The 62,170-nt window shown below is 41.1% G+C and overlaps 6 protein-coding genes across 9 annotated transcripts; 2 read left to right on the top strand and 4 right to left on the bottom strand.

Moving 5' to 3' along the window:
• Positions 1 to 2,770: 2,770 nt before the first annotated feature.
• Positions 2,771 to 7,282, bottom strand: jpt2 (Jupiter microtubule associated homolog 2). The gene is made up of 5 exons (XM_084926334.1): positions 7,103 to 7,282; positions 6,213 to 6,364; positions 5,640 to 5,791; positions 4,774 to 4,810; positions 2,771 to 4,184 (listed from the first exon to the last, which is right to left on the bottom strand). The coding sequence occupies exons 1-5, from the start codon at positions 7,156 to 7,158 to the stop codon at positions 3,922 to 3,924; spliced, it is 660 nt and encodes a 219-aa protein (XP_084782460.1). The 5' UTR covers positions 7,159 to 7,282; the 3' UTR covers positions 2,771 to 3,921.
• A 791-nt stretch (positions 7,283 to 8,073) lies between these two features.
• cramp1 (cramped chromatin regulator 1) lies at positions 8,074 to 23,567 on the top strand. 2 transcript variants are annotated; one of them, XM_084926330.1, is made up of 20 exons: positions 8,074 to 8,195; positions 9,975 to 10,351; positions 12,129 to 12,331; positions 12,418 to 12,571; positions 13,071 to 13,154; positions 13,350 to 13,398; positions 13,632 to 13,717; positions 14,138 to 14,261; positions 15,143 to 15,224; positions 15,403 to 16,344; positions 16,634 to 16,805; positions 16,981 to 17,153; positions 17,266 to 17,340; positions 17,444 to 17,525; positions 17,701 to 17,811; positions 18,587 to 18,744; positions 19,454 to 19,640; positions 19,908 to 20,075; positions 20,315 to 20,460; positions 21,360 to 23,567. In XM_084926330.1, exons 2-20 carry the CDS (start codon positions 9,976 to 9,978, stop codon positions 21,471 to 21,473), a joined length of 3,486 nt encoding a protein of 1,161 aa, XP_084782456.1. In that variant the 5' UTR covers positions 8,074 to 8,195; position 9,975; the 3' UTR covers positions 21,474 to 23,567. The 2 variants fall into 2 exon arrangements, with proteins under 2 accessions (XP_084782456.1, XP_084782455.1); XM_084926329.1 differs by lacking the exon at positions 8,074 to 8,195 and adding an exon at positions 9,336 to 9,591.
• A 285-nt stretch (positions 23,568 to 23,852) lies between these two features.
• On the bottom strand, positions 23,853 to 28,998 carry dhrs7b (dehydrogenase/reductase (SDR family) member 7B). Its single transcript, XM_084926331.1, has 7 exons — positions 28,272 to 28,998; positions 27,605 to 27,779; positions 26,151 to 26,269; positions 25,814 to 26,024; positions 25,547 to 25,639; positions 25,298 to 25,450; positions 23,853 to 24,879 (listed from the first exon to the last, which is right to left on the bottom strand). Exons 2-7 carry the CDS (start codon positions 27,756 to 27,758, stop codon positions 24,674 to 24,676), a joined length of 936 nt encoding a protein of 311 aa, XP_084782457.1. The 5' UTR covers positions 27,759 to 27,779; positions 28,272 to 28,998; the 3' UTR covers positions 23,853 to 24,673.
• Positions 28,999 to 33,810: 4,812 nt separating this feature from the next.
• Positions 33,811 to 37,422, bottom strand: tmem11 (transmembrane protein 11). 2 transcript variants are annotated; one of them, XM_084926332.1, is made up of 2 exons: positions 37,334 to 37,422; positions 33,811 to 34,872 (listed from the first exon to the last, which is right to left on the bottom strand). In XM_084926332.1, exon 2 carries the CDS (start codon positions 34,863 to 34,865, stop codon positions 34,356 to 34,358), a length of 510 nt encoding a protein of 169 aa, XP_084782458.1. In that variant the 5' UTR covers positions 34,866 to 34,872; positions 37,334 to 37,422; the 3' UTR covers positions 33,811 to 34,355. The 2 variants fall into 2 exon arrangements, with proteins under 2 accessions (XP_084782458.1, XP_084782459.1); XM_084926333.1 differs by lacking the exon at positions 37,334 to 37,422 and adding an exon at positions 36,856 to 36,917.
• Positions 37,423 to 38,497: 1,075 nt separating this feature from the next.
• Positions 38,498 to 42,198, bottom strand: natd1 (protein NATD1). The gene is made up of 3 exons (XM_084926328.1): positions 41,904 to 42,198; positions 40,794 to 40,912; positions 38,498 to 40,179 (listed from the first exon to the last, which is right to left on the bottom strand). The coding sequence occupies exons 1-3, from the start codon at positions 42,001 to 42,003 to the stop codon at positions 40,063 to 40,065; spliced, it is 336 nt and encodes a 111-aa protein (XP_084782454.1). The 5' UTR covers positions 42,004 to 42,198; the 3' UTR covers positions 38,498 to 40,062.
• A 3,535-nt stretch (positions 42,199 to 45,733) lies between these two features.
• LOC146388813 (uncharacterized) lies at positions 45,734 to 59,450 on the top strand. 2 transcript variants are annotated; one of them, XM_084926327.1, is made up of 17 exons: positions 45,734 to 45,816; positions 46,318 to 46,378; positions 47,911 to 48,247; positions 48,449 to 48,551; positions 48,683 to 48,818; positions 49,680 to 49,789; positions 49,946 to 50,199; positions 50,359 to 50,588; positions 50,815 to 50,925; positions 52,239 to 55,160; positions 55,934 to 56,081; positions 56,302 to 56,407; positions 56,908 to 57,064; positions 57,327 to 57,413; positions 57,670 to 57,811; positions 57,984 to 58,066; positions 59,023 to 59,450. In XM_084926327.1, the coding sequence occupies exons 1-17, from the start codon at positions 45,797 to 45,799 to the stop codon at positions 59,077 to 59,079; spliced, it is 5,064 nt and encodes a 1,687-aa protein (XP_084782453.1). In that variant the 5' UTR covers positions 45,734 to 45,796; the 3' UTR covers positions 59,080 to 59,450. The 2 variants fall into 2 exon arrangements, with proteins under 2 accessions (XP_084782453.1, XP_084782451.1); XM_084926325.1 differs by having other exon boundaries at positions 49,946 to 50,205; positions 50,386 to 50,588.
• Positions 59,451 to 62,170: the final 2,720 nt, after the last annotated feature.

Below are 62,170 nucleotides of genomic sequence, written 5' to 3'. Positions count from 1 at the left end.
TGGATGTCAAACATGTAGCCTACTAGTGCACTGCTTTAACCTACACCAAACACTTTTAAAATCCTCGGTTTAAAGTTAGAATGTCAAGCGACCCCCCAACTGTGTTCTTTCCGGGTTTTCCATGATGGCTGGAAAGCTATGCTAATGTAAATGTTTATGTAGCTTCACTGATTCACCTGCAGATACAGAATGGTCACATGTCCGTCTTTACATTACAGGTGATCACGCGCGGTGAGTTTCAGCCAGCAAAGAGTCCATTAAATTTTTGTTGATAATTTAATTGAATCTTGTTTTTTATTAATTGTTGTGTGATGATCTGAGGCTGTATTTACTCATTTTAAAACCAGATCACTGATACTAACTCCTGAGCTGACTGTACGTTATCATGCGCCATAAATAAGGGTCATCTTTAGATTTAAAACAATCAACAAGAAGCTTCCACTGAATGCTACTTTCCTCTGTGTGACACTGAAATCATTAACACATACTAAATAAAAGAAAAGTGAAAGTTACTCCCTCAAATTGGACCCTCCATACCCTGTAGGAAACTCACTTCCTTGGAATAACATTTAAACGGGGAAAGAGTTGAGAGCAAATGTCCTTCTCTTGAACCTTCTTTCAGTCAGACAAGTGTTGCTTGGGCTTTTGTTTGCACAGGAGAGAATTAACAATGGAGGTAAAAACGAGCTAACGAAGCACAAAAACTGCAGAAAGTGCGTATGGCTCCTGTGTCAAGTGAATCCAAACTACCTCTGTGTTTGAACAAATCCAGTTACACAGCTCAAGAAAATATAAAGTTACTGTAATGGAAGAAAAAGGCAGTAATTAATTTACAATATGTGTATCAGTAGCACTAAAAAGCTATTATATCAAAATGCAAAGGGAAAAACAGTCTAATGAGCTGTATGGTGAGCTAAAACTGAAGCAATGAATGAAGCCTATCATTAGGAATACTGACTTTGTTTGTTTGCTTTTTACAGCTTCGGTTCTTTTTTCACTCAGTAGGTGGCAGCAAACTACAAACAATGGTTGCATTTTACACTCATCCGTTTTTATTAGAGGCAGAACCCAGAAGCACATCCAGGTTTAGGTCTACTGCTTGGTGCTACACGAAGGCTCAACAGACCAAAACTTACATACATTTGGATAAATCCAAGTAAGAAGACACCATGTCAGTGAACATCCATAACCAGACATGGATTAGCCTACACCTAAACCTACTGATATGTTCACTGACTTTTTCTCTTAGTCTGGAAATTGACTTAATCAACCCATTACTCATCATGACCCTCACTAATATCCACTTAATAAGTTAAAAGTGATGTGCAAAACCCATCAGCCAAAGTAGTATAAATATTTTAACTTTTAGCAAACCCAGCAGGTTATTTAAGTGATTTCACATCATATTTTCAAACAGCTTGTCCATTTTTCATATATCCCACATAAGGGAAGAGCAGTCATGGAGTTGTTGCTCCTCATGATTTTTAACTAGTCAAGCTATTTAATATTTTTGTCCAGGCAGTCACTCAGAACCCATTTTTGTCATGTTTGAGTCACTTATAGCCACGACCTTCAGCTCGGGAGGACGCTAACAAGTCGAATGACCTGATAGATGTTTGCTGAACATGGTGGTTAACATCAGCACCTACATTAAAACCAACACAAAGACCCTGTTTTGTGTGGGCTGCTCCATACCATGAAGGAAGACCTCTGAGCATCTCAGTTTTTATACATCTTAACACATTCTCAATCATCCAGGTAAGTAAATCTCCAAAAGTTGATTCTGTTCATCTGGACGTAGCGTTTTCAGTGGGAGAAACTTTTCGTCACTTATACAAGTGACTGCTTCGGTCTCAGCTGACTGCAGCTTTCCCCAGTCTTATACAGTACATTTGCAAAATGACTGAAACCAGCTCACTGAAGGAACAATGGGCTGGGAGGTCAGTTCCTTAATCTTAATTATGCAAATTCTCATGACCACTGATCAAAGGCCATGAGTACCATTCACAGAGAGTTGGGGAATGGCTGCAATCACAGTTTTGTAAGATGGCGAAAGATGTACCCTTAGGCCCCCTCCTCGATTCAGAGATGATCTTTCCTTTTTCACGTAAATGACCTCCTTGACTCCGCTTAAACCAGCGTTCCTCCCTATCCAGGATGTGTACATCCTCATCATTGAAACAGTGTCCACTGCCCTGTAGGTGTAAATAGACTGCAGAGTCCTGGCCTGATGAGGTAACTCTTCTATTTATAAGATTGAGGAAACCTGCAGTCAGCTGAGACTGAAGAAGTCACTTGTATGAGTGACGAAACGTTTCTCCCACTGAAAACGATACGTCCAGATGAACAGAATCAACTTTTGGACAGTTTTTATACACAAAACACACACACACACACAAGCAAACAGTGTTTTATGTGCTGTCATCTGTACCGTTGCTTCAAATAGAAATAGAAATTCTATACAGATTCTGTGGCTGCGAAGCAAAAATAAACTCCCTCCAGGCAGAAGTGGCCATTTTTGTATGTGGGGAGAAAAAAAGCGGCTTCCAGAGAGTGCTGCCCGAGGACAAATTCAGACAAAAGCACCACTGTCAGTGACTCAAAATGGGACAGACAACACTGGATTGTATGTCAGATTTACACAAATCCTCATAAGCATCAACGTGAGAGACGAATTCCAGTTTAACAAAATGTACATGTTTAAATTAATCACCCCTGAGTGTTTCTCAGTTTTTAGTAGATGATGAATGCAGACACAGTAAACAAACTCTTACTGCAAAACAACCATTTTATTGCAATACACAGGATTTCTTTCTTCTGCTGCGCTCGCTGCCTACCAGGCACATCGACACGGAGGAGACAGGCTGGCACCAGAACACCACAGGTCTGCCCCGAGATGAGTGTGAAAATGTGATTATCATCGAGCCCACCTGGACTTCAGGTAGGCCGCACGCTTGTCCAGAGTTCACTTTGTCTTCAAGCCGTTTTAATTTAAAACATAAACTGAGGCCTACCCCAAGCTAAAAGAAGGCAGATTATGTTCTCAGATAAAGCAAGCAATGAGGTCGAAGCAGAGAAAGTACCTGCACAATACATTCACATAAATCAAAATGGAATTTCTTTGAGGACACAGAAACATCTGGGGAGTAAACAGCTGTTTCAATTCCTAATCACAGATTGTGCTCTCTGTTGTACACGTTTTTAGTAAGGCATAATTAACAAAAAGGCTAGAGAGATGAAAGGATGCCAAGCTTATATCAGGCCTCAGTCACATGGATTGTTTCTTAAATTCTGAAATTAAGTGGTCATCCAATAAAGATCTGGCACTTCATAAATTAAACTGATGAGAAGCTGTGTTCACCTCAGAAGCTCCCAAAAAAATTGGGCAAATGTCTGCTGTGAAGTTTTTAGCCAAACCAAATTGCAGGTCAGTTTTAAATCTGAAAATTGTGCAAGTATGCCAAACTCTAAACCGTTCTTGAGATGCAGAAATGTTTTCACACACACAAAAATTAGATGATTGTGCCTCCAGACAAATTACACTTACAAATGCTTGTAACACAAACGATGAAAACAGTAACTGCAAAGTTGAAACCGAACTGTGTTACAGTTAAAGTGATAAGGTGACAGCTATCCATTCAGCTGACTCATTGGTGATTGTAATGATTGCAGGTTTCATTATAGAAGAATATCAAGGAGAAGACAGATGGCAGGAAGTCAGAAACGAGGGATGAAAGTGCAAGATGTTGAGGACAACTTATGAGCCCAGGCGTCAGGTGTCAACAACAACAAATGGGCTGCATTTAGGTGTACAGATCACATGACCATCAAAAGAGCAGTGTAGGAATGAGAGAAGATTAACAGGGGAGCACACAAAGAGGTTTATGGACACAAATTGGGAGAGGTGGCACGCTCAGTTGATCAGTAGAACACCACACTAGATTTTCCTCCAGGAGGGTTGAGGACCCTGTTGTGGGAGCGAGGCTTGGGTCCCAGGTGAGGCTCGTGGTTCTTCAGCGAAGTGTCATCAGGAAATGAGGAAGGTGTGGGTTCAGGCTCCGAGGGTGCAGAGACTGCAGCGGCAATGGCAGCGGGTGGCTCTTCCTTGGCTGGTGCATCGACTGGGGGTGCCGTTTCTTCTTTCGCCTCAGGCTGGCCGGCTTTGGCTTCAGGAGCTTGAGGAACTAAAACAAACACGCTGACATGTGATATCAAATTGGACACAGCCACCGTGACCCGACCCCCTGGTTTTTGCACTGTGTGTTGTGTGTAGTGTGATGGACACCACCATGTTGATTTTTTGGATCCAGAAGTGATGATCATTAGAGTACCAAATTATAATCTAAAGCCAGAAAGCCTGAGTTCATGTAAGACACCACAAGCCCTGCCGTTTTCAAGTCCAGTTCACTAACTAACAGAGGAGGGTGAAATCACATATTTGTTACATTTGAGATCTAAGTGAAACTAATAAGCGTTTAAAAAAAAAAAAAAAAAAAAAAAAGAATTGCAGAGATGGAGGATAGTTTATTGAGACTATCACATATTTTTATTGTTTGCATGAAGCTATATGCAGTTAAGCAGTGGAAATGCACAGATGAGAACATAAATAGACTCAATTTATTTTTCTCTCTCATTAACTGAAGTTTAGGGTGTAAAACTTAGAAAACAGTACAATATGATAAAATCTGATCTGTCTGAACAGCAAGGCTTAGCAGAGGTAGTTTAATAGTATATGAAAAGAAATTATACACAAAGAACATGTACAGTACTCACCTGGTGATTCAGGTTCAGGTCCCACACTTAGGTTGTCCTGTATTAAAAAAAAAACAAAACAAAACAGTAAAGATAAGGAAGAAAGAAAAAAACCCCACAGGTGTTCTTGTTTCACTGCACACAGTTAAAATTGAAATTAATAATGTTAATGAAGGTAAATCCTCTCAGTCTGCCAAAAAAAAAAAGAGGAAGAAAAGAAATCAACACAAAGACGGTGACGTGCAAGCACAAACTCATTTCTTTTTAATGTCAGCTTGTCCTTTAAAACCTCTCTAGATGGTGTGTTTATTGAAATGACAGATGAGTAAATGGGCATAAAAATGCATATCAAATGGACATGAGAACAGGACAAGAAAGTGCAATTATTATACATGACTGTGTACATTTCTTTAGTTTTAAAGGTCATAATGGTTATGTTTGCCACATTTTTTTTTCCTTTTGCAAATAATCTGAATGACCCTCAGTACCTACAACTCAAAGGTTACCAATATCAGGACCTTTGTTGAGTCATTAAACAATGTGCTAAAGCTAGAGGTGGCTTCAGGCTTTCGTGCTGACTTAAACACACCTTTGCCGATTAGTAATCACAGACATCTACAATAACAGGCTGACATCAGCCAGGTTTGCAGTCACTATCTATGCAAATTAGAGATCATCTCTGAGGTTACCATACCACCGGTCTCACTGGAGGCACAGACAGGTAGGTGTTAGGGTGGGGCTCAGTTAGTGTGTGTTTATTAGAGATTATTATTGAAGTGCTGCCTGTCGCAAACCTATGTATTCCTCACTAAAGAGACTTTTTTTTTTTTTGCACAGGCTTGGAATAAAAATGTTCTGCAACTCATAAAATACAAGTCAAAAAGTACCTTTGGCTTATTTGGGTGGCTTCGGCTTGGACTTTGGGCAGGTCCCGTGCCTGCAGGTCCAAATATGTTGCTGGTTGGTCCACCTGGTGGCATGGGTCTCTGTGGTTGAGCAGCAGGCTCAGATTCACCAAATATTCCACTACTCTTTCCACCTATAAAAGATTAACCAACAAACCATATAGTGACACGATCTTCTAAAATAATTCAGCAATGGTAAAAAAATAAAATGTAATCTCTGTGTCCATTTCATAAAGAGTCACTCTTCTGTGCCAGATGTAGAACATACCCAGTTTAGTTTTACGTACTGTGTGCACTTGCTAAATGGCAAGAATGTTCTGACCATTTCAGAGAAAAATATTTATGACCATCAGGGCAGGCAATCAAGTACCCTGAACTGTAAATAAACCCAGCTATACCAGAGTAATATGAGCAGGTGTATTATGTGCAGGCACAGAGAACAGCCAACATGTTTACAGTGGAAATATAACATTGTAGTAATAGTTTTCACACTCTGAACATGGATTTGCAGAGACAGAAAAGCCAAAGCATCAGCCACCAGCAGGTTAATCTCACCTGGAGGATTGGAGCGTTTCGGTGCACTCTGGGCTTCCTCTGGTGGAGCAAAAACTTTGGAGGCCATCTTATTGGGTCTTTTTGATGCTGCAGAGTCCTCTTCATAGCCACCAAACAGATTGCTGGAGCCACCTCCAGGAGGCTGCAACACCCTACAGATTAACATACAAGTTAAATCTTTAAATAAACAGAATGCGGATTCACGTTTACCGTCTACTGTTACTGTCATGTCTTACATTCAAAGACTTGTAGGAAACGTTAAGTAACCGGGCTATAAATATGTTAGCTGGGCCAACTGAGCTAAATAACAGGTTACTTGATTATAGACCCGGGAATGGCGCCATATACGCATGGAAACCATTGTCTGCTATAGATTATATCAGACAGACGCTTTACTTTCTTTCGTTATTGGAAGTTTGATCATTCTACTTAGGGGAGCTGATCCGGAAACTGGTGCTTTCGAGATTTAAAAAAAAAAAAAAAAAAAGAGCACCCGAACCTCTTGCTTTAAGGAAAGTGTGACCATAACGCCTCTGTTGGCGGATACAAAGAAGAGCCTTCCGAGGAGCATTTCACACTTCCGCAGGCGCAGTAGACAACGCCTGAATGGCTAGCTCGAAAGCTATCATGACTAACAAGTTTGCTAACTCAAACCGCTGCAGCTCCACTTAAGCGTCCACCCAGACATTTAAGCTTTCTGGGAGCACTGCGTGTTCGAGATATGCTTAAAGAAATTAGTGGAAGAAAAAAAAACCCTACGAAGTTCTGACAGGCAACGTTATACTAAATTCTGGGCTGCTAACTGTCCGAGCTCCTGGCTGCAGTCGGAATAAAACGTTACTGGCGGCTCTTATTCGCACATAACCAAGCCGCGCAGCTGTTGTCTTTACCTTGAACTCGGTTTCGAACCACTATCCAACCCTTGAAACATGTTAGTCGAAGTCATGGTGGCTCTGTTTTGACCCTTCAAGTTTCCGAAGACAACTTCTTCGTCAGTTTGCCAACTGGACGACGAGCGAGTTCCCCCTCTGCCTGCGCGTGCCCGGCTCAACTCCGTAGTGAAGAATTTCGAGCCCACCCAACTATGACACAGAGGAATATAACTGGTCCTCTGCCAAGCTGAGGTGCGCTCGTTTCACTGCACCCAGACTCCCATTACAAGTGAAAGACTTTGGAGAAGCAACTGTGCATTGTTCCCGGAACAGCACTGAGGCTATAGTTTTCTTATTTAAATATGATTTACACAGCTGTTTAATTATGGCAATAGGTTATACACATCTTCTACAAAAGCAGGAAAGTTTCGCCTTGTGAGTCTCAAAAACGCTTTAAACAGTAGTAGACAAGGACTAATTTCCACATGTGCGCTTGTTTTATTCTTAAACAGATAAGTCTGAGATGATGATATCAACTCAAAACGTAGTGCTCAACACAGTTAATGTTTTGTTTCAGTTCTTCTTAGACATGTGGGGTTTTTTATACTCCAATACAAAATTCAAGCGCATCCTCTGAGTTCCGCCTACTGAATTGTTCGTCAAAATGTCAATCATTTTTTGGGCGGAACTTGTCTTACAGGACCAGAAATGTTAATTGCTGTGATAAACTATTGTTAAAACAAACAAAAAAAAAATTTAATAGCTAAACAAAAAGGTTAGATTATATATCACCCAGAGTCGCTTAAAATGTTTAGTGTACTAGTCGGTAAACTTGGCGAGGCGTGACAGGAAGAGAATGACAATTGGTCTTTCGTTGTTAACTCTTCCACTAACAGTTGGCGGAGGTTTCTGTCAATCAAACTTTAACCGCCGACCTCGTGTTTTTTTAGCCAATCACAGTCTTTGTTTTTGTATAGTAATGGGCGTGTCTGCGCGCGCTGACAACGGAGCAGCTGGAGCTGTCATCGGTAGCAAGCTGGAGGTCTACAGTCAGCTAGCAATGCTAAACTGTGTCTCGTTTGGGAATACTACCAGCAATCTTCTGCTTTAGGTAAGCTCAGTAATATTTACCAATTCAACAACCTGTTTTGGACTCTGTACAAAATAGCCGTTATGCTAGGAGCAGTTTTATAACGTAAAATCTTGTTTGGCTTGTTATACTGTTAATGTTAGCTAGCCAACAACAGCAGCCATGCTGGACATAGTAGCGGGCTATCCACGGAAGAAATATTTGACTACATTTAATATATTTTGCTACATCTACTTACTGCTTGTAAACACCTCAAATTATTACACCACCGCACTTCCAAATACACGTGAAGCTTCCGATATAATATTATACTCGTGATGAGACTATTACAGCTGCTAAGTAGTTTTTAATGTAACACTGCTTTGGGACGCGAGTAATGTCATTTAGTGAAGTAAAAAGAGAACCGCGGTGTTTTAGTGTAAGTGTGTTCGAGTCAACTCAGATTGCACTGAAAGAATATGATAAAACAGAATAAGTGACAGCTATAGCTGTCCATCACTTGAAGTTTAAAGATCTTATTAAGCTCAATTGAAACATTAAATAGCTGAAGCAATTATCTAAGGCTTTCATAAATTATTAATTCGTCTCAATTTGTGCCAGAATTGCCTGATAATCAGCTGTATGCTGACACGAACTGAGAGATTTAAATGCTGTGTGGCAAAAGAAGACATTCGTGATGTTTCCCCATACTAAAGCTGCCCAGGTCTGATTTTTTTTGTCGTCCTTAAGCACTGGACACCCCCTCTCCTGATTATTCAGCAAGCATAAAATTAAGTTGTGGAAAAACAGTAGAGCACATAGGATAAGAAACTCTGCAGTGTTTACACATTTTAACACAAGTGCAGCACCCCTTCTACTCCTCCAGCTCCTTCTACTCAACGTGTACTTAAAGCCACGTCCTGATTTTCCTCATGTGCCATCGTCGTGTGTATTTATGAGGGGCTGTAGTATTGCTGGCAATTAATAACATTACCATGGCAAAGGTTTGAGCATAAAATGATTTCTTTTGCAGGCACAATTTCTGCTTATGATGACGTAGTGTGAAGCGAAGTCCACTCACAGCTTAATAAAACTATCCCTGCTTATATCAATTCAAATGAGCTCAACCGACACGGGCTTTTTGTAAATTATTATCCATCAAAATGCAGTTAAATATCTCGTATTTGCGGCTGGTTTTGTGTCATTTATGTCTCGTTGCATGGAAAGCATTGAGTAATGTTGTTGCTGATAGAAGAGACAGTTGAACTGCGCAGAGAGTTCAGCTCAGTCGAATCAGGAGCAAGGAGAGGGCATAAAAGCGGAGCGATCGCTCTCGGCTTTATTATGCTCAATTTGACCACTAATTGCCAGTCTAACCGCTCGGACCCATGGTGAAGAGAAAGAAGACATCGTCTACTACAGAGGAGCACCAAAATGGGTAAAATTAGGTTTGAAATAAACACTTTATTTAGAGGTCGAAGGCACCGAGGGGGTTTTCGTTGTCGTTTCTGCAGGGCGCTAAACTGAAAAGCGGTCGCTTTTGAATTCAGTTTAAATTAAATCGTTATTATTGGCCATTAGAGCGGAAAGCTACTCGGAAAAGCATCGCTGCCAGTCTTCTAACTGCTTCAGTTGTTAAATCTAATTTATCTCAAGGCATGAAATGCATATATTTGGTGTTGTTTTGACGGGACTGAAGAGGGGATTTGAAACAAACAGCGGCGGCCATGTTGAGAGACAGTGAACGTCGTCTTTAGAAGTTAATTTTACACATCGCTTTGCTCCTAATGTGACAAATTGTGTGTAATTGTGTTGTGGCAGCATGACACCGGGCTCCAGGGAGGGGATCGGTGTCGATGGGAGGAGGAATCCGTCCAGAAAGCCCGACGGTTGCGACGAAGAGGAGAACGGAGAGCAGGCGAGCGAGGAGCGCAGTACAAAGGGAGAGGACGGAGTGGAAATTCTTAATCCATCAACCACGGGTCTCAGCTCCGGTTCAGCCCCGGTCCTTCCTGCTTCTGCTCCGAACCGAACCGGACCAGGCTCGACCCAGCTTCCCCAGACATCAGCTGAGCCCGGCCCTCCGGGCCCCGACCAGCATCATTTTCTCCGATCAAGCGTTCGACCTCCGAGCAAACGGATACGGAAGGATTCAATCGGCTCCTCCATCAATGGACATGGCGGGGCAAAATCGAAAGGTAAGTGAGTGACCAGCTCGGGAAAGAGTGTGTACAGGTGGGATCAGGAGAGATTGGGGGGCTGCGCTGTCAGTTTTAGTTTTCTCTGTCGGTGCTTGCAGTGTGCTTGTCTGTGATGCCGTTGTGTTGCCGTGTATCCCCTGTGGGCCACTTGCTGGGTTGTACTCTGGGTACATTTTTTGGCTGCTCCAGCCCATGTTGCAACACCATCCTGTACACCACTTATGCGGGAAAAAAAGAAGCAAAAAACAGGAGAGGCCAGAAGTTAGATTTTAATTAAGATGTCACTTGATTGTTTTTGCAGTTTCTTGGAAACTGGCAGCAATAACAATAAAGGCATGGTGTTGTTATCAGCAGGAGGAATAAATCACAGGCTTAAAACGGACCTGATATCAGGACAGGAAAGGGACATTACTGAACAGGGTTGCTTACAGTTCTTTTGTCTTTTTTCTTATTTTCTTTTGGGACTATATAGGAAATTGGACCAGAATGGTGTTGCAGTTTTCAGCCAATCATTTCATTGACCCACAGATTTAGCCTAGGCTACCTTTGTTTTTTTTATCCCCCCCTTTTACAACAAATACCAGTAAAGCAGAGGTTGTAATTTATTTGCCATTATTCAGTTTTGGTTTTGCAAATAATCTGAATGAGCCTCTGTAGTAATTCAGAGGGTGACCGATATCAGGAACTTTCTAAACAATGAATCAAAGCTAGAGATGACTTAAGGCTTTCAGGATGACTTTTAAACACAATGAAGGATTCCCTTGTAGGCTACCAATCACTAATAGTATTTGCTAAGTGTGAACTGGTTGGTGTCATTTTATCTATGCAGACAAGGCATTACCTCCTGGGTTTCCACACTACCTGTCCCTCTGGAGGCACAGACAGCTTTGGGGTGGGGCTGAGACTTAGTAAGGTGGTGGTGGTTTTTGAGTTTGTTAATGAGGCTATGCCACCCAGAAATCTGTGTGTTCCTCATTGAAAAGTGGAATTTATTTGGAAAAATATTTCAGTACATTATACATCTGTGATTTTAATTTGTATATTTTTCCTTTTAAAATTGCTTTGTCCACAAAACAACAGCCATTGATCAGATCAGAAACAATATTATTTACTTGTGTATCCTTTGACAGGTGTGACTGGTGGATTTTTGTTGTTTGAAACAGAAAAGCTCTGATTGTCTCAGAAACTATATTTAGATTGAGCACAAACATTTGACCGTCTGACCAAGAAAGCCTCACTTATTTTTATGTGATGCTATATCGGTGCACTTCTATTTTGAAGGCGACACATCTAGGTTATTGTCTGTGAGCCAGTCACATGCTTGTGTTTGTAAATTAACACCCATTTGGGCTAAAAAATATATATATATAATAAAAAAAATAAAGAAAAAAAGTGCTTAATGTAGCACAGTACTGCAACAGCAACTCTCTGGGTGCGCCTGCTAATGTCTCCTGGCGTTGTGTGCAGTGCTGGGCCAGAAAACTTGGCCAGTGGAGCCCACCATGAGTTGGTTTTGGAACTGTGTAATGTAGACCTGACCATAGGGACTGATTGCTTTTCCTGTCTCCTTGCCAGAGCTTAACCACAGAGAGGGAAGCTCTGCAGGTTCTGTGCGCTGTAATGGCAGTGGGTGGCTTTGTGTGCATGTATTTTAACATCTCGCAAATCACACACCTCAGATCAACCTTTTTTCGTTATGACATACAAAACAGCCAGGGTGGTGAGCTGATATTTAAGTTGTGCCTTTCCTCTGAATGTTTCTGTGTTAAAACAGGGGCAGAGAATGGCTCCTCTTCCCAGGGTGTGGTGGGACAGACCGGGCCTGTGGTCAGCTCCACGGGGGGAGTATCCAAGACCTCCAAGGGCCAAGGGTCTACAGAGAAGGAAGAACAAGCTGGTAACCAGAAAAGAGCCCGTCGGCAGTGGGAATCCTGGAGCGCCGAGGATAAAAACAGCTTTTTTGAGGGTCTTTATGAGGTAAACAACCTTTTACTAAGTTAAAAGTTTACTATGTGTAGATCTTTTGACGTTGTAGATTCACGACTGCCCTCCTTTGTTCCCAGCACGGGAAGGATTTTGAGGCCATCCAGAACAACATTGCAATGAAGTACAAGAAGAGAGGCAAGCCAGCAAATATGGTGAAGAACAAGGAACAGGTCCGCCACTTTTACTACCGAACTTGGCACAAGATCTCCAAACACATCGACTTCGCTAACGGTGAGTTGCTTTTTTTTTTTTCTCTTTTTTTGTTAAACACAGAAAACATGTGGAACACGTGGGGTGAATAAATTAATTCACCTTGGAATTTTTGATCCCCAAATATGAAGTTTGTACACTGTAATGACTTTATCGAATGACACCTCATAAAAATGTGTACAATTCATACAACAAGGTGATCTCTTAGGCTGATCTTAATTGGTTTATTTTAGGTTTGTGTTTAGTTGTTTCAGTTATGCTACTTACTGCAGACATTGTGAATGAGAAGTAAAGAAGAGATGCTGTTAAACAGCCACATATATTATTATTTTTTCCTACAACAGAACTCACACTGACATTTTTGTTTTTTAGCAAGCAAAACATATGTTAAAGAAGCTCACCAGATAAGCTGGAGCTCTTTTCCCCTACAAAAAGCACCCAGTGTTACTCTCATGTTATCTTTATGTAGCACGCACAGGCCTCCACCAGTGTTGTGACTTGTGCTTCCTTTCCTTCTCAGTGTACTCCAGGGTGTTAAAGAAATCTTCTCAAGAACTGTACGGCCTCATCTGCTACGCCGAGCTTCGCAAAAAAGTTGGAGGATGTAAGTGAGGGCTGTGAAAGCGCTTGGATGCAATGTAGACTGTGTGTGTTTTGCTGTTTGTTCTGCTGGTTGTGGACACAGGGGATGTGATTAAACTCCAGATGATCCCTGTGGCTCGGGGCAGTTGCCCCTGAGGAGCATGTCTTAACTTAACTTAACTTAACTTAACTTAATCTTGTGTTTTGTCTTTGACAGTGATGGATGATAAGAATGTGGCAAAGCTGAACGAACTCATCCAGCAAGGGTAAGTCTGTGGCAGAAGCTTTAGCTAGTGGGTTTACATGCACGCATCTGGGATTGTGATACGTTAAACTGATGCACTAGATCACATTTGGAAAGATACAGATTAGCACTTTGCTAGTATGAAAAACAAATCTGAGGGCTGAGTTGACAGTATGTAGTCAGATGCTTTCTCTGTGGCACGGCAAGGTTTAGAGCTTACAACATATATGAATAAAGATTCTTCTGTTCCACCAGGGCCACCACTGTGCGCTCTAAGGGGAGGAACCTGCGGATCAAAGCTCCAATGTGCAGAGCGTTGAAGAAACTTTGTGATCCAGATGGTGAGTATGAGCCTGCAGAAACCCAGCACACGTGTTACAGAACAAGCACTGAAAACCTGGGGGGTTCACGGGGGCGGGGCTTTTACAAAAACCATGGCATCAAGTGGGCTGGTGGTGTTTCCATGGTAACTTTGGGTGCAAAGTGAGGAGGATGAAGGAGATGACTGTTCTGACCAGCTGTCATCAACCCCTCTGCTCAATAACACCCACTCATCACACTTACTGAAAATATTTGCTTTAATCAAGGGTAGAAAAAGACTGTCTCTTGTCATTGTTGTATGTAAATCTGTGAATGGATGCCACTGAGATTGATGACTGCCTTTCATTTTGTCGTGGTTAATTAAGTGAGAGAGCATAGTTGAGTTTACAGGTTTTGGGCTTTTCATATAGTGGCTGAATCTGTAATTTTGTGTCCTGCAGGAGTGAGTGATGAAGAGGACCAGAAGCCGGTGCGTCTGCCCTTGAAGGTGGCAGTGGAGCTCCAGCCACGCAGTAACCACTCCTGGGCCCGAGTTCAGAGTCTTGCCCACAACCCTCGCCTCAGGTCTGACATGGATAAGAACCACAATATATTTTCAAAAGCATAACATCCAAGAGTCAGAGAGATGTCATACCTTCATTATTTAATTCATTTTCTATTATTATTTTATTTATTTATTTTATTAGTTCAAGCCATGGCGATGCAACAAAGCCTGAGCTAATATAAGAACCTCTTCTTGGCTTCAGACTGCTTATTTCAGTTTGATGGTTTGCATGTTTTCCACCGTTTTCTGGGTCAGCTCTTGAGAAATGAAAGTGATGAAATGTCTGGGTTTTTTTTTTTTTTTTTTTTTTTTTTTTTTTTTTTGTGCAAATTAAATATGTGTGTATATTTTTTAAGTTAACTCGTGAAATTTGAAAAGTGTAAACACCCTCAGACATGATGCTGTTCAAAGTTTAAACTCTATTTCTTTCATTTTTAATTTTTGTTCTCAGTTCAGTTTTCAGTTAGTGTTCAGACTGGGTTTGCTTCTTTTGAGGTTCACAGTTTCGTTTTTACTGGTTTCAGTGTTAGGGTTTTTTACTTTTAATTATTATGATAATAAGGGGTTATTTATCATGGGTAGGTTGAAGAAGGGTAAAGACTTTGTGAAAATGGCTGAATTACAGCAATGTCAGTATGCATTTGTTTGCAAACGTGACAAAACAAATATAGTAAACCTATACATTAATGAAAATTTCTGTTTTATTTTAGTTATTTTTGGAGCACGTAGTTGGCGTTTTGATTTTTCCCACACAGGATTATTTCGGTTTTAGAAAACTCTATTAAATTTGATCCACAGTAGTCTAAGTGTAAAATGTAGAAGTAGTTTAGGTCAGACGTATTAGACCTGGTAGTGTTGTATTTTGCAAAGTTGACATCAAATGTTTTTTCTGTTTTCTCAGGATGGTGGTGGAGCTCCACAGGAAAGTCTCCAGCCTCATAGAGTATCTGAAACAGAAGTGGGCTTATCATGACCAGCGGATTGTATCCTTTTTTAAATAAAAAAAAAAAAACATTACAGTGCAATATGTATGCAAAACTCTTCAGAGTGTTTTTCATTCCTAGTGTACATATTAGAAATGTACTGCTCTAACATGCTGCTTTCTGGGACATATACCAACTTGTGTCGAATATAAACTGGTCCTTAACTTTGAAAACTCAGCTTAAGAGTCTCATGGAGAGAGAGGCTCTAGAAGGCAACCAGACCAGCACAGCCTCTCCCAGCATAACTCAGAAGGAAGAACTTTTTCTTTTTCCAGCTGAGAGCTGCACATTGACTACACTGCCTGGGGTGGCACGTGTGGTTCACTCCAAAGCCTCCTGCACTGTCCATTGGATCGAGAGTGGCAAGAGCCGGCCTAATGCCAAGGAGTTGCCAGCTGCCCAGATCCTGGGCATCCATGCAGCTCCACAACCTCGAACTGGCAGCAAATCTGGGCGGGGAAGCGCTGCTGTTGCTGGTGCTTCACTGACTATAATGGGTGATGCTCGTCGAACTGAAACCCCCAACCCTGATCCATCAGCAGACAGTTCTGCAAAGGTAGAGGAGAAGAGACTTCAGTCCCCTTGTGTCCCAGTTTCCTCTCAGCAGACTGTCAGAGAAGAGGGAGATGGGATGGGATCTTCTGATCCAGGAAAGGCCTGCACTGGCGTTGAGGTCAGTGGTGGTTTAGCCATGACCAGAAGCACGGATAGGTCATGTAGTGGTGCCGATGGCTCCGCTGAGCAGTACAAAGAGGAGCAGAGCACCAGCGCGTCTTCCTCGGAGGCCAACCAGCCTCCTTCAGTCAAACCTCCAGTGACTGGCTCAGACGAAGCCGTGTCGCAAGCTTCCCCACCAGCGACCAAAGAACGGGTCGTTGAGCAAATCAGAGAGGAAGGCTGGAGCGCCCGTGACGCAGAGAACGTCACCCTGGCCGAGCTGTACCTGATGTTTGGGAAGCCAGGCAAGCTGCAGCTGGAGTACGAGTGGCAGCCGGTCACAGCTCCACCCAGCAACTCAGAAGAGGGACAAGCCTCAGTGCAGCCAAAGCCCGACAGGACAAATCGAGTTTTGCGCTGCTTACTCAAGCTGGTTTCCACTGAAGTCAACCCCAAACCTCTGGTAAGTTTTCCCTTTTCTGTCTTCCAAGATTGTGGCTGGTGTGTTGTTTAAATTACAAGTTGAAAAGATGAAAAATGTGTAATTATCAGTGGCATTAAGGCTTAAAATTAAACATTTTTAAGACGCAGCAGTGTGAAGAGTTTATATTCCGTACAAAGCCAGCTGATGAAAAACATGTTACTGGTTATGTACTATGAACACCACGGGTTTTTTTTTTTTTTTTTTTTTTGTCTTTTTCAATGAAAGTGCTATTTCGAGATAGGAGCATATCATGTGCCTTTTCCTTCAGGCTCCAGAGCTGTGCTCCACAGCCACATCACCCCTCAAGACCTATCAGGAGGAGCAAAACCAGGTCCTCACACCTCCGGCGAAGGGTCCTGTTGCAGGTGCCCGTAGCCCCAGCTGTGGGCGGCCGCAGGCGTCTTTGCGCATGCCCAAGTTACAGCTGCCAAGTGCTGGAGGTATTTATGTCTCTCTCCTGCAGGCTTTTGTGATAAAGTCATTTCTGTACTTACAGTGCTGTAGTTATTAAACAGCGAGAAGGAATTATGCAGCACCGATGCTTCCTCTTTAGAAGTTGTTTTCAAATAGCTGCCTTTCCTGATGTGGCACCACATCTGTTTCAATCGTGTTCAGGTGGGCGCAACCTTCCCCGCTCTCTGCTGGGTTCTACTGCAGTTGGCGAATCAGAAAGCAGCGTGTTCGCAGTACCCACCACGCTGCCACCCAACAGCTCACGGCACAACCGAATGTTCTCCCCTAACAAAGAGGCAGAGCTAGCCTTCAGACAGCAGCTCGACTCGATTAGTGTAAGCCAGAATAATGCATCATTTTTTGTTTTGTTTATGCCAACTGTACAAAGACATAATTGATGTATTAACGAGCATTAATATGTGTTTTTTTCTTTTCTTTTTCTCACAGATGCAGTCAGATCTTTTCCTTTCTAGACAGAGAAAACCTCGGAACAGACAACTTCGCAAACCACTTGTAGTTCAGGTGAGAGCAGGATCATTATCCATTCATCCGTTCTGCGCTTGGTTGGGTGGATGGCGGGTTTTCCTAAGTGTGTTTTGTTTGTCCACTTCTTTCTCGTTCACAGCGAACACTGCTGCCCAGAACTACAGGAGACACTCCTCAACACGTCTGCTCCTTCTCCATCCTCTCCAACTCCTCTGCCACAGGTACTCCTCAGATGGCAAGACAGAACGATAGAATATGTCGTCAGCTGAGGCTGGAAATGTTTAGGGCGTAGTTTTACAGTATGCATTAATGAAATCACAGCTAAAAACGATTTCTCTTTCTCAGCAAGACCCTCTGGTAATTGTCTGCTCTCTCACTTCCTGTTTCTTCCTTCAGGAACTGGATCTTTCCGGCCGATCCATCCCCGACTAGCTCCTTCCTCTCGCTCTGTCCAAACTAAAACAAACCCAGCAACATCCAGCTCTGCGGGGGCCAGCCAGCTCTCTAGTATGGACTTCTTCTGTTATCTACTACATTTTCTGTTTTATTGAAATATTGATAAACTCTACATCAAATATACTGCAAAAAAATTACATATTGTTGTTTTTATGGGTACAACAACTTGGGAATTTCTGTAAAATACCACAAGCACTTAAATTAACCTACATATTAATCATCCTATTTACTTTTAACCTCTGTAAAGGACTTCTACCACACCAGCAACCAGATCCTTGGGAAAAATTTGTCCTTCTTTTTGAAACTTTGCTTTTGTAAGCACCCAGTTTCACACCTTGGCTCAGGCGATTAGAGGATCATCAGGGGGTCCTTTTGTCCCTCTGTGGGGGGATACTCCCACTAGGTTTAAATCTGGGACTCCCCACCATTTGACCTTAGAACTGAAGAAGCTTCTCGGATGAGAGGTGAAACGTCTTCAAGTAACTTCCAGACGCTTTTCTTTGCAAGCTCCTTTGACTACGATGACCTGGATGACTGAGAACCTTCAGACATATTTTATAAAATTGCTTAAAAACATATTTAAGGTCCAAGTTGTATTTGTGTAAGATTCCTGTGTCAAAATCTAGAACTCTGAGAAGATCAGTGACAGACAGTATTTCTGTGCAGACAACAGAAGCAAAAACATTTTTCCAGAAGACCTTGGACCATCCTTTTTTTTTTTTTTTTTTTTTTCTTCCTGCTCTGCTCTTCACATGCTGTTGCTGTTAATGCTTATCAGGAGCGATATGATAAATCTCTCGTTTGCCTGAACTGTTAATACTTTCAGGTGCCATTGACCTGGCAGCTAAGTCTGCAGGCATTATCCCAGGCAGTCCCTGTCGGGAGGTGGATTCTTCCACTGTGGATAACAGCGCTCTTCTCGCCACCACTCCCATTGCTGATGCTGAGCCAGACTCTCAACTCCACCAGCAAAATGTTCCAGAGGTCAGAGACAGACACACACACACACACACACACACACACACACACACACACACACACACACACACACACACACACACACACACACACACACACACACACACACACAGAGAGAGACACACAGACTAGAAGCCTCCTTCATTTGATGTCTCCTCCTTGCCTTTGGCATGTGGCATTAGAATAAATGATATTGCCCATTACCATCTTGGAGTGTTACATTTAAAACTGTCAGTTTTTGATTTGTCTTACTTTAATGAAAGTTATTGCTCACTCTAATGATTTTCTGTTTGTCTGTGCGGTGTAGGCCAGGTTTTGCATAATGTTTTTCTTTTTACTGTGCATCTGTCGTACAAGACTTCACAAATGTTTTAGTAATTTTTATAGATTTTATTTGTAGCCATTATTCTTGCATACAGTTGTCATATTCATGATCACCTGTTTATTTGTCTGTTACGGTTTAAAAACAAGCTGCTCCAAACAGTTTGCCCTGATGGGATTAATAAAGCTGTTTGTATCGCCATCAGGGCGTTTCCTTGCTCACAGTGGACCTTTGTGAGGGAACACTTGGCTTAGTTAAAGGCAGTGAGTCTGCGTAACCTCATTTGTTTTCCAGTCGTAGCTGATCACCATTTGATAAAGAAAATTGTCAGCTATGCTTGAATAAATGGTTTAAAAAAATGTGATGTGCTAAGTTAAATCGCTCTTTCCATAGAATGGCGTACCACCTCCGTCTCCTGGAGTCACCGGCGGGGGAGACTCACTCCTCTCTCCACCGAGCGTTGCCTCGCTCCTTGATATCTCACTCCCAGGCCCTCCTGAAGAGGCTCTAACCCCCGGAGAACCTCAAACGCAGATCAGCGACTCCATCATCGAGCTTGCCATCAACTCCACACATTACGGTGCGTGCACGTGCAGACGTCTTACCCGAGCCATATTGACACGAAACTGCTAAGTAAAGCTTGATGATGTTTGTTTAGTGAAATGGAAAGTGAGAGTAGGTTAGAAAGGTTTTGTAATTACCACTTAGGTCAGCTTTGTGGCTCCACAGCATTAATTCCTCTGCAGGTTGTGGAAAAGAGTGCACGTTGACATCCAAGCAGCTAAACATCTGAGCCTGCTGAGTTTAATCGCTGATGTCTCATTTCTGTTTGCCTGCTGCACTGCAGGTGAGGAGGCTGCTCTCTCTCCAGCCAAGCTGGGCAACAGCGACGGCTCCAAACTGCTGGCCTCGTCTCCCTCGCTCAGCCCATCCAGAGGCTGGATCCCTTCACCCAGCCATGACCCTCAGTGGTACCCCAGCGACTCGTCTGACTCCACACTGGGATGCCTCCTTTGTAAGAGTTTTTGTTTTGTTTTTTTTGCTTCCTTTCTCAAGAGTGTGTCAGAAGTTAAATTTTAGGCCAAGAAAGACAGAATATTAAGTGGATGTATTTTTATCATTACTTCCCATTAAAAATGCTGCATACAGCAGTCAACATTTACAAAGATTTGTTTGTAAAATCCCCAATATTACTGACACAGCTGTATGATGAAAGGCCATTTACTCAGTCTTTTGCTCTTATTTTCCTTGCAGCCAGCATGGTCTCTCCTGATAAGGGCAGACGGACCACCCTAACCCCCACTGGCCCCTCCAGCGGCACAGCTCTACTCGGTCCTAGCCTCCTGGACTGCAATTCTCATGATTCCTTTCAATCCCGTGGCCTTCCTGATGTGGCAGAGGTAAGTAAATGCTTGTTGATTAAATGAAAGAAAGTTGTGACTGAGAAGCAACACTTGCCACAAACACAACACAGTCTGAATCTCAGTAACCAACATGTTATATGTTATTGATTCATCTCTAAAATGTAAATGTAAAAACATCACTTCCCATTTTAAAAATAACCTGCATTTATATCCACTCTGAAAATGTGGTCCTTATCCCTTTTGGATCTGTCCTGCTGTGCAAGTGGACTCTGACCCAGAGCCGGTTGTTAGGGACCACATGGTACCTTTTGGATAGATCGGGTTCTGGGCTGATCCACCAATTTTTAGGTGATTTTTAATGAAAAACTTGTTGAGTCATACTCTGAGATTCAGACACCATACCTTTTAAAATGCTGACAGCATTTAATATCTGAATCTCAGTCTGTGAACACGTTTCCATTTTTAGTGCTCTCTCTCGCTCTCTTGCGTGCTTTGATAGCGACTTTATGGAGAAATGAATCGGGAGTGTCAGTTAGCTGGTTCAGGTGTGGAGGGGATGAGGCAGAGAGAAACTCTAAGTTTGTTAAAGAAAACCTGCCAGTGAGCAGGTTTAGTTCAGATTGTGTTAAGTGACTCATCTCAGGGTTAACAAATGCAGACTTGTTAGCTTAAACCTGTTTCCTTGGATGGGGCCCAAACCTGCCTGGGAGGTGAATAGTTGCCTCCTGTGTTTGGACTAACACATCTGCTTTTTCAGTAAATAATTTAATTTCATTGACAGATATTGATGTGATGAACTTTTTTTCCCCCCCCTGCACTCTTGACCTAAAGCATGAAACTGTTTGAGGGATGTCTGGAAAAATCTTGTTTAGTTTTTTTTCCTTCTTGGATTTGCCCTTGTTGTCAGTCTGAAAGCTCTTTGGTGTTGCTTGCAGATGGATTCTCAGCTTGCTTGTATGATGAGTGAGAGCAGCATAGACTACATCGCTCGCTTCAATGATCTGGCTCAGGAGCTCGCCGTGACTGAGCCCTCCATTCCACCTCCCTGAGGAAGACTCCACCAAGCCATGGTCATCTGTACCTCTAATCTACAGCCAGTTCCAGGCATTTCCACAGTTCCAGGGGAGAGAGACACAAACTTCTGGGCCCACACTTGGAAGCAGTGACTACTGCTAGAAATTCAAAACTGATTTACAGCCAGCAGCTGCAAATTAACCCAACTTTTACCACGTCTGGTTCTCACACCTGTCGATAAGCAGGCCGGTCCTAAAAAGAGACCAAGGTAGAACTTTGCTCACCTAGAGCATCATGTTATTGGTGACAAGAGGTACTGTAAGTGAGGAGAGGAGAGGTTTCCTCTCTGTCTTCTCCCTGTTTGGAGAAAGAAGACTGAGGAGAAAGGCCAACCCCATCCCCCCTCAAAGCCATCCATGGCCTGTTTGTAAAAGTGCAATAATAGGTGGTCAACCGTGACCATTGTTCAAAAGCGAGTTGCGTTGGTTTCACTGAACTGTTCTCTAAGGAACAATTCCCTTTAAATACAAACACTTTAGATAAAACAAATGAGTTTACAAAAATACAACCTCATGTACAGGAAAATACTATGCCATATCCGAACAAAATATCTGCAACGATCTTTCATGTCTCTTCCTGCTCTCGGTGTGTGAGTGCATGAATGTATCTGTGTGTGCGTGTGTATTAAAGGCTGTAAGGCTGACCGCTCAAAATGTGCAGTTCAGATCATCAGCTGGTGGCAAACAGCCACTGGACTGTGATTTTTATTAAAAGTAACGTCGGTGAGAAAGAGATGCTTGGCATAGTTCAGTAGCAAAAGTGGAACAAAACAAAGTGGTGCGTAGAAGTTCATTTTTCCTGTTGGCCTCCTTTTTTCTTTTCTTTTTGTTCCTCATCTCTTATGAGTTCAGGTGTTACAGATTGTGTTGTAGTCACGCGTGTTTGGAATCGGGTTCTTCATTTCACAAACCCACATTTTAAAAAAAAAAAAAAAAAAAAAAAAAAATGGCAGCTTGTTGGTTGACTCCACTTGGTTAGCTCTACAGATGCTGAAAATGTTATTGGAATTATTTTATTGTTGCATTCATTTCTCGTTAGTTTTATTGTGTGCAGAGATGCAAGTTCAAATATTGGATTTTGTTGCCTAAACAGGAATACCTTTTAGATATTTAAGCCCTCTTCACACGTGTGGTATTTGGAGACTGAATCAGAATGTTTTAAAGAGTCTGTGCTGACAGTGCTTATAGCCACAAACAGCATAATGTGCGTAATGTACTGTTCTTCATGGTTGTTACGTCTGAATGAAAGCCTTGAGGAATGTTCACATTAAAACGTTTCCTTTGACTCGGCGCTTTCCCCGCTCCTCATTCGCAAGCTGCAATAGGGAGAATTTCCCTCCTGGATTGTAGATGTGAGCGTGAATTGCAGAGGAAGGTTTTAATGAAGGGAGATGAACATCTCAAAAAGATGCGCGTGAGCGGCAGCACTCTGATGCGTGCCTGTCTGTTAAAATACATTCAGGCTTGCGCTGTTTTTAAAGGTGACCTATCCAGACCTGAAGCTGCCAGATCAACAGCGAGGAGGGCGTGTCTTTGTTTACTTTTGCTGTCGTTTTCAATAACGCTGACACAACAGGTTGGCGTTCTCTTGTCACCACCATCGATTACAAGGAAATCTAACAATGTTGCTCATTTCCTTTCCTTAGCTCTGTTGCTTTCTTGCCATCCTAATTAGTTCAAACAAATGAGCTGTCTGCTGCCACACATTCATTTTGTTTGACAAACTAGAATTATGAATATCCTGGGTACTATTGAGAGTTCCCAGTAGAAATACACTCCATAAGAGCGAGCAGTTAATTTAATGAAACACTAAAGCCATAGTTGACTCCATTTATTTTAATTTTTGTTTTTTATTATATGCCCCCAACTTTCTTTCCCTCTGACTAGTGGATGCTAACAAAACACTATGACTAAAGTAAGAGTGGCTCTTACATGTTACAGAAGCAGACATCATTTCTCTGAATTTTTCATGCAGTACAGACTCATTGCCTTCACATTTAATTTGATCAACCAGCATCATCTCTATGCAGCTGTGTGAACCCGTTTGGTATAAACTGTTAGGAGACCTCTTTGTCATTCCACAAACGAGATTGTAAGACGATCTAACAAATGTAAGCGCTCCTGTGGTGTTAATTTGTGAACATTTGGAAACGCTTGATCTTGTCACACTAGATGATTCTTAATAAGGAATCCTATTGAAGGATGTATTTGTACAAATGGAAATTCCAGTATTCACTGCGCTTTTGTAACATAATGTAAATCATTATTTGGACTATTTATTGTTAATATTTCTGAGACAAGTGTTTTTTCTGTTTTAATTTAAGGTGACATCCAAGAAAGGAGAAAAAAATACTGTTTTCAGTTTGTAAAAGGTGTTTTATTCTGTGCATAAAGATAGTTATAAAAACCTGCCTGTTTTCTTGTATTCACTGTGTTTGGGGGATACACAGCAGTTCATATGCAAGCTTGTACAAAGTTCGGTCTTTGGCCTTGGGCTTGTTTCTGACAGGTTTGTCAGCTTTTCCAGAGATGGATGAGTGGTTTATCCGCAGACTCCACACTGAATTCCTCACTGCTCACAATAAAAGTACAATCATGCTCCAATCCAGACGACACTTTAAAGTGACAAAGAATATTAGCCGGAAACAAAAACTCAACTGCACGTACGTGTGCTGAAGTGACTCATTTTCAGTGATGTGCTCTGCATACTGCATGGAAAATATGACCCAGAAACATGTCGGGTGCTGCACCATTTTTCAATGAGAAATTGTTGGCAAGCGTTGACTTTAAAACCACAGTAGATATTTTAAAGGAGAGTAGACATTCTGCCAAACATCAGACATGATCCCTCTACCACAGTTTGGTTTATTTAAGTTGTTCTGTTTGCATCAGGAGTCCCCGAGTTATGGAGTTCACAAATTAAACCATCTCTTCTCACCAGCCTGCAAAATGTGATACTGCAGGCTTTTGCCAACAATTTTTTGTTGTTTATTTTGGGTGGGAAGGGTAAAAGTTTTTCAGACATGACAGACAATATCAACATGTAAATTAGACATTAAACAATGAATAGTACAAAAAAAACCCCACTCCAGATCTGTCCCAGATGTTATAAAACATCTCCCCATTTCCTCCAAAGTCTTACTTATTTCAGGTCCTAGACCTCACCAGCTCGAACATCACTCATCCTTAGGTTTTTGCTCCTTGCGAGAGCGCGAGGACATGAGCTTGAAGAAAAGTGCAGGCCAGAGTGTGCGGAGGTAGACGGCAGCGGTGGGCAGAGGGCCGGCCAAAACCACATCTTTACTTCGCTGACGAACAGCCTTTAGGACTTCCAACGCCACGTCCCTGGGGTCCCAGCCCGTAGCTGTAGTTCTGTCCAATACTGAGCGGTAGTTGCAAAGACAAGAGACATGTTGCATCATTGATACAAGAGAGTACAGATTACTTCAATTAATTCAAATTACTTTTATTTATATAGTACCAAATCACAACAGCAGTTGCCTCAAGGTGCTTTTTAATGTAAGGTAAGAAAGACCCTACAATAACTTATAAATTACTCTGGTTATGTTGCTTCTTACTTTTATTATTTAGTTATAAAAATCCATTTGGCTTGTAGTCTTTTCCTTATGTAGTCAAAAAAAATCAGTAAGAAAACACAAAATCCCAGCTGGCATCAAAGATCCACACACATTCCAACACCACCTTAACAACTCTGAGATTTATCACCTGTTACCAGCTGACTCTTAAAAATGCTGCTTTTGCTACTGGTACTCTTTTGTTCCATCCTCTCACTGCCTCACCTCCATACTTGGATCCATCTCCTGTGACAGCGTTGACCGACAGGTTGGTTCGGATGTACCCGGGGCTGATCACAGTCACTGGGATCCCGTAGCGCTCGATCTCTGCCCGCAAGCAGTCGAAGTAGGCCTGGGTGGCGTGCTTGGAGGCAGCATCTGACCAGCATGAGACAAATCAGAGTCTTGCTTTAGTTACCCTCCTCCTGCTGGCAAACTCATGTTGTTTGTTTGCATTAATCAAAGACGACTTACAGGCTGACCGGTAAGGAATGGCTATCTTCCCCTGGACGCTGCTAATCACTACAATATGGCCGCTGCGCCGGCGAACCATGGAAGGCAGGAGAGCTGTGGAGAGAGGAAAGAAATGAAAGAGAAAGAGCTGACTCATAGTCATGATAATCTTCACCTAAATCTCTACATAAATGACTTATTAACTTCACATTTAGCTTGGCTCTTTCAACCACAAGCCAAAATAAATGAAAACATCCCGTACGCTGAAACCAACAAGATTACACAAACCTTGTGTAAGAGCAACGGGCCCAAAGTAATTTGTCTCCATAACATCCCGCTGAACTGAAATGTGAGTCTCTAGTATATTGCCACGGTAACTGATTCCAGCATTATTAATGAGGATGTCCACTTGTCCGTAACATTTCAGGATCTCTTCTGCAGCTCTCTCCACCGTGTCCGTTTTAGCCAGGTCGAAGACAACAGTACAGGGAGTGTGAGTCTGGTGGATAACCAAAGCGAAACAAAACACTAATAGCGACTCTTTACATATGGATCCTTAGAGGGTAAGCTATAGTTCAGACAGATCAGACTTTATTGTGTTACTCCTTTGTGTGTATATACATACCGGTTTCTGTGTGTTTGCTGAACTCGCTGTTAGCTCTTGGACCACCTGCTGCAGGCGAGCTGCGTCACGTCCACACAGCACAAGCCGTGCACCTGCAGCGTGGAAGACCCGTGCACACTCTACAATGCAGAATTCTTGTTGTAGATTACTGAGCATAAAACAGGGGTGGGTGCAGAGAGCCACACCAGTAAGCTGAACTCAAATCTGCTCAGTATCTCTTTAATTCTTACCAGGAGCACTTTATAAAACTGAAATAAGCATAGAAGAAAACTGCTAACATTTTTATCATGATATAATAAACATTCCCCAAAACAATTGTGCACAAAATGTCCATATTTTTGCAAAATTTAAAAGACTTAACTTTATTATAAAATAAGTGCTATTGCTATTTTTAATTATTTTTTCTTGCTCAGCTACAGAAATCTAGTCCGTCTTGAGTTTCCACAAGTGCATCCAGTGAATCAACAGTGCAACAAACTGAAGTTAACGGTTTTAGTTACAACACCAACAGCATGGTTCACTGACTTGCACAACACCTTCTGCTGTACGATTCAGCGAAAAAAACATCAATTTCACTTCTGGCTTCATTTCAGTCACTTTATCTTGCATCTGCTTTAAAAGTCCCACATTTTTCCCCTGTCAGATTTTGACAGGTGTAAGTTGTTTGCAAACAAACAAACTTTGGTAGTCCCTTTTACTGAGCCTGGGCTGGGTCATCACAACTGTCATCCACAGCCACCAAGCACTCTTTGATAAACTCCTCAGAGGATGGCTTGTTTGAAATCACAAAGCTGGTCTTGCCTGCTCCATCCCCGGATGTGTGAAGCTTAGTGAAAAGTCCTGTTGCTTTTCGCAGATTTGCAATCTGCTCTCCACAAACTAAACACATGGCTTTACATCTGACTTCAGTAATTAAATATTTAGAAGTCTACGTCCTGTTAAAAACTCTACACTCCGCATCAATCTTTCCTGTTTTTAAAGGTCAGCTGACATCTTTCGGGGCTAGAAACTCTCAGAAACAAATGATCAGGCACACTTACAGAGGAGATGCATTCGCTCACAAACATGTGTTTGTAAAGTAAAAAAATAGCATTCATGTTCAAAATAGAAGTGACAAATTTGTAATGTGGTTTCCTACAAAAATTAGGAATCCACTCTCTGACCAGGAATTCATCAAAGAGTGTTTGGTGTCTGAAATGGGACAAAATGATTCATGTATACGTATATATGTTTAAATCCTAATTTCCCATTGACCGCACGCAGACCGGTCCGAGACAACCAACGGGCAGTACAATGTCCAGATCTGATAAAGAACTACAACTACATGTTGGCATCTGCACAACAACACTGAAGCATGAGATTGCACATTATCTAAATAAAATCCTACTAGCACTAAATCAGTATGGTTTAAAGAGTTTGCACATGTAAGCTGAAATGAATGAATGGAGGCTGACCTTTCCCGAGTCCAGAGCTGGCCCCAGTTATGACCACTACAGCACCTTGGACTGAAGCCCCTTTTCTGAGACGTACAAGTATCCGGTACAACAATACGACTCCCAAACCGGTTAAAACCACCGGTAGCATTCCTCCTCCCATCACACGCTCCATTACTTGGCAATCACCAGCTACCTGCAGGTAAAAAAATAAACAGTAAATACCTTATAAGAAATTACTTACTGTACCTTTAAAGTCCATCTGAATGCAACTACCAGCATGACAACAATAAACACACATACAGCCAAAAAGTGGGAAAATTAAATGGTATTTCATTGTAATAAGAACAGTAGGAGTTATGGATCTTCCTTTATCTTCTTAACCACTTAAGCCCCACCTACTAGCAACAACCAATAACTTGATATCACCAGACTTCGGACAACCTTATTAAGCAAATGTTAACTAAATACATGCATCACTTAGCACATTAATATTCGCATGGTTAAAAAGTACAGTTCAGTATGCCAGGTGAACACCTTGCACATGCACACACTGGGTTTAGCACTAGCTTGTTCTGCGCAGGCAGTGTCAAAATAACGGCTACTGAGGCTAAAGCTAACAACAGCTAGCATCTCTAGCAAATACTACCAAGTGTTGGTTTGTAGTTCCGTTTTTTACAGGTCTCACCTGAGCTGTCCTGCTGAGCAGAGCAGCAGTAATGTGTCAATGTGTCTCCTCTTCTTTTAGCGGATCTTCTTCCTTCGGTTTTTGTCTTTATTGACGGTTAGAAAAACAGCTTTTGGTCACTTTAGCGCCACCGTCTGATCTGGAGTGTGCACTTAACAAAATGCGCTCTTTCAAATGATTAACAAAAAAGGAAATAAGCTATTATTTCTCGTAAAACTCATAATTTGATAATTTGCTATATTAATGCTTTACATTTATATTTAGAGGTCTTTTTAAACCACTAGTGCCTATTTAATCAGCTGCTATCTTCTTCATTGCTACATGATCATTAGAAGTGTCCTCTACATCTCATTTCAGTTTTTCTTTTTAATTATTTAAAAATTCTTAGTTTTAGTTTGCTTTATTTTTATTATTTATTACAAATTGTAGGGTATTTGTCAGGGTCATATTCTTCAGAAGTTCAGAATGGAAATTGCATTACAAACACAGGAAGTTGACTCAGAGTCATGCAGACATCCTGAGTGTGAATAAATACAGCTGAGGTCAGAAGTTTTACAGGGACTCACCATGGAATTTAATTTCATGATCTCTTTGAATTGTCCTGGGTGAAATGATCGTACAGCATACATTTTTAATTTCTTTAAAATAAACAAAAATTAGGTAAACAAGTTTGAATTGGTTTTGAACTTGCTCTAATCCAAGGTTACACAAGGTCAAACGTATGTACCTCTAAGGCTGTTGCAAGTTAAAATTTGTGCTTTATAAATATAATTATAAACGATTTTAATGTAACGTTTTTTTCAAGGGATGATTATACAGCGTACATCTTTAATGACTTTTAAAAAAAGACTTCTTTATTTTGGATTTTCTCTAATCCACACAGGGTCAAAAGTATATATAGGCCCAAATATATACATACACCCCCAGTAATATTTGGTTAAATGTCCTTTAGTAAGTTGCACTTCAACCAGATGCTTTTTGTAGCTATTGATGCTACCACCCTGGTTAACACTGTTACTAAGTTTTAAAGACTCAACATTACTGCCCTGAACTTACCTCTTGTCATTGTGGCCAAACAGGTCAATCTTTGTCTCGTCTGACCATAAAACTCTGATTTATAAATCAAATCAAGGTACGGTTTATCATCTCATGTGACTTCTGATGTAGATGTGAGTTCCGGCCACATTTGAGACCTATCCAACACATTTCCCAAGGATACCAAGAATACACCGTTGTGTGGATTGTGATCTGGACTTTCAGAATCAGAATAGTTTATTGATCCCTTGGGGCAATTGTGTAGAAAGCATTATTTTTGCAAGAATTAGTTTCCAGCCTGTGTGGTGTTGTAAACAGGGACTATAACTGTTTTGTTTTTTAAAATCATGTCTAATAGGATTCTTTTTTTGTTATAGTTGTTGATGCGTCTTTAATTAAATCTTTCCCTGCAGGTCTTCTATGGGTGGAGCCTCTAACCTGTTTGTGAGTCAGTTTTCAGTGTCGCTGTTTAAATCTTTTCCCGTGGGTGCTGGGTGAGCCCTCATGTAACCCCAATAAATGTAGAAAATCTTTGACTGAAAAACTGCTTCTTAACCTGTCTGCACCTTCAAGTGTGTTATCAGTTTATATTGTTACTAAACTTTTTTCCCTTTAGACTTGGCTCATTAGATCAGGTAGCGGATCATTAGGGGGTCCATTGGGGGGGGGGGGGGAGACAATCCCACAGGGCTTAAATCTGGGACTCTCCACCATTTGACCCTAGAACTGAAGACATTTCTCGGATGAGAGGTGAAACATCTTCAAGCAACTTAAAGAAGTCCAGATGCTTTTCTTTCCAAGCTCCTTTGACTACGATGACCTGATTGAGAACCTTCACAGACATCTTAAGTATGCAAACTGCTGTTGGAAGCCACTGGTACCAGTATCAGGTCAGCTGACAAATAATTAGCCTGCTCTGGTCACAAACCTGCAAACTAATGAGGTTGTCTCAGACCACTTGCCTGCTGTCTCCCCATTTCATTTCTAGCCCTTCCAACAAGTTATAGAAATTTAGGTTCAAACTAGCTGAGCAGGTTAAGGGCTATGATTTGGAAATGGTTGTTTTTCCAGACCCAAGAGCGAAAACACATCAAGGCTGAGTGTGAAAAGTCTGTATGAATAAAAACCTTGCTAACCGACTCTCCCTGACCTTCCAAGCATTTAGGTCTCAGTTGTCTGAGGCATTTTCATCCACTCTGTACAACACTTAAAAAACAAAACAAAAACAAAAAGAACACCACAATTTAGCAAAGCACCACCCTGACATTTGGAAAAACAAGCAATTTTAGGACAACTTCCTTAGGCACACCAGTGTAACTGCTCATTAACGCAAATATTTAATATCCAAAGACATGGCAGCAACTTTAGGGATGGAGACGTGCTCAAGACAACCTGTTGAAGTTCAAACTGAGCATCAGAATGGGGGAGAAAGGTGATTTACTTACTCTGAATGTGGCATAACTGTTGGTTCCAGATGGTCTGAGTATTTCAGAAACTGCTGATCTATGCAGATTATTCCACATAACCATCTCTAGGGTTTACAGAGAACAGTCTGAAAAGGAGAAATGGCTTGTTGTGGTCAGAGAATGGCCATTCTGATAGGAGGGCATCAGTAACTGAAATAACCACTTGTTACAACCAAGCTATGCAGAAGAGCATCTCTGACTACATGTTAAAACTTGAAGAAGATGCATTACAGCAGCAGACGACCACTCTGGACCGCTAAGAACAGAAAACTGAGGCTAAAGTTCACACAGGTCCAATAAACTGGACAACAGATTGGAGAAATGTTGATGCTATAAATCATGGATTAATCGTGCCCTATATTAACAATTCAGCCTGCTGGTGGTGGTGTAATGGTGTGAGGGTTATTTTTTTTGGACACACTTTGAGGTTTTCTTTGTACCAAGTGAGCATTATCTAAATGCCACAGCTTACCTGCTGTTGGGCATGTCCATCCCTTGAAGTTTTTTCATTTTCTGATGGCTGCTTCCAGCACGACTAACAGTTCATTTCACAAAGCTCAAATCAAATCATCTCAAACTGGTTTCTTAAACATGAGAATAAGTTATTTGTTCTCAAATGACCTCTTCAGTGACTAGATCTCAATCCAATAGAGCACATTTGAGATATGGTGGAGCAGGAGATTCTTTTGATGGAAGTGGAACCAACAAATATTCAGCAACTGTGTTATGTTATCAGATCAACATTAGAAACAAACTAAAGAAATTTATATTCTGAAAAGCTTCCAAATTTACTTTTTGTCTCCAGAAAATTTAAGAACAGACGTACATTATTATTAAACAGTTTAACATAAAATCTCCTTTAACAAACTGTCACTTAATATTTAACTGCCTTATGCAGTTACAACTTCTGCTTCACTTCATGTTATTTTTTTTTATTATAGGATAAATAGACAGATGGCAAATTTTTAAAAATAATGCACACAGCAAGCTACTTTATTAAGTGCCACTTATTAAGGTTTTGGGCCACCATGTGCCACCAGAGGAGCCTCAATCCACCTTATAGTTGAGTCTCAAGCTCTCTGAAACTCTACAGGTGGGAATACCTTTAAAGTTAATGTTTGCAACATTAACTGTTTCCAAAACAAAAAGTTCCATTATATGACTTTCTGGTGTGTCAGTTCTGTGTCCGTCCAAAATGTCACACACATTGTTGAAATGGGTTGAAAGGTGGTGACTGCAAAAGGAACAACATACGATCATTTCCATCCTCCTGACGTTATTTGGAAACTGGAAATCTTTCATCAGTAGGACAGTAGGGTGATCACTTACAAAAACTTTGTATTGATTTACAGTGATCGGTATTTCTAAGGAACCCAAACCGTGACAACACACATAAACTTGGCTTCGTTTTATCTGTTGACTCAAACAGTCTTAATTTTGTCTTTTAATTATTTAATGTAGACACTACTGGTCAAAAGTTTTAGAATACCCCAGTTCTTCTAGTTTATTAACTGAAATTCAAGCAGTTCAAGTCCACATGAATAGCTTGAAATGGTATAAAGGTAAATGGTGACCTGCCAGAGGTTCTGCAGCAATCAAAGTTGATCAAGACTTGAAAGTTGGTTCCTACAGGTGTCCCAACTTTTCTTGATTACTGACAACCTCCCGAGTCTACATAAAAGTAGTGTTGGAACACACTGTGGCATCATACACTTGTGAGCATTATTTAAACAGTATCGTATTAAAGAAAGTAACTTTTTGACCAGAAAAATGGTGAGGAAAAAGGCAATTAACAATAGAAGAGACAAACCATCATAACATAAAAGTGTAGGTTTTTCCTTCAGAGAAATTGTGAAGAAAGGCAATGTATCAGGGATTACAGTCTCTTTTACTATCAAAAGGCACTGAGGGAAACTGACAGGAAGAGGTCTGCAGAACCCAAAGCCACAACAAAATCAGAAGGCAAGATAGACTCAACAGCTAGAGTGATAGGTGGCTCACTGGACCACAGCTTAATAGTAAGCAAGTCTCAGTTTCAACTGTAAAAAGCAGACTTTGAGATACAGGATTGACAGGTCAAGTTGCAGCAAGGCAGCCATAGCTTTGACGTGAGAATAAGAAAAAAAAAAAAAAAGCCTTCCCTGGGCCATGAAACACCACCAATGGACCACTGAAGACTTTCAAAATTTGAAATCTTCCGTTCATCATTCAGGATTTTTGTATGCCATTGAGAAGGTGAAAAGAAGGTTCCTCAGTGTGTGACATCAAATGTCAAACATGGCAGAGGAAGTGTGATGTTCTGGGGCTGTTTTGTTGGATCCAGGGTGAATGACTAGTACAGATTGAGACTAGTACAGAACCAACAGCTACAACGAGATTCTGCATCAACATGCAGAATCTTGGTATGTACCAAGTTGGTCAGGGGTTCATCCAACAGCAAGATAATGACTCAAAACATACGTCCAAGGTATGGCAGACTTACCTTAGGAAAAAAAACAGAACAAGATGGTAAGCTTGGAAAAAAAAAAAAAATAGGGTTGCTGGTTTGTTTTATTTTAAGTTAACTGGTCAGAAGAATAAAAGGAAAGCAACACGTAAATGCCACACATTTGTGGGAAATTCTAAAACAGGGTTGGGAAGAATATTTGATTTCCATTGTAGAGGAAACTGCCACAAGCTGTTATATCTGCCAGAGGTGGATGCTTTGATGAATCAAAGGTTTAGGAAACATTTTGATTTATAAATGATTTCTGATATTTTCTTAAAAAAAATAAAATAAAACTTCAGTTGTTTATTTGTTTTCATTCAAGAGTACAATGACACATTATACTGCCTGAATTTCAATAAAAACAGGAAAAGGTGTTCTAAAATTTTTGACCAGTAGTGTACATAGTTAGTGTGCATGGGTTTTTGTTTAAAAAAATAAAATAAAAAAAAGATATTGATCCCCATTATTAATATGATAAGACCTTACTTGCACTCGTTCAAATCAAACATGAACAAGACACAATCTCAAAGAAGTTGGATCTACTTGCTCCTTCCCGGACATCGTGTTGAATCCATTTAATGTAAAAAGCAAAATAAAATACAGAAAAGTGAGTTTGAAATATCCTAATGTTTAATGAAATGGTGATGTACTGATCAGCAAGAAAGGGGTACAGTAAAACTACGAGGAAAATAGGGAAAGAACTTGGTACACAAAACATGTCTGTCCATTGTCATTCCAATACACCTCTGTCCGGAGGAACTGCTGCCATACCCTTGTGCGCTAGCTTGTTGTGTGTCAAGGATGGAGAAAGTGGGGGAGAGGGTGCGAGTGTACTACAGAGATAAGTGTGCAGTTGTTGTCACATAGAAGTAAAGGAAATGTAAAAGGGGAAAAAAAACAATTCCTTCTAGTTTTAACTATATCCCGCTGATCAAAGTTCAAAAAAGAGGCACCCACCACATGTGGAGCTGAATGCTGAACTTGATTGTGACTTCTTTTTCCTTACATAGGGGGTGGGTAGGTTCTGTTTTTTTTTTTTTTTGTTTCGGTTTTCCTTTTTTTTCTGTTGGTTCTTAAATCCTCTTCAGAGTGCACTCATACCACATAGAGTTCGTAGATCTTCTTGGCGCAATACGCCAGGGCAGCCAGTGCTATCGTATTATGGAGTCTCTTTCTGTGGATGTCATCCCTGCGTACCAATACCACGGGCGTTGAGGAGGTCAGTGTATGCAGGGGCAGCCGCGAGAGTTTTTGGCTGTCGTATTCCACCTGGTACTTGCAGCAGGGGTCAAACTGCCACGAAATCCCATAGAGGGCGGCACAGGCCACGCTGAGGGCGCCAGCGGGCAACGCCACATAGCGCAAGTACTCGACAGGCAGCGAAAGTGGCGTCAGGAGGCAAGCAGCACCTGACAACACGGCTGTCTTGTGCAGGCAGTTGCCAACAGTAATCCAACGGGCCGTCTCGTCTCCGATCCGCGTGGGCTCGATAACAATGTATTTATACTGGGCCTCCAGCGCCTGCTCCAGCTCATACTCAAACTGGTCCTGTGCATTCTCCCCATTGTAGATCTCGTGCACGATGTAGCAGTCTGACGCCGCCATCACACCCCTGTGCAGAAACACAGGAACAGGCAGGCAACAGTGAGTGTAAGAACAGATGACATTAAACACACTTTAATTAAGCAAAGACTGTATTTCCCCTTTTCCTGCCTGCTGAAATGTCCACTCTATCACCAGCTAACAAACATAAAAGGGAAGGATATTTCTCTAACCAATAACCAGAGGCTCATTCACCCACTTCTAACAGGTGGGTCGTATGATTGTTGGGTTTTTCTCTGTATCTATGAAGAACCTTGAGGCGACTTTTGTTGTGATTTGGCGCTATATAAATAAAACTGAATTGAATTAACACCGTTTTAAGTCGATAACAGGAGTGTAAGCGTGGTCATGTCTATACAGCCCGCAACTGTTCTGAGTGGTCCATCAAGTATGGTTGATTCATTCAGTGCTTTTCCAGCTCAGTAACTGAATGCATTTTTGCAGGACTAATAATCAGAAGCCTCAATATAAGCACACACAGGTGGCAGGCAAATTCCTGGAGGGCGATTGCTGAGAGAACATACAGAAAAAAACCTTTCGGGACCAATATAATTGCCTTTGAAATCAACTGACCACAGCAAAGGAGGAAAAGAAATCTCAGAACGTTATTTGTTTCTATCATGGCTGCCTTTGCATCTAAAACTCCAGGACACAACTGCACAGGTGTTGGCAACAGCGTTGGCCACCTACATAGGAAACATTGTAAGCTTTACAAAGATTCACTGCAGAACTCTAAATCGGATGTTGGAGTAAGAATGAGAGCGAGACCATGTGGCTAAAAGCAGTCTTATGTGTGGTTACGCTTTTCGAAATTCCACGCAGACAACACAAAATTCACAGACAGCCATGGGAACACCTTTAATCCAGTGACATACAACATATATCTATCTGACAGCTGAAAACTGGATTCAGCAGACCTGCAGCTAACTTTAGCACATTTGTACCCAACGCATAAGATGTTGAATGCTATTATCTTTTTCTAGTAATTAATTAGACAGCTGGACAAACTGTTGTCAGAGAAACCGTACTTTTATTCACCGTTTTGGTTGATGTTTTAGTCGGGACTTTTACACTGACGGCACTAAAGTTTCACCACGTTAAACTGACTAATCCTATGACAGTGAGATTAGGTGAGGTGTGCAAAATGTTGTGAATAAATAACAAAATGTTTCAATCAAAAGTGTGGACATTTTGTGTACGTGAAAGTGTTGAATTTATGATTTCAAAAGAAGTTAAAGACCAAAAACCCACCACCCAACCGTTGTAATTAGGGATCATAACATCATAATGGTGTCCCAACAGCACACAGATCTTAACATGTGTATGACCACATTTAAAAACATAAGACTTGGGGAAGCTGCTTTCCATAAAGTCCCAATTAACCAATGCTGAAAGTACCAAATGGTCACAATATAAGGCCTTCTTTTAGAACAACAAACAAACATTAAAACACTAAACATTATGCTTCTCACACCAGAGGTGTGAAGTTTTATGACATATTAAGATACTAGGGAAAATCGACTGAGCCTCACGGAGCAAGGGGAAAGTTGTACTTCAGTTAGGTGCAATAGAAAACTCGCTTGACTGGCAGAAAGTTGGAGGACCGGCCAGCTAAGTTACTGAGCGAGCAGGTCGACAAACGAGGCGGTCAACACTCCGAGCCGAGCCAATACCGTGAGGCACATCGACAGTCACATACAGCACTGCCGTTTGCCCCAACGAGCGGCAAAACCAAACTTTTCCCAGTCAATCACTTGCTGTGAAATAATCAAAACATCACATGAGCTGCTCGTTAGCGACAGCTAGCCGTGTGCGTTAGCCCGCTAACATGAGCTAACCCTGGGTTAAAAAAAATCCAGACTTCTCCCGTTGACATTTTACTCTGAATCCCAAACGGGAAGCACATTCGGAACCTGACAAGTAGTGTCATCGACCAAACGATACTTCATATTAAAACACGTTCTTTTAATGGCCAAGATGTGGAGTAACTGACCTCTCCCTGCTTACTGGGACACCGCGCCTCCTTCCCAGCGACGCCATGTTGGAGATACAACTGTGATTGCGGTTGACGTAAGACAGCGCCCAGTATTCTGGGTATTGTAGTGTGTAAAAAAAAAAAAAATACAGTTTCTGTTCGACTCACCAGTTGAACTCGACTGCGGACTACTATTCCCATGATGCTGTTCGGACAGAGTACCTGCCTTTACGTATTTTATAATGGTACATAGAAGTTGGGGAGGTCAGAACACATTCTGAAAAGATTTAACAAACTGAATGAAGGTATGTTTATTTAAATTTGGCGAGCCATGAAGTTAGCACAGCAAAACTAAGCAGCAAAAATACCGGCTCCATTTAAACCCATAATAATCCAAACAGACTACATGCATAGTCAGGTCTGTTATAATATATGACACATTGTTCCGTCATCTCGTTTTGTAATAGGATTTATGTGGAGACCTTTGGGTACTCACCCATAATGTGTCCTCGCGTGCTCTGGCTGTGTTCGTGCGCGCTGCCTGTCCGCGTGCTGTAACCTGACGCGCGCTGGCTGTCACAAGTATAATGGCTACGTTCAGGAATGTGAGATGGTTAGGAACAAATGCTGTGCCAGCACGAATCACATCAACCAAGTCTATTGACAGCTGTGGCTTTCCAATGATATTTAAGCCTGGTAATTTTAAGAATTTAGTGAGGAATTGTCTATTCCGATAAGGACTGTAGGCTATTTAAAGGTGCATTTTTATTTTATTTTATTTTATTTTTTAGCTTAAAACACATGTAGACATGTTAAATAAATTAATGGATTTATCAATTTAAAAGAAGTCAAGAGAAAGAAAGTAGTTCCAGCCACACAGTTTGAGTTATTAGCAAGTACCATGCTTTTTCAGTGTACCAATTACCCTTTTTGAATATATTTTTTAAATTAAATGTATTAGGTCAGTGACACCAACACCACCAGGAATAAACCATCAACTTGAAGCTGTGAAACAGGACTTCTCAAACCAGTGGATATGTCTGTCTTTTACACAGTCCACGAGTTTTAACTTGTTAGCAATGGAGAGCATTTATATCTAATAACTTCAATTTGCCACTGGATGGCGCCAATACATACATATATACGTACAGATATTTGTCATCAGTAATCTAGAACATGAATCTACTCCATCACTAGCTGTGACGTGTGGGACTGATAAATATATTCAGTGGAGGGTAAAAATTCCCATCTTTTCTTTAATTTTAAGTCTTACACTATTACTTTTACACTGTTCATCTACATGTTAGAAGATCAAGTATTTAAAAAAATACAGCAGTCCTCATTCTGTATTTTGAAACTATTCTGCTGCCTCGGTTTTCTACATTTACTCTAATTGAATAATAAGCGAAAGCCCATACCATTAACGCTCTGGTTTGCCAGTGTAAAAATAGTTTAGCTTAAGTATTGAAGGAGTTTGCATGCTGAAACTATTAACAGCACAAGACGAACTGCATTGTAGATAATTATTATCAGTGTATGACCACCGTAGTGATGACTGCACAGTGGTTATAAAAAGTATATTGTACATGATCACATGTTTTCTCCATAAATAATCACAAATGTTCCTCTGCTCCTGCCAACGTACATAAAGCATTAGTCATCTGATGTGTATTTGATTTATTTATGCATTTATTGACAGCAAGTACAGAAAAAAAGTCCAAATCACAAAACAGTGTAATACGGATTGGATTTTGATGCCTCTGTGAGAGCCACTCACTCAAATGAAACATTTGCTTCCTTCCAAGGAAAAACACAAATTTAGACAAAACACATACACAGAATGAAATAATACCTCGAATACCTTGGCCTATCCTTAGGTGTGTTGCACCCAAAGGCGAAGTTTAACAAAAGGGAAATTCCTGCAATTAACTCAAGGTGAGCTCAGCAGAAAGAATCTGCACTGTCCTGCCAGAGTGTGCTGAGTTACCTGAGGTATCTTTTTCTCCTCAACACTTAAGATTGTCAACAGCAAAACCTCCTGAAGAGTACAAAAAAAACAAGGGGGGGGGGGGATATTTTACTTTTTAACAGAGATCTTTATCATTTTGATATCAGCTGGGCAGAGAAGCCTTGTGGGCAAGAGGAAATATGGATCAAATAACATAATAGCCACAGCCACCCAGTGCAATTCCTCAATGACAGGACAATGGGCCGTCTGACACCACATAAATGTGAATGCCCTGAAAAGAACAGTGCTGTTTTTGTTGCTGGTTCGAACAGAGACATCTGTACATACACACACTGATGTGTCACACCACACCAGGACCCCGTTTATCAGCTGTGTCTGTAACATTTAATGTACGATGGAAACAGCAAAAGTTATCTTGAGGCTCAGTCAGACATCGTCACTGTTTTCTACACCTTTGATCGCTTGGTGAATTGATATATGACTGGAATAACTTCATTTTTGTTATGTGGAGGAGGAATGAAAGTAGATGGAGTGATGTTTAAAACAAGGCTCTCTGAGGAGGAATATTGGTAAAATTCAGATTCGGCTTTCCCACTTTGTCACTTACAAAACAAATTTATATTTGTGTTGTTGTTTTTAAGCCTTTTTGCATACACAACCTTCTACACTAGCATATCAGTTCTAAGAAACAGAATTTCTAAAAACTTGAGAAGAAGGGGTTAAATTGGATTATTTGCAAAGAATAAGAAAAAAAATGAAAAAGAGAGGTTGCAATTTACATAACACAAAAAAGACACGAGTATTTGAGCATCAGTGGAGTCATCAAAGACAAAAACATCAGGGGTGGTCACCTGGTAGTGCTGCTCATGACCAGTGAGTCCAGTTGAGGACAGAAATCTGCAACACACTGTAACATTTGACTCAAATCTGCTCTGTCAGTGTTGGGTCCTGGAAGTTTCTGTCTGAGGTAACAGGCTTCACCTTTGGTTGCTTTGTTTGTACAAGTCGTGATAGGCTGATTCCCCTCCTGCCTGTGGCGAGTGTGTATCCTCATGTTTATCAGTCGATCAAACGGTCAACTCACAGGCATCTACGGTCCGAGATTCAGCTATTTCTCTGGATTCAGTCACTGTTGTGTTTAACCATGCCTAGAAGATCCTTTGTCACGTGTTCTCCTGTAACTCCAAAGCATGCCGCCACGCAGTATTTCTCTCCTTGGAGTCCATTTTGCCACCTTCCTTCGCTGCCATGCAGGATCATTGATAAATATGTTCAAAGTATTGAGGCTGAGGATTCTCTTTCACGTATTTCTGAATGTACCAGCAGGTCAGGTGAGCTTTCAGGTCCTCTTCCACCACAAAATCCATGGCTGCCTGCAATGACATGGTGCATAACAGCTCACATCAAAATCATCTGGCTTTTCCTAGGACAACAATTTAAGTGGAAACATATTCGATTCTCACTGTACCAGCTTCATATACCGGCCACTTTGTATGGTACACTTTTTTAGCTGCTCATAAATGCAAATATCTAATCAGCTAATCACATGAACTTAGATAACCAGTAATTAAAACTCAAGTATGACCGTCTCTGAATTAAGACCATGTCAAACCTTGAAGGAGAAGTGCTACAGCAGCAGAAGACCCCACTACGTGCCACTCCTATCAGATAAGAACAGGAAACTGACGCTACTATTTGCACAGGCTCACAAAATTGGACAACAGAAGATTAGTAAAACATTGATGGTCTGATGAGACTCTTAAGCTCTGATGTGACATTCAGAAGGTAGGGTCAGAATTTAGTGTAAACAATATGAAAGGATGGCTCCACCCTGCTTTACGTCAACAATTCAGCCTGATGGTGGTTTAATGGTGTGGAGGATATTTTCTCGGCACACTTTTGGCACCTTAATACCAACTGAGCATTGCCAGAGCCTACCTAAGCATTGTTTCGTGAACAAACGCAAAATCTGGGTTTAAAAAATTACTTTGGCAAGGTGTTTGGCGATTCCTCTCCCTCTGTAAGCATCTGGAACTTCGGTGTGCTGCAGGTCCACCGTCTTTTTCCCAACATACTCGTACAGAAGAACCGCACGATCATGGGATCCTAAGAGCAAACACAAATATTACCTCTGGCAGAGGTTGGTCTTCACCTCAACTATTGCTAGGATTTACTAATTATCGGAAAAAACATGACCCGACCCCCCCCCCCCCCCCCCCCCCCCCCAAAACAAACAAACAAAGAACAGAAACCGCAGAAGCCTGCCACCCTGCTTGTGCACACTACAAGTTTCATCCCACAATTACTTCAACATTTCAGCATTTTAAAGCTGACTCTAAGCGCCCCAGTTACATTATTAAGGTGTGGTAGCAGATTTTAATTTGCATGTAGCGCTGCAACATGGCTGCTGAGAAAGACGAGGCACGAGTGGCCAGGTGCAGGCATGCCCTTGTGGAGGAAGGGTCGTGTTGCTGGGTGAAGAAAAGATAAAGATCTCCATTCAGCACAACAATGGCATTCACCATTTTCCTCTTAACAGCTGACCCACAACTGACCAGGACAAATACGACTACTGACACACTTAAAACAGTAATATTAGTGTGTCGTAAAGGATTAATATATATAAAACGAAGAAGACTGTGTAAAACTTTAAAATGTGTTTAAAGCACTTGAACTAAACGCTTGAAAGGAAGTAGCACAGCACATTTGGAGGCCTGGCAGATAAAATCGTTACTCTGGAAAGCTGAAATGGTGTTTGAATCTTAATATAACCGTAGGGGAAGGTATTTTGCTACAAATGAGTTTTACTTGGAAGATTAATACTGGAATTTGTGTATTTAGGATTGTGTGCTTTTCAAATTTGAATAGTTGGTTTGAGGTCTGGAGGCCAAATACTTTGGTCTTGCCTAAAAGAAAGAAAAGTAAAGCACCGGTAATGGTGGTAAAGTCAGAAGACAGGCTCCGTCTATATGTGAGCAGCCATCTGTGTCTGAAATGGCAGCTGTAGGTATCAATAAAGGAGCGACGACGACGTTAGCAAGAGCGAAAGCTAACACTAGCATCAGCTGGCACGCTAATGTTTACATGTTGAACTCACCATTCAGCCTTATGACAAACTGCCGACGTTTCTTATCGTGTTCCACCCGGATTGGAGAGTTGTTTGCATCAAAGGCATTAGTCTGTGCCGCCTGTGCCATAGTAGCGCCGTTAAAAAGTCACAACAATGACTGCTACGCTACCCTACGGGATTGCTAACCAGAAATGGCTACAAAAGCAAAACACTTCATCCAACGAAATCAGCTGTGAGGTCACGTGACGCGCGGCCAATCGCAAGCGTCGTCTTTAGAGAGGCGAAAACAGAGCGGCTTTGTAAGATAACTCCCCTCGAGATCATAAACTCTAAACGCCTGCTGAGAAACGATAAAACCAACTGTCTGACTCCGAACGCAAACGTTTCACATGCTGCATTCACGTGACGTTGGATCATAAACAATTATGTCCGTTAAAGACCTGTTAAAGTGGGTCTTATAAAAGGAACTTGCTGCTTACACGGGTTTTTTTTGTACCTTTTCTGCTCATTTTGTATTTTTTTACAATCCCTGTGAATTATTATATCTTTGCTACTTTATTTCTTTATTATTATTTTAAAATAAAGTTTAAGAGAATTGAAATGTAAGTTTTGTTGTTTAATTCTGGTAGGAATAGGTATAGTATAAAGTCTCTAAATACAATTGCTATAAAATATATTGATTTGTTCATCCGTCAATTTAAACTGATAAATGATCGGCCCTGTCCCTAACATCTTCATCTGTCACACCAGCCCTCTGCATGTCCTCATTCATGGATGAGGTCTCTGAGGTATTTTCTTTTCCTCCTGCCTGTTAGCCCCATTTTGCACTATCCCTCCTCTGCACATGTCCAAAACAGCTCAGCCTTGCCTCTCTAGCTTTGTGTCCAAACCACTCGGCCTGAGCTGTCTCTCTCATATACTCATTTCTAATCCTGTTCATCTTGTCCCTCCGAGTCAGTGCCAACATCTCTAAACCACACATCATAGCTACACTAATACCTTAAATCACCCCTGACACTTGTCTTCACCTACTCCACCTTGGCTTGCACTCTCTTCTTCACCTTTCTTATGCACTGTCTATTGCTTTGGATGCCTGGTCACAGGTATTTAAGCTCATCCACCTTCACCACCTCTGCTCCCTCCAGCTTCACTATTACACCTGTCTATACACCTGTCTATACACCTGTCTACACACGCATTCTGTCTTGCTTCTACTGACTTTCATTTCTCTTCTCTCCAGTGCAGAGAAAACAGGTTTGTAAAAGTGTGTCAGAATTGCATATTCAATATCATATATATATATATATATATATATATATATATATATATCTCCGAGGATCTCACCTGGACGACCAACTGCTCCAAGCTGGTCAAGAAGGCTCACCAGCGCCTCTTCTTCTTGAGGACTCTGAGGAAGAACCACCTGTCCTCAGACATCCTGGTGAACTTCTATCGTTGCACCATCGAGAGCATCCTGACCAACTGTATAACAGTCTGGCACGGGAACTGCTCTGCCTCGGACCGGAAGGCGTTGCAGAGGGTCGTGAAAACTGCCCAGCGCATCGCCGGAGCACCACTTCCTGCCATAAAAGACATCTACAGGAAGCGGTGTCTGAAAAGGGCTGGGAAAATCATCAGAGACCCCAGTCACCCATCACATGGACTCTTCACCCTCCTGCCCTCTGGGAGGCGCTACAGGAGCCTCCGGACTAAGACCACCAGGTACCGGAACAGCTTCTTCCCCACAGCTGTCAGACTCCTGAACTCTGCCTCCTGACATCTGACCCACGTTAACACATGGACTGGACATACACACACCCACAATGGACAACTGTACCCTCAAACACACAATAATAACATGGACTGAACCACCACTCACAACCACTAGCACTTTATATAGATACTGTAGAAATTATCCACATATCTAATTTATCTTAACTGCACTACTGTATAGCTCTGTAAATAATCATTCTGTACATACGATAATTTTTAACCCTACAACTGTTTACAACTTGCATAGTTCCCATTTCTGTATAACTGTATATCTCAGATTTCTGTAAAGTTATTTATTTCATATTCTGTATAGTTTTTCATATTTATATCCTGTTCATAGCCTGTACATAGCTTGTACTCACTACAGCCTGTACATACCTATAGTTATAGAATATTCACAACATACTTCATACAGTGTACATTATAACATACCATAATAGACCCATTTCTGTAATATACTTACATATCTATATTATTGCTAATATATATTGTAATATATCTATATCACTAAAGCACTTCTGGATGGATGCAAACTGCATTTCGTTGCCCTGTACCTGTGCATGTGCAATGACAATAAAGTTGAATTCTATTCTATTCTATATATATTATACTGTTGTGGTTGTAGCTCCTAAACTTGATTGGAACAGCCTTTCTCAGGTCAGCTGCATCTGTGATTTGTGTTAAACAGCTGCTGAAACTCTAAAGTGTGCATGTAGGAATTAATGCAAGAGCTTGTGTTTCACAATCTGTACACTCATCCTAAATGTGTGATTTTATGCAAACTGTGAAGCGCGAGCTGTTTTTAAAAAAGTGCCGTACAAATAAAGATATTATTATTATAACTGTATCACAGTTAGTCAAAGGAGCTTGCAAAGAAAAGCGTCTGGACTTCTTTAAGTTACTTGAAGACGTTTCACCTCTCATCCGAGAAGCTTCTTCAGTTCTAAGGTCAAATGGTGGAGAGTCCCAGATATAAACCTAGTGGGAGTATCCCCCCACAGAGGGACAAAAGGACCCCCTGATGATCCTCTAATCGCCTGAGCCAAGGTGTGAAACTGGGTGTGGGTCCCAATCAGCCAGAGTTTCGGGTGTGTTCATTGTGAAACCTGGCCCCACCTTATCATGCGAATTCCTGAGGTCAGATGGCCCAGGATGTGAGTGGGCGTTAAGGCGTCTGGGAAGGGATCTCAAAACTGGATTATAGATGGCAGAGAGTTGGTGTCGTAAACCCCCGCCTCTGTTCAAAGATGGTCGCTCACAGTGGACATAGATGGCTTCTTTCACTCCTCTTTCAAACCATCTGTCCTCTCTGTCCAAAATGTGAACATTGGCATCCTCGAAAGAGTGTCCTTTATCCTTAAGATGCAGATGGACTGCTGAGTCTTGTCCTGTGGAGGTGGCTCTTCTTCTTCTTTGCAAGCTCCTTTGACTACGATGACCTGGATGACTGAGAACCTTCACAGATGTATCACAGTTACACCTTTCCCCCAGTACGACTAATTTATGGCACTTTAGCTTTCATTTCATGGTGTGATATTTTAAAATATGTTTATTAACAGATATAGAATTTGTCTTTAAGAGGGAAATGGCACATTTGCACACAAGAAGGGATTTTATCCAGACAAGTGTTTGTGTCTGAGAAATTGCTCTTGATAGCTCAGGTCAGGTCACAGCTCAGGGATTCGCAGTGGCAGGCGCGTCTTCAGCACATCAAGCGTACAGTCAGCGGACGATAACCCAGGACACAAACTGAGCTTGTGTGTTTTTCTCCACTATACCCTTGTGCCCATGTGAGAGGAATACTTGACAGACATCAGGAGTAGGCTATAAGGACAATGTAAGTCAATACATTAACTTCACTAAAATTACTGTGTAGTAATCCAGTTAAGCTGTTGACCTAATCCTGCAAAACTCTAATGGAGTTTGCCAACTCGCTGTGGGATTACGTGTGCGTGTGCATGTGATGTGTTTCTCTGGGACTCTGGTACAGACCTGTATGTGATTTGCTCTCTCTCTTTCTCTCTCTCTCTCTCGTGATCTTGCCAGAGTAAAACAGAGCTCACATCTACCAGACAGATCACAATGTGAGCCAAAAGTTCTTGCGTTTAGTTAGTCTCTGTCAGGGTGTTAACCTTGGATGACTGAAAATGATGTCCAAGAAGCCAAGGTAGGTACCTATTTACTTATTTATTACATTAAAACAAGTCGATATGAAGACAGGTATAAACTAAATGTACCTTATACAACAGTTCTTCTAATTTTTGGCTTTTTTTCTCAGTTAAAGTAAAAACCTTAGCAGATTGTTACATCGTTATGCTTGTTAACCTCATAGTCTTTCATGAATCAAACCTAGTTTGATGTTTGCTGTTTACTTGGCATGTGAGCCTCATCGTTATGTTTTCATGAATAAAAGTACCTGCACAGGTTATCATTTTGACCAACAGCAGTCATCACTGGCTGTGTGCTGTTGGGTTTATTTCACAAGCTCTCTTATAAGTAAAATATAATATCAATGCAGCTGTTGTGAAACTAGTAATATGAAAAAGAAAGGTAGTATCTTTATCTTTGTAACCAAATAAAACAATAACATTAAATAAGTGTTTCGGGAAAGTGCAGGTTGTCTGTTGCCAGGATTTATGTGAAGCTGCCTTAATCTTATCTATCGCAGGTGGCAGGAGACCCCGATGAACACTAAGACCAACAATCCCACACAGAAGAAAGGGGGAAAGGTAAGTGCTAATGGACAGGTTTAAAACTCTCAGTAAGATCATTTAGTGTTGCTTTTATAGATGTAATTACGGGGATTATTATATGTTAAAATATGTTTACAGATTATAATCCAACAAGTTATTTTCAAACATCTAAATATTGTAATTTAGGTTTGACAGGACACTGGTCTCATCCTTTTTAAACCCTTCCTAACATACCTTAGATCAGGGGTAGCAAGCCTTAGGCCTGGAGGCTAGAAGTATCCCGGCAAATACTCGAATCCAGTCCACTGGATGTTTTTGGAAAATGTAAAGGAGCACATAAATTTGGGACTTTTAACTGTATATCCATGAATTTTACAACCTGTCTTACCGATAAAGACTCCCCCACAGCCATTTACACTACACCAAAGTAATTAGGTAATAGCTAAACAATGAAATTGCAGAAAAGTTCCTGTTTTTTCCACAATCTACAATAGAATTTTTGTTTAAATGTGTTCACAGTAAAATAAATAAATCTAATAAGAAATTTTCTGTGAATTACCAAAATGTTTTGTTTTAAAATTACAGGGTTGTCTTGACAACAAGCTAGCAGAATGTTTTCTGTAATTTTAACATTTATTTCTTACAATTTAAGCCTAAAGAGTCGTGCTAACAGATGTATTTCATTAACTACAGCAACATTTCTTTATCATGTAAAAAAACGAGCCGTTCTGTTGCAAGTGCACCTCTTTTTTGTTCTATTTAGATAACTCGGGGATTAAATGTGAAGTTTAACTACTTTACACTGATGGAAAGGGGTGTTTCACTGGGAGGTGTGGGCTGTATGTGGGCCACAATGTAAAATGAGTTTGACATTAAACTGCACTGCCAAGCTTTTAGTGAAAGAATGTGCTGTGTTATGCTCACAAACAAAACAAAACAAGTATTTACTTTTATGATTTGTATTGATCATCTGCGGCAGATACACATTACAGTTGAAACAGCACCCCTTTCTTTAGTCTCAGGCTGTGTAACCACGGACAGTTCCCTCAGACTGAGTGCATGTTTTTTGTTTTTTGTGAGATTTTCACGCATTTGATTTTGATTTACGTAGCCATTAATGGCTAAAGATCAACATGGTGCAGTTAAAACCTGCACATATCGCCAAGTCAGGACTTAGTCGAGCATCTTCTAATTGATTTCTCTGTCGTGAGATCCAGCCGCAGATTCATTACCTCTGCAGTTAGTGAGGGTGCATCTACCGAGACTGGAATAGATTTGCTGGCTCTCCGAGTGTGCACAAGCGCTCAAGTGTGATTAAGTTTACAGCTTGTGTGTGTGTGTGTGTGTGTGTTCATGGTTGCAGTGTCGTCAGATGGTTCTTAAGCAAATTAAGAGCTCCGATCAGGATTAAATGGTGCTCTTCATTGTGTGTGTCAAAGACGGGAAGTTAGGATGGGAGGGTGAACATGAGATATAAGTGAAAAACATGCAGAACCTCATCATTTTGTGATTGAGTTCTCCTCACACAACCACTGAGGCTCCGTTTTCTCTCTCTATCACTTACGTAGGACCTCACATCACTACCAGCACCTGGAGGGAAGCAGGCCGGCAGCAGTGTGTCTAAAGCCGGTGTCAGCAGCGGACGGAGCAGCAGCCTGGGCAGAGGCAGCAACTTGACTGCAGCTGTTAGTAAAGTTGGCGGGAGTTTGAAAAGAGGCAGCCTCAGCCACCCGGGCTCTGCTGGCCACCCGGTTGCCAGACAAGCATCCCACACAGCCAGAGCAGGTCCCCGCCTCTGCAGCAGCCGAAGCTTTTCATCCCTCCACACCACCTCCCTCTCTGCTGTTCCCTTCATGAGAAGCAGCCGCTCTCTCAACAGGCTCGACCAGAAATCTGCCGGAGAAGGTAACTCCACGCATGTTTCATCTTTGTGTCTAGTTTTCTAGTTTTAAAATAAATATTCAGACTATCCATTAAGTCTAACTTCCTAAATAGTTCTCTTAATCTAAAGATGAAGAAGTTGCTGATTTAGAAAGAAAATAATGATAAATACACTGAAAAAGACTCACAGATTGTTTTTTATCTTCACTGCTGCCTTTATGTCAGAGTCAGACAGTGCATTAGGGAAGTCACAAGCTAAGAAAGGACAAGCCTCTGGGAAGAAGACTCTGAACTCTAGTCGGTTGTCTTCCTCTTTGGAGAAAATCAGGTTTGGTTAAATTTGTTTAAAACGCTTCTTCTCTGAAATGCTGCTGTTTTTCTAATGAAAAATAAATGTTACATATGGTCTGCAGTCAGTATGTTCCTGTTTTGTCCGTCTGCTTTTATGTTTTTAATCAGAGGTAGCAAAGAGCCATGCCATGGAAATAATGCTGACAGAATGAAAACAAGCAGCTCCCCGCAGCTAGCAGAGCCTTCCTCCTCTTTGGTTTCCACCAGTGCACAACACCATCACTGCATCAAAGCAAAGAAACTGGTACTGTTAATTTTAAGATCTTATTTATGTATATATGACAGTTTTCTGTTTAAATCTTAACACGCTCATGCTGATGAGCTACAGACCATTCTGTAAATGTCTTATGATAGTGGGTTGAAAATCACTCCACATAAAGGCAAACCCAAGAATTTAAATATTCATATTTATATATTTAGACAGTAGGAATGGTCCTGCCTGGAGTTATTCAGGTTATTAAATCTGTGCCACAGGCATCTGTCATTGGCTTTGTACTATTCGCTATTTTTGAGAAAGGACCACACCTTTATTACACTACAACTCCTATTACTGCCCTTAAATGTGGGCGATCGTGGCTCAAGAGTTGGCAGTTCGTCTTGTAATCGGAAGGTTGCTGGTTCGAGCCCCGGCTCCGACAGTCTCGGTCGTTGTGTCTTTGGGCCATTTACCATTTAAATGAGCAGTTACTGCATAAAACAAAACTGACAATAAAGGGCAAGCATCTGCGCATCAGGCATTAGTGCATGGGCTGGGTAGCAAGAATCCAGCTTGTTATTTGCTTCCTTCTTGATTTTTTTTATACATTTGTAATACTTTTATGTTTCAGATCATTAAACAAATTTTTATATTAGTCAAAGATAAGTCGGGGAAATATGAAATGCAGTTTTTAAGTGATGATCTTTTATTTCGAGGAAAACTTGTTTGATATTAAACATTAAAGTGTGACAAATATGCAAAAACCCAAATTTATCACAGCCCTGTAAGTTTTCTAGAAAAATCATGCAACATTTTAAGTAAAGATACTGGTGTCACTGCAGTGGGAAACCGTTTTAAGCCAAAAAATCCTTAAAGGTTCGGTGATAAAAACTGTGTCCACTTTCACAGACCACAGACGGGGTGTACACGTTGTGTGCAATGACTGCTGGGATGAAACGGAACTGGGTCCACGCAGTGTTCAAGAACGTGCGGCCCAGTTTTACACATGACAACACAAGGTAGACTTTTTTAAAAGATAAGTGCTGCATCATTGTAGTGCTGCATTATATTAATATATATTCTAGTGGGTATGGGATGATTTTTGGAAGGTTTATGATAGTCTAAATACTTATAAGCAAGCTTAGTAGATGAATTTACTTAAATTGTACTCACAGCTCTCGTTCAGAGCCGGAGACTCAGCAGCTGCAAGAACATGGAATCAGCAACCAGAGAGAAGTTTCACATCAGCAGCAGGAAAAAGAGGACTCTAAAGTGCAGGTAGAAAGAGTGCAGAGCTCAGTCAATGGAAACGCTTCATTGTCTCTTCTCCCTGGCTCACCTGGTGCTCCAGCTCCTACCGATTCTTCATCCCAGGTGGAGGAGGAGGGCACAGCTGCTCACCAATGCTCGTTTCTTAGTGGAACCACACTAACTGGTGAGCCATTAAACGAACTCAGACTTAGGTAACTTATTCAATGATCTGCTGTGAAATCTAAAATTATATCTAGTTATACTGACACATGCCATAAATATGAATCTAACAGAATATATGTTAACATATTATATATATACTTTAAAAAAAACAAAAAAACAACACGTGCTCTTCTGTGCAAAGGGTGGGAAGAATGCCAAAGTCTCAGCTCAGTGGTGCTGCCAAAGGATGTGGTGAATGACAGTTTGAACATGCAGACTGCAAGTGAACATCAGACTAAACAGAGTCTCCAGAGGGAAGACCAGCAGGTAAACAGCACCTGTGATTGCACAAAAGTTGAGGAAACTCTGGCATGTGAGCAGCAAACTGGGCAACTTGTCAAAGAGGTGAGATTGTATTTGCATTTCCACCACAATAACAAGAACACACATGATATATTTTCTTATGCATCAAACCAAAAAGCAGAGTCCAACTTATATAGGTACAAAAGTCTGATCTTTGGTCTGCATTTTTAGGAAACATCAATACAGATATCTTTAATCTACTAAAGAAAAATCAAATGAATCAGTCGAATAAATAAACACATCCAGTTTATTACTCTTTTTTTATCAGCTGGAACAAACTCAGAGGGAACTGTCTCGACTCCAGCAGTTAAACAGGAATCTGCAGGACGAGCTGCAAAGAGAGAAAGAGATCTATTCAAGGGATTGCTTTGGCACACAGGTATAATGCATGAGACTCCTTAAGTCTTCTATTTAAATCTAGATGATATCAATTTTCTCCCAGAATCCACACGAGAGTCAGCTCACCACAGCTGACTCCGTGCACAGGGATAGACTGTTGAATATAACAATAATTCCAAACTGTAACAAGAGCAAGAGTAGAGCTTCACTGCCTGCTTTCAAGGCAACAACCCAGCAAGACTAACCCACTGCTGCTTCCTTATGAAGCTGCCCAAAGAAGCTCATCAGAGCAGGTGCGTGATTGTCACCAGGTGTGCGAGCCTGAAGGCGGGAATTGCCTCTGGTCCCAACAATGCGGAAAGGCCAGAACACACACACACATGCATGCTCCCACACACACACACAAAGAAAGAGGGAGAATGGAGACAGACATGGGTACATGACCCGGGACACAACTGGGTTACAGGATATTGAAGGGAAGCACAAAAGATGAAACTAAACTCACAGAAACTAGAACAAAGAACATAAACAGCAGACTGAAGCTCAAACACAAAACTTATCATAACCTAGAAAACAACATATTCAGACAGACATCGTTATATTACACTTTCAAAAATGCAAGTCCAGAAGTCCAGAACAAAACTCAAAATCTGACTCAGGGACCGTGACATATATCTAGTCCGATGGCAGACTTTCCTTCAGAGAGCATATTGAGCACTTGAAAAAAAGGGAAGGTTAGGCTGAGTTTGAAATAGGGCCTGTCTTAATGTATCTGTTAAGAAAACACATGTACAAGCTGCTTTTTTAAATGTGCTTGATTACAGTCAAATAATTTACATGCAGGCAGCTTGTTCTGTAAAATATGTCAATCCAAACGTGCTGAGCTGTGTGCTGTGCTGACTGTTCATGAATAATGCAACAGCCGAAAGTAGCTTTTTACTTGTTGACTTCCTTTCATACTGGTGTGGATTCTTTGGCAGGTCTCCTTTGAAAAAAAAAAAAGTTTAAGTTAAGTAAAGATTAAATTAAAATAAATAAACAAATAATAAATAACTAAATAAATAGTGATGTCCCTCTTTGTTGGAACAAAACCAGGGAAGTTTAGCAGTTAACCATCAGCCATGAACACGGATAAATGCCATGATAGTATCAATTAGCAAGGGCATTGTTGGCTAATAGTGATATTCAGTTCATATTCCGGTGCATCCTTAAATGTTGAGCAAATTTCCAAGTTAAAATACTTTAAAGCCGCAGATTCCATCCATGAAATGTTAACTTTTCTTTTAAGCCATCAGGAAGTATAATATAATATAATGTAAAGTTTTCTCCTAATCAAAACTTTTTGTCTTGTAGAAGAACACCAACTCGTCTTCACAGCAATCTTTGGCTCTACAGCGACTGCAGAAGATAAATCAGGACCTTCGCTTTGAGCTGGAAGCACAAAAGAGAAGTCAGGAGGAAGCCAGAGAGGCAGAACTACGGCGAAGAGTAGATCTCTTAGCCCAGCAAGCTCAGCTGCTGGTTACAGGTGACGCCACTGCACTCGCACAAGCCCATATCGAGCAAGATCGCCAGAGGTTTGAGGAGCGGCAGGTGGAGTGGGAGCGTTGTGTGGCCTCGCTGAAGTCCCAGCTGAACATCAGCGAGGAGCAGAGGAGGGAGTCCGAGTCTCGCTTGACACAGCTTCAGCAGGAATTAGATAGCTACCAAAACCTTCAGCTGGAGGCTGAGAAGCTGCGGAAAAATCTTGATGAGGTGTCAGCAAAGCTTCATAACTATGAAGAGACTCAGGCTCAAAAAGATGCTCGGCTACAGAAGCACCTCATGCTTCTTCAAGCAAGTCAGGAGAGGGAGCGACGGAGCTTGATGGCAAGCCTGGCGCAGGCTGAGCAGCATTCACAAGACCTCCAGGAGAAACTGAACAGGTCTGAGCAGCAGGTGGAGAGTCTCACTAAGACCCAGACGTGGACGAGAGAAATCGAGGTGGCACAACGGCAGCTTCAGGAAGAGCTGGCACGTACAATATCTGCCATACAGCAACTCCAGGAGGAAAGGGAGCAACTCGATCGTCGCTGCCTTGAGCTGCAGGATCAGTTAGCAGAGGCAGACAGGGAGGTGGGCAAGCTGCAGGAGCGCTTGAAAACAGAAGAAACACACTACTACAACCTGGAGCACACGTATGAGAGAGTCTGTGAGGAACTGCAGGTGGCACTGGGAAAACTGCAGCAAAGGGAGTCTGATACGCAGGACATAAGAGAAGGATATGAGAGACAACTTGATAGGAAGGAGCAAGAGCTGAGTGAAGTTTTGCTAAAGATGGAAGTCTTGGGTAACAGCTTGGAGGAGACGGAAGTGAAACTGAATGAGGTGCTGAGAGCATGCACCTGTGCCTCTTCTCAGCTGCAGGATAACTCAGCAGAGACTATTCAGCATAACAAGAGGCAACAGCAAGCAACACAGCATATCACTGTGGAAAAGGATATAGACAGTTACCAGTTGTCTAACAGGTCCAATATCGCAGATGTCAGCCTGATGAATTCTAAAGAACCTGCAGAAAATGGCACACAATCACTGGATGAATCATATCAGTACCTCATCACTGCAGGAGATGACCCAGAGCGCTTTATGTCTGTAATCCAGCTGCTTGAAACAAAGCTGTATGTAACGGAGGAGAAGTTAAGAGACATCACACAAAGGCTGGAGGAACACCAGAGTCACATCAGCTGCCGGGACCCCCAGCTTTGCTCCCAGCTGACCCAGAGTCGAGCGACTACCCAGCACCTCAGTCTACTTCTTCACAATCAGGCCAAGAAGAGCCAGCGCTTTGCCCAAGAGACAGAGAATCGCTGCAGGATGCTAGTCGGCAGGTTTCAGGTGGCTCAGAACATCATACAGGCCTGCAGAGAGAGACTTCAAGCTAGTCCCCTCGATATCCCAGACTTGGAGAAACAGCTGGCTACGGTCGCTGCCTGTCTTCAGCAAGGAGAGAAAGATGCAGTGAAACACCAGCATGAATCATATAATGTCAGCAAAGGAGAGGGCAAGATCCTCAATGAAGAGAAATCAGCCGGGGCTAAGAGTAACATGAGTAAACCGACTAATACTTGGTCCTCTTTGGATGAGGGGGGAAGTGTTGAGAGGTGCTTAATGAGGGAAATATTCGTAGTAGAAAAAATCGTGTCTGTCCTTCAGAGCCAACATGGTCAGATAACCTCAATATCAAGAAACGATGAGGGGGATGTGGCACAAAGGTACAAAAACATAGTCGCTCGAAGAATAGCGTTAAAAGCACAAGAAAGGATGCGATCTGAGAGAACAGGGTGTGACAGCGATGAACTTTTAGAAAGTTTAATCTGTACAGTTTGTGCTGAAGAGGAGCTAATTTATGCTGCCTTAAAAATTCATCAACAGTACGAGGGTGTGACTCCAGTAAACAGCAAAGACGCTGAGGATCAAATGACGGGTCTGGCAGATATCAGTCCCTCGGAGTTGGCTTCTTATGAGGAGAGACTGCAGGAAGATGCCAGGGGCTTGGAAGAACCAGAAGAAGAGGACCAATCAGATGACAAAAAAGTGGAGGAAAAGAAAAAGCCAGACTGGTTAGAGAGACTAATATCCCGGCTGCAGAGAAGGGCTACATTTTTACACCAGCTCTGCCTGGTGAACTCTGGTGACAGCAGACCTGTCGGTGGTGATGGCATGGAGCATAGAGGGAAGGAAGCTGCTGCCTTTGACTTAAAATGTATGCTGGATCAGGCAAAGTTAATTTATCTGTCAGAGCGGATGTACATGGATTTAAAGCAGGAGTTTCAAATTAATGTGAACAAACTGGAAGAGCAGCGCAACGATGTAATAGAGGAGCAGGAGGCCTTAAATGACACAATATGCCAGCTTCAAGAAGACAACGGCGCGCTGAGAAAAGAACTGGAGCTGGCTGAAAAGAAGATAATATCAGTAGAGACCGGGAACCAGAAACTCCTAGAAGACATACAGAAGATTGAGGATTATCATGCAGAACGAGTGGAAAAACTGGAAGGCGAGTTTCAGGAGAAGATAAAGGAACTGCAGCAGATCCATGAAGAGGAGATGAAGCACTTACATGGCTACTACACCAAGTCCTGTGTTTCCAGAGAGAAACAGAGCAAATCCCGCACAGAGGCAACTCTTTTCATCCCAAATACATCTTGTCTACCAGAGCAGAGTGTGATGGAGCGGGAAACAGAGGAGGACTTTGGGATCCAAATGAATTACAAGAAAGATCTGGAAAACATTCAGGTAACCAAGACTTTGCATCACGTGAGATAATTTGTCTTGAAGTATGTATTTTTAAAAATATAGCCAGAGCCTCAATTCATGCTTATTCCATCTGCCATTACCTATTAGAAATGCTGTTAAATCTAAATGAGGATGTGGTCCCAGCTAGTGAATGAATATATCAACCGCAGGATCCATGATTTCCCAGCAGAACATTGAATTCTAAATAAATACATGATACTGATTTTATCTGTTGCTGGTTTCAGTGTTATGGCTGCTGGTGTAGATTTCTCTACTATTTACATATATAATAATCAGCCACTTTGTTAGTACCCCAGGCTGGTACAGAGTTGGGCATGCTTTTGCCTTCAGACCTGCCTTATATCATGGCACAGATTCACAGTGATGTAAATTTAGTCCCTATTGATGTGATAGCATCACACATTTCCTGCAGATTTGTCGGCTTTACATCCATGACACGAATCTCCTGCTTCACCAAATCCCAAAGGTGCTCTGCTGGATTGCAATGTGGCGATTGTGGAGGCCATTTGAGTACAGTTAACTCATTGTTATGTTTAAGAAAGCCGTTTTGAGTGTATATAGACTATACCAAGCACAAAAGTTATTTTTGGCTGCTCTCTTATTCACAAAGGTCGTCGCAGCAGCTACCTCCCCCTCCTGACACACCACCCGATGGATTTGGGTATCCTCCTAAAATTGAACCTAAATGTGAAAACCGTGACACCACAGAGCCACTCATATCGCACAACAACTACCTTTAAATATCATTATAGGCTTCCTGTGAACAGGAGTTGACTGCTGTGGAGGAAATGCACAGGGATCTGATAGAAGACTTGCAGCAGCAGCATCAGAAGGAGGTGGCTGAACTTCTGAAGGAGAAAGAGCAGCTCCTGCAGGAGGAGACAGCTGCGACAATGGCAGGCAAGCAAGAAAACATAAATGCACTGTTGTCAAAACATTTTTATTGCTAAGTTGTGTTTAATACAGGGACATTTGTGGGAAAATCACTGTGCAGTTACTCTTCACGGGGCATTCGTTCAGTAATTTGATTAATTAGTTGTAAGAATGTTATATTAGAGTTATGCCTGATGTGAATAATTTCACCAAGGCAGTACTGAAAGTAAGTTCTGCTTCTCGACAGCTATTGTGGCAATGAGGAGAGCTCACAAACTGGAGCTAGAGAAAAGCAGACAGTCCCAGCGCATCATGGAAAGTGATGACGTCACGCAGCTCCACGGCGAATACGAGTGAGTGACGTGTGGTTGTTTCAAAATGTTTGCCAACCCCTCTGTCATGAGACAGACTGACTAAAACGCATGTACGGTATATACAAACGCACATATAAGGCTTTTTGTTGAATGACTCATCTCTCAGTTTCCCTTTGGGGCTTCCTGTGCAGATCCATTAATGTTGTTTACATGAATATTTGGTAGTATAATCTGTCAAAAGACATACTTTTGTCTTATTTTGAGTTTGATAAGGCTTTAATAGGCTGCACCAGAATAAAGTCTGAACTGGGATGGCAGTTTTAATTAAAAATGACATTAACGAGAGTGATCATCATTGGAAATCGATTAAACACAGATGGCAAATGACAAATACACATTCTTTTATAATAGCTGTTTTAAAACACAATCTTTACTTGCAATAAGATTCATGAATTAATAAACCAGCGCAGATCGTGGAGGAAGAGACAACTGCTTGCTTTCCCGTTCGTCATCGTCTGTGCTTTGCTTTGTCATCAAAGGAAGGAGATCCAGTTATTGCAGAAGGAGCTGGAGATGCTGTCGGTTCAGCACACCGAGAAATGCCTGGAAAACTCTCAGCTCAGAGAGGAACTGCAAGATGAGAGAAAATCAATGATGCAGTGCCAAAAAGAAAACCAGGAACTCAAAAAGAAACAGGTAGACAGACTGCTTTTCACTGAGCTTATATCAGCATCTCAGGAGAGATGCACAGAGAGGGAGTGCTCCCTGCTGTCCATACAACAGAGTCCAAAAAATACAGCTCCTGTATGTTTAATTATTCCAAACAGGCATCAGCAACAGCAATAGTCCAGTTCCTTATCTGCTCATCTCATTTATATTTAATATAGTTAGTTATATAGTTAAGTAAGACGGAAATTATAGACTGTGTGTGTGTTGATACGATTAATCTATGTTACAGGTGATTCTGAGGGCGAGGGAGGCAGAAATTCAGTTTCTCAGACAGGAATCTCATTCTCTCAGAGAAGGGTTGAAGATTGCTCAGATGGTAGTAATTTTAATTTATTATTTTTTTTTTAAACTTTGTTAGACTAGACGTTTGTTATATGTCAACTTTTATGTCATGCTTTATATTTACTTATTTACTAGAATTAGTGGATAAATATAACAGCAAAAAACAAACAAACAAAAAAACAAGTAATCCACATCAACCACGTTTAATTTACAATTTAACTTAATATCCTGTATGTAGTAATATATATAACCTAATCCGAAGTGTGTGTGTGTGTGTGTGTGTCACACAGGACAAAATATATGCTGAGAATAGGCTCAAGACCCCCTATACAAACAGCCAAGGTGAACCCCATCAACATATCAATAGGCTTGGTGAAGATTTTAAGTTCTCCACCTGGTCTCCAAGAAGAGTCACTGCAGGGCTGAGCCACGGTGAGACACGTTTCACAATGTGAACACCATAAAATTAAATAATCTAAAGTGTGTGACATTCATACAAAGTGTGCTGCCTCAGTGTGAAGCCTGATGTCATTTATCAGCACATGGGTAATAAAGTTAAACTCAAGTATAGACTGTTTTGTCTCTCCTCTTTCCCCCCCCTCAGATGACTCTGAGGGAAAGACAAACACTGCTACTTTTCCAAAGAAATCATCCCTCGTGCGACAAATAAGAGCGGTCAGATCGAAGGTAAGAGCTGATGCGTCTTCAGTTTGACCAGAAAACAAAAGTATCCATTTTTAAAATCTTTAAAAAGTAGATTCTACTGTTGCAATCTTGTCTACAAACACTTTAAAAAAGCGCACTTACAGATTCCTCTTATTAATTCCATAGAAATGAAGAAGGTAAGTAGCAGTCAGAAGCTGCTAATCAAATGCACTTGATTAATTGATCATCAGCAAGAGTGAAAAACTCCATGTAATCAGAATTTATCTCAGTTTGCTGGTCTGCAGGATTCAGGTGCGTTATAGCACAATGCCACAATCTTCCCAGGAGTAGATGTCCAGCATGGACTCCAGGCAGCTCAGCTTAGGTTTGCAAAGATGTATCTAAACAAACCACAAGACTTCTGGGACACCAAAATTGAGATGTTTGGCCGTAATGCAGAGCACCAGAAAACCAAACAGAGCATATAATCGTAAACACCTCATACCAACTGCCAGCACGGTGAAGGAGGGATGAGGAGTTTGGCATCTTGCACTCATTGATTCTACCTGCCGTCTCTCTGGTAGCTAATGTTTGGCTCAAACTGGGTCCCGTAACTGGACAATGATCCGAGGCACAGCAGGAGATCCAAACCTCAACTTGGCCAAAGAGCTGTGGAGACATATTAAGAAAAAGCTGTGCATAAAAAATACTCCCCCTCAAAAAACCTCAATGAACTGAGGCAATGTTGTAGAGAAGAGTGGGCTAAAATTGCTCCACAACAACGGGAGAGACTGATAAAGTCATGCAGACTGATTACTTCAAGTTATTGCCGCTAAAGATGGTTCAAGTAGTTAAATGAAGAGGTGTAGTCAGGTTTTTTATAGGGGTGCACTTTCTTTATCACATGACTACAACTTTTGCCCTCTATCATGACAAGAGACATTTAACAGATAAGATTTCTTATTTAAATCATTTTTGTGCATCTCTTCATTCCTCAGAGTTTAAGGGAGGGCCTTTCTGTCCAAGAAAGGATGAAGCTGTTCGAGTCATTCTGATCCAGAGAAGATGACCAGCTGACATCTGCACTTCAGAGCTTTTCAGAAATCTGTTTTATTATAACCTTTTCGTGTGTTGAATGATCAGAACAGGACACTAGAGGGCGCAACAAACACAGGTCATTTTACACATGCATTCAGTGCATTACACAGAGGTTTTGTAACTTATAGACAAACTGTATTTTTATTGAAACACAGCTCACATGAGCGTATTGGATCACTTGTATTTGACATTATAGGCCACATAACGCAACATTTACCCTTCCAGCAGAGGAAATACATTCCTGAAAGAGAAGAGATGCTACTGTACTTTTATTACCTTCATATTTATTCGAAACAGCTGCTTTATGACTTGAAATAAATGAGCTTTCAAGTAAAACAAGGTTGGTCAAAAATAATGTGGATCTCTGTTTTCTTATTTTTTAAACAAGCATTAACTAAAGTCAGTGTTTCTGTGCTTGTTTTGATTTTTCCTACAAACAAAATAACACTGACTGGATTTCACACAATGTACACAATCTTACGCTTTCACGAAGAAAAGGGGACTTTAAAATCATAATTACCCTGCAAAAGGAAGAAAAACAGTTTAGAATAGGGTAATATCATTTAACATAATCTCTGGTAATAAAAGGAGGAAAGGGAAGCATGGTTTCCTTGTATGATCTGTTAAACAGTACACCAAAGCACAGTGTTTACACCTTACTATAATTTGTTGCTTATATATTGCTTAGATCTTATGTGTCTCCTTGTCTATCTGACTTACCTTTTGTGACAGCGGCACATCATCTATTTTTGGGTCTCGCTGTGTTATGACAGCTGAACTAAAACTATTAGTCACTTATAATCAGTGAATTTGTTGATTTTATCAGTGATTTATTAAATTGTTTGATCAATCAGAAAAAAAAGAAAATGATGGCCTTAGACAAATTAAAACAAGTGGAGAGCAGTATAGATTTACTTATATTTAACTGATGTAAAGTACAGCCCAATTTTTTTTTAATTTTTTTTTAAAAAGCAAGAAAATTGTGTAAAATGTGATTAAAAACAGATTGCAGAGATTCTCTGTTTTCCCAAAAAAAGAAATTCAAATTTTGGTTGGTCTGACCACAGAAACGTTTTGCACTTTGCCTCAGTTTGTTTTAAATGAGCCTCAGCTCAGAGAAGACAGCAGTGTTTCTGCATCATGTACACATATGGCCTCTTCTTTGCATGATTTCAATGACAAAATCAAACCTGTTTTTTTTATAGAGTGCTCTCGAAATCAAAAGCATCTAATATTGATTTTCAGCCTTGTCCTTTATGTACAGAGATTTCTCCAGATTCTCTGAATATTTTCATGATATGTACTGTACTGATGATGACATATTCAAAGTCACTATAATCTTACATTGAGACACATTATTCTGAAAGTGTTCCATAATTTGTAGACGTAGGTTTTTTTGCAGTTTAATGAAACTCTGCCTCTCTCAAGACAGTCTTTTTTATACCCAATCACTAATTTAACCTAATGATCCTCAAACTTCCTCATACTGCTGAATTTTTTTTTACCACCATTTAATTTTCCAGCCGATTTTCCCAGTCCTGTCACAACATTTTAGAGACGTGTTATTACCGTCGAATTAAAAATTACCCACTTAAACATTTAAACTTCTAATGTTTTTATGAGATTTCATTGCATTATGTTTTTATTTACGTTCTTACACACAGTGTCCAAACCTAAAGTGATCTTATAATGTTACCTGGAAACTGCCCCTTGAGGACAAATGACGCAAAAAAATAAAGTTAACTGAACTCATTTTACATTGAGGCCCACATACAGACCACTTTAAACTTAAGTGGACTGGATGAGTGAAATTCCACTTCCTGTCAGTGAAAAGACATTTAACTACATATTCAATAAATTATGATGTCCTAATATAAGATAAATAAATATAATTTCAACAGCATGTCTCAGTTTTTCCGCATGATAAATGTTTGAAACACAGAAAACATTCTGGTAGCTCAATGGCCAGACTCTTCCATATTTATAAAACATAAAGTTTTAGTTGATTGATGATTTTTTTTTCTTTTTTCTAAGCAAAATTTAGTATACAATGAAAAAAAGGAACTTTTGTGTCATTTAATCGTTTATCTGTTGATTAACTATTTCGCTGTAGTGTGAATGACTGAGGGGAAGCTAAGTATCAGGAGGAAAAGCTGTAAAACTTGTAAAAATAAATTTAAAAGTCCAAAGATTTATGCCTTTGCTGGGCTACCTCTGCCTCCCAGGATTTATGTTTGACGCCCCTGCTATAAGTCTGGATCAGGGAACATTGCATACATTACTCCAGAACAAAAAAAATCTTTCCAAAGCATAAAAAAGTTGACTAGATTTTATGTTTATGCAGAAATGTTCATTTAACTACTCACAGGACATCGCGTGTGTAGATATAGCCGAGCTGTTAGGGTTACAGGATGAAGCCAGGGTGTCTGGTCACCAAAAACCTGCTGCTGCACAGCTCAGGATCAAACTGTGTGTCTCTTCCAAGGTAGAAACAGTCTTCTAATTACTTCTAAAATAACTGTCTTACTAAACAGACTTGGTTCATATTACTCAAACACAGCTCAGATACCTCCCGAAGATTTATGTATGCTAAAATGTATTTATTAATTAATTAGTGTAATCAGCAGAGCATTTATAAGTGCTTTTTAAAACATGTTTTTAAGCTTTATTTTTGGGAAACACTGACCCACATCTCCAGAGATCACATTTCTGTCTATGTCACAGCTCTCAGTGCTTTTGCAGAGCACATAACTTTGAAGGTACCCTGTTCTTTGGAGTCGCATTTCCAAAAAGGAACATCGCACCTCATTAAAACCCAACACCCATCTTTCCTTCCCTGTGACTGCCTGTGAAACTCCAGTCATGGTAGTTGACACTTTGAAATACCAAAGCTGATTCTTTGTGTTATGCATCATGGATGTAATTTGTAAGCTGGTGTGTGAAAATCTATGTTCATTTTATTTTTGGACAGATTTTGACAAATATGCTTTCTTACTGAAAAGTTAAGTATTTGCTGCAACTCTCATGCAGCATGTCAGCAAGTGCTGT

This window comes from Perissodus microlepis, chromosome 4, assembly GCF_051167445.1.
Source record: "Perissodus microlepis isolate ML-2025 ecotype Zambia chromosome 4, ASM5116744v1, whole genome shotgun sequence".
Classification (NCBI taxonomy): domain Eukaryota; kingdom Metazoa; phylum Chordata; class Actinopteri; order Cichliformes; family Cichlidae; genus Perissodus; species Perissodus microlepis.
This window is presented reverse-complemented; position numbering and strand designations above follow the sequence as displayed.

What these genes read in the sequence shown, in the direction of transcription:
- dhrs7b (XM_084926331.1), bottom strand. Translation starts at nt 27,758, where the DNA reads ATGGAGCGTGTGATGGGAGGAGGAATGCTACCGGTGGTTTTAACCGGT. An exon ending in CAGCAAACACACAGAAACCG is followed by an intron (nt 26,025 to 26,150) that starts GTATGTATATAC and finishes GTTATCCACCAG; the next exon opens with ACTCACACTCCCTGTACTGT. An exon ending in AGATGGATCCAAGTATGGAG is followed by an intron (nt 24,880 to 25,297) that starts GTGAGGCAGTGA and finishes ACTACCGCTCAG; the next exon opens with TATTGGACAGAACTACAGCT.
- LOC146388813 (XM_084926327.1), top strand. Translation starts at nt 45,797, where the DNA reads ATGATGTCCAAGAAGCCAAG. An exon ending in GGGATTGCTTTGGCACACAG is followed by an intron (nt 50,926 to 52,238) that starts GTATAATGCATG and finishes TTTGTCTTGTAG; the next exon opens with AAGAACACCAACTCGTCTTC. An exon ending in CAGCTCCACGGCGAATACGA is followed by an intron (nt 56,408 to 56,907) that starts GTGAGTGACGTG and finishes TTGTCATCAAAG; the next exon opens with GAAGGAGATCCAGTTATTGC.
- natd1 (XM_084926328.1), bottom strand. Translation starts at nt 42,003, where the DNA reads ATGGCACAGGCGGCACAGACTAATGCCTTTGATGCAAACAACTCTCCA. An exon ending in GTTTGTCATAAGGCTGAATG is followed by an intron (nt 40,913 to 41,903) that starts GTGAGTTCAACA and finishes GTTTGCTCTTAG; the next exon opens with GATCCCATGATCGTGCGGTT. An exon ending in TCGCCAAACACCTTGCCAAA is followed by an intron (nt 40,180 to 40,793) that starts GTAATTTTTTAA and finishes ATGTCATTGCAG; the next exon opens with GCAGCCATGGATTTTGTGGT.
- jpt2 (XM_084926334.1), bottom strand. Translation starts at nt 7,158, where the DNA reads ATGACTTCGACTAACATGTTTCAAGGGTTGGATAGTGGTTCGAAACCG. An exon ending in GCCACCCAAATAAGCCAAAG is followed by an intron (nt 4,811 to 5,639) that starts GTACTTTTTGAC and finishes TTTTTAATACAG; the next exon opens with GACAACCTAAGTGTGGGACC. An exon ending in ACCTGAACCTGAATCACCAG is followed by an intron (nt 4,185 to 4,773) that starts GTGAGTACTGTA and finishes TGTTTGTTTTAG; the next exon opens with TTCCTCAAGCTCCTGAAGCC.
- tmem11 (XM_084926333.1), bottom strand. Translation starts at nt 36,902, where the DNA reads ATGGCGTCGCTGGGAAGGAGGCGCGGTGTCCCAGTAAGCAGGGAGAG. An exon ending in GTCCCAGTAAGCAGGGAGAG is followed by an intron (nt 34,873 to 36,855) that starts GTCAGTTACTCC and finishes GTTTCTGCACAG; the next exon opens with GGGTGTGATGGCGGCGTCAG.
- cramp1 (XM_084926329.1), top strand. Translation starts at nt 9,542, where the DNA reads ATGGTGAAGAGAAAGAAGACATCGTCTACTACAGAGGAGCACCAAAAT. An exon ending in ACAGAGGAGCACCAAAATGG is followed by an intron (nt 9,592 to 9,974) that starts GTAAAATTAGGT and finishes GTGTTGTGGCAG; the next exon opens with CATGACACCGGGCTCCAGGG. An exon ending in CTTATCATGACCAGCGGATT is followed by an intron (nt 15,225 to 15,402) that starts GTATCCTTTTTT and finishes TTGAAAACTCAG; the next exon opens with CTTAAGAGTCTCATGGAGAG.